This window comes from Salvelinus namaycush, chromosome 18 (genome assembly GCF_016432855.1).
Source record: "Salvelinus namaycush isolate Seneca chromosome 18, SaNama_1.0, whole genome shotgun sequence".
In the NCBI taxonomy this organism is placed as follows: Eukaryota; Metazoa; Chordata; class Actinopteri; order Salmoniformes; family Salmonidae; genus Salvelinus; species Salvelinus namaycush.
In genome coordinates this window covers 12,468,537-12,540,625 of record NC_052324.1, presented here as the reverse complement: position 1 = coordinate 12,540,625, position 72,089 = coordinate 12,468,537, and the positions used below count along the sequence as shown (strand labels likewise).

Genomic DNA, 72,089 nt, shown 5'->3' with positions numbered 1-72,089 from the left:
TTAAAAAAGTGCTTTCTGGACCGTTTTTTGAAATTCTTTCGATTTTTAGGTCAATTACACATGTATAAGAACTGTATGAAAATACTTTAGTCACATTTTATTATCATAATTTTTTATAAATGTTTACTTGTACTTAAGGAATATGTTTTGTGCATTTGGAATGTGATTTCATAGGAAGTCAAAAGTCAAAAGTCAAAAATGTCAAAAATTTGGAAAAAACGTATAACCCCCTTTAAAAAAGTGCTTTCTGGACCGTTTTTTGAAATTCTTTCGATTTTTAGGTCAATTACACATGTATAAGAACTGTATGAAAATACTTTAGTCACATTTTATTATCATAATTTTTTATAAATGTTTACTTGTACTTAAGGAATATGTTTTGTGCATTTGGAATGTGATTTCATAGGAAGTCAAAAGTCAAAAGTCAAAAATGTCAAAAATTTGGAAAAAACGTATAACCCCCTTTAAGAAAGTGCTTTCTGGACCGTGTTTTGAAATTCTTTCGATTTTTAGGTCAATTACACATGTATAAGAACTGTATGAAAATACTTTAGTCACATTTTAATATCATAATTTTTTATAAATGTTTATTTGTACTTAAGGAATATGTTTTGTGCATTTGCAATCTGATTTAATATGAAGTCAAAAATGTGAATAAATTAGAAAAAACTTATCAACCCCTTTAAAAAAGTGCTTTTTGGATTTCATAGTCGAAAATAACATTTTGTTTTTAAAAGGCCAAAATGAAGCATTTAAAACCATTTTGAAAAATGACGCCTGGTAACCCAAAACATGAAACATAGAATATTTTTTGACTTTTTTTGGAAACCTCCATAAATCACTCAGGCCAGCACACATTGAATTTTGGCCGTAGAATAGTGCTCCCAGAGCGGGTATGGAAGTTTGGATGCCCCCTAAAAGGCACCTGGTAACCCCAAAAAAATACCAGGTGCACGAAAAGTTTGGACTTAGAATATTTTTAGAGTTTTTTGGAAAAACTCCATAAATCACTCAGGCCATTGACTCGAGAAGAAAAAACATAAAATATTTTCCAGAAAAAAAAACAATATTTTTTTACTTTTTTTGAAAACCTCCATAAATCACTCAGGCCAGCACCCATTGATTTTTGCCCGTAGTATAGTGCTCCCAGAGCGTGTATGGAAGTCTGGATCCCCCCTAAAAGCATTTAAGGCTCTGTGTGTCTTTAAGCACCATACTTTTTCATTCCATCCTTGCTGTGTGTGTCTGTGTGTGTGTGTGAGCTTTTCTTTGACATCTGTTTAGAGAAATGACTGATTTACACTTCATGAGGGTTGCCTAATCACACACTTAAAGTTTTGGAAAGATCTGACTTTTTTAACCCTTTGAAACAGCACCTATGACCCCATTTTAAGGCACTTCCGGTTGGCACAGGAAGCTATAAGTAAATACCTATCCTGATCGGGTTATGCTTTTACAGAATCCTGAGTCTTAAGTCTATACGTTAAGAACTGACTGATTTACACAGGGTTGAATGCACTATATATCACAAACTGCTGGTTGGGTATGGCAAAACACTTTTAGGGTGATTTTATCACTTCCGGTTGCTCCAGGAAGCTTAGAATCAACACAGGTAGACCTCATAGTGGCTTGATGGATTGTCATTGAAGACAGGTTCATAAGACATTCATAACCCACATAGGGTTTATTTAAAGAATGCACGTTACATTTGCATATGATTCAACAGTGAAAAACATCACATCATATTGCAAACATAACACACACTGTTGAATCATATTGCAAACATAACACACACTGTTACGTTTGCAATATGATGTGTTGAATCATATTGCAAACATAACACACACTGTTACGTTTGCAATATGATGTGTTGAATCATATTGCAAACATAACACACACTGTTACGTTTGCAATATGATGTGTTGAATCATAATGCAAATGTAACGTGCATTATTTAAATACTTTAGAAATACAAAAAACTCACCAACAGTGAGTTTGGTGTCAGATGGTATCAGTTTGGTGTCTGAATATATCTAATTGACTGATGGAGACCGACTTGCTAGTTGACTTTTTGTGCATTTGCAATATGTTTCAACAGGGGGGTACCATCACAAAAAGCGACATGATGAAATTTAACACAACGAGCGATGGAGAGGAACCACTATCACTGCCCGGCCATCCTGAGGTCATCAGGCCGTTCACTTTTGCATTTCTAAAGTATTTAAGATAATGCACGTTACATTTGCAATATGATTCAACAGTGAAAAACATCACATCATATTGCAAATGTAACGTGCATTTGCAATGTGCTTCAACAGTGAAAAACATCACATCATATTGCAAATGTAACGTGCATTCTCTTAAATACTTTAGAAATGCAAAAGTGAACGGAATGCAAAATTTGTTATTTTTATAAAACGGAAACCGAAAGTCCGAGACGTTTTTTTCGGTGACTTCCCGAAAGATCTCTCCCCCGCCTCCGGCCCGACGCCGTCCGCGGTTTTTAGAAACGTCGCCGGACGTCAGGTAAGGGACCGTACAATTGCAATGGGACTTTCTTCACCGACCATACGGCTCCCGTCTCAGATGTCCCTTAAGGTATGTTATGGTCATAGAATTTGGGATTAAGGTTGGACAGAAAAATGACCACGGTCACCTTAATAACCGTTTGAAAAGCAAAAAAACGTATTTGCTGCACATGTTCTGCTTTCCTTTGCTCCTGACTGCATGTGCTGCCATATAAATATAATCAATAGAACATGGATCCCTATTCAAGTTAATGATGGCATAATGGGTGGACTGGCGGCCATTGCGAGTGTACCCATAGGAGCAAAGCAGGAACTAAAATATGTGCTAAAATATGTGCTGTAATTTGTTAACATCATTTGAATTACCATTCTACATTACCATGGAAGCTATTGCATCACAATACCAGTGGCGACAAGCGTCTTCTGTCTGCAGCAAACATGTTGCCAGAGTAACAATTTCAGTTGAACTATTTGAATGAACATTCCAAAATGTTTCGGTGAAACATCAAACAGCTATTTTTTGTAAGGATTACGGTGGCTTTTTAGCGACAATATTCAAACTGAAAACAATTGATCTATTCCTACTAAATATAGTAGAAAGTCTACATGGCCACTTGATTATTTTTAGCGGCAGTTTAGACCCGAAACAGACACTTACGTTCACCGCACACTATCTTCTCAAACTATTAGCAAACGTTAGTGAATGGTCGCGGCTAACACAAAACAAATGGAATATGTTTGCTAACGTTAGCCAAAGTTTGCAAAATTTGCCTTGTTGAACCCACCACAGGTAGCCATTTTGAGTGCACTCATGAGTTTACCAGTCAAATTGCCAGGGTTAGAGGTTCCAAGCCCGTTGACCAGAGACCAGAGAGAGAGAGACACAGCTGCTTGTGAGCTCCCACATTTTTCAGCATGTTTTTACAAAAAGATAGATTTGAAGTTAGATTACCTTGGATTTTTCGGCAGGGATATGAACAGGATGCTACCCTCCACAGTATAACCTTCCCTCCAGATCAAAACTCCAAATCTACAACCTGATTTTGGACAAAATTACCTGGAAGGATTCCTACTTCCAAGGATTCCTATTTCCAAGCTGTACAGCTCTAATAAACAAACAGCAGAGACCATCCAACCTGTAACTGACTGAGTAATGTTTAGTCTGATGCTATTTTGAAAGCCAAGAAGAAAATAAATAAATAAAGTACATCACAATGATATATTTTACTTTATGGGGACTGAATGCCAAGCTTGCTAGGACAGAACAGATACAATTTAACCAGGAAGGGCTCATTGACATTTGAAATCTCTTTTTCAAAAGCGTCCTGGCCAAGATATGCAGCACCAAGTCATTACACAATTACAGACAGACAACATGAAAAACTACAGGTAATCTAGTAAAAAAAACATAGAATTCACAAAGGTATAACAACATCACAAAATAAAATATTGACAGGTCAGGGAATCAGCCACAAAATCCTTCATCAATGATTTAAAAACACCAATCGGGACAAGTTCTTCCAGTTTAAAAGTATTTTGTAAGGCGTTCCGAGCTGATGGCGCAGAGTACATAAAAGCCCTTTTACCAAATTCAGTTCGGACATTTGGAACAGTTAGCAAGATAAAGTCCTGCGAACGAAGAGTACCCACCACATTTCTGAACAATAAAAATGCCCAAATAAAATGGTAGTAAACCCAAAATGGCTTTTTAAATAAAAGTATACCAGTGACAGCCTAGAGAAGGCCAGCCAACCCTTGTATATAAAGTGCAGTGGTGCGTAAGGGTTTTGCAGTTTAAAATAAATCTCATATCTCCATGGTAAAGGGTGTCAATTGATCTCAAACACTGAGCGGAAGCGTTCATATATAAAATATCTCCATAGTCTAGTAAAAACATTTTTTTAGCTGATACTAGCCTCTTTCTGGCTTCAAAAGAAAAACAACTTCAGCTTCAATTTTTTTGTAAGTTGTTGAATATGCAGTTTAAAAGAGAGGCTGTCATCAATTAAAATTCCAAGATATTTATATGAGGTTACAATCTCATTGCCCTGACAGATAGTAATAGGTGAAAGGTTCAGAGGTCTCTTTCTTGCTTTAGAAAACACCATTAGTTTAGTTTGTCAGTATTGAGGATAAGCTTCAATTGACACAAGGTATGTTGAACAGCAGTTTGCAAGTTCTGTAAAGCTTTTGTGAGAGACGAGGCACAACAATAAATAACAGTATCGGCAGCATAAAAGTGAAGTTGCGCATTTTGCACATTTTTGTCTAAATGATTTATATAAATAGTGAATAAGAGGGGACCAAGTACAGAGCCCTGGGGCACATCATTACAGACAGACAATTTAACAGACATGAGCCCATCAAATTGAGTGCACTGAGTTCTATCAGACAGATAGTTAGCAAACCATGCAACTGCATGCTCCGAAAGACCTACGCTTGACAATCTCTGCCTAGCATGATCAACTGTATCAAAAGCCATAGAGAGATCAATAAAAAGTGAGACACAGTGTTGTTTTTTGTCAAGGGCTTCAGTGATATCATTTAAAACCTTCATGGCTGCTGTAATTGTGCTATGCTTCTTCCTGAAGCCCGATTGGTACATTGATAAAATAGAATTAGTATATAAAAACTATTTTAGCTGTTCACTAACAAGGGTTTCAAGTATTTTTGCCAGGGGTGACAGTTTTGAGATTGGCCTATAATTATTTAAAAGAGTTGGATCTCCCCCTTTTAAAAGTGGTAGGACAAGTGATAATTTCCAGAACTTTGGAATTTCATTACATTCCAGGGTTAGATTGAACAGATATGTAAGGGGTTCAACTATGAAATCACCTGCCAGTTTTAAAGAGCAGGGATCAAGAAGATCGGGACCTCCAGGCTTTCTCTGATCTAAGGATTTTAGGGCTTTATGTACCTCCTGCACTGAGAATGGCAAAAAGCTAAAAGTTTGACCAGCTCTCACTGGTTCATCCACGCAGGGTTGTACAGAGACAGGGGATACTGAATCTAACAGCCTACCAGATGATACAAAGTGCTCATTGAAACAATTCAGCATTTCAGTTTTGTCAAATACAGTCATATTGAGTCCTTCAATACACAATGGTAATTCATTAACATTACTGTTACCAGACATAAACTTAATAGCCTTCCAAAACATTCTAGGATCATTCAGGTTATCAGTGGTAACAGACATACAATATTCAGACTTGGCCTTCCTGAGAAGAAAATAACACTTGTTTCGTAGCCAATCAGCATCAGAACATGATTTCCTTGCTTTAGCCCAGGCTAGATTATGTTTGTGAATAATACAAGACAGCTCAGAAGAAATCCATAGAGTATCCCGCCCTTTAACCCTGAACCTGTGGAATGGGGCATGTTTGTTTACTATTTGGAAAACAACATAATGAAAGAATTTACAGGCAGTTTCCACATCAGGGATAAACTCAATCTTGCTCCAGTCAAAATAAAACAAATCATGAAAGAAAGCCTGCTCATTAAAACTCTTAACATTTCTCTTACGAATAAAGCGTGGTTTTGTCTTAGGAACTTTAGTATTTCTAGCAGCAACAACATCACAATGGTCACTTAAATCATTACAAAAAACACCAACCGCAGAATATTTATGTGGAACATTTGTCAATATCAAATCAATCAGGGTAAATTTCTCTGGACATTTGAGATTTGGGCAGGTGGGTGAGTTAATCAACTGGGTAAGATTCATAGAATTACAAAACATTTTAAAATCATCAGACACCGGCTTTAACCAACACCAGCTGAGATCAACAATCAAGATCATTTCACCGTAAAGAAGTTTAGACATAAGGTGCATCAGAGAAGAAAATGCATCACAGAGAGCAGATATAACACAGTTACAGTATATCACAGTGTAACGGCATTCCTAGTAGTGATTCGACCAAAGTGCAGCGGGGTGTGAATTCATAATGATTTATTAGACAAGACAAAAAACGAACTAACTTGAATAACTAACAAAATAACAAAACGGAGTAGACAGACCTGGACATGCGAACTTACATAAAACGAAGAACTCACGAACAGGAAAATGACTACACAAAAGAACGAACGTACAAACAAACCGAGACAGTCCCGTGTGGCGCGACAAACACAGACACAGGAGACAACCACCCACAAACAAACAGTGTGAAAACACCTACCTTAATATGATTCTCAATCAGAGGAGATGAAAACCACCTGCCTCTAATTGAGAACCATATCAGGTACCCAAAACCAACATAGAAACAGAAAACATAGACTGCCCACCCAAAACTCACGCCCTGACCAATAAACACATACCAAACAACAGAAAACAGGTCAGGAACGTGACAGAACCCCCCCCTCAAGGTGCGAACTCCGGGCGCACCCCTACAACTCAAGGGGAGGGTCTGGGTGGGCATCTGTCCGCGGTGGCGGCTCCGGCGGTGGACGAGGACACCACTCCACCACTGTCTTTGTCCCCCTCCTTAGCGTCCTTTGAGTGGCGACCCTCGCCCCCGACCATGGTCCAGGAACCTTCACCAACGCTCCTCTAAAATAGAGGAGACAACTCAGGACAAAGAGGTAGCTCAGGACAAAGAGGTAGCTCAGGACAGAGAGGTAGCTCAGGACAGAGAGGTAGCTCCGGACAGAGAGGTAGCTCCGGACAGAGAGGTAGCTTAGGACAGAGGGACAACTCTGTACTAATGGCAGCTCCGGACTGAGTGGCAGCTCCGGACTGAGTGGCAGCTCCGGACTGGGTGGCAGCTCCGGACTGGGTGGCAGCTCCGGACTGGGTGGCAGCTCCGGACTGGGTGGCAGCTCCGGACTGGGTGGCAGCTCCGGACTGAGTGGCAGCTCCGGACTGAGTGGCAGCTCCGGACTGAGTGGCAGCTCATGACTGAGTGGCAGCTCATGACTGAGTGGCAGCTCATGACTGGAGGGCAGCTCATGACTGGAGGGCAGCTCATGACTGGAGGGCAGCTCATGACTGGAGGGCACAGAAGGCGCTGGGCAGACGGATGGCTCAGAAGGCGCTGGGCAGACGGATGGCTCAGAAGGCGCTGGGCAGACAGATGGCTCAGACGGCGCTGGGCAGACAGATGGCTCAGACGGCGCTGGGCAGACAGATGGCTCAGATGGCACTGGGCAGACGGATGGCTCAGACGGAGCTGGGCAGACAGGCAGTGCAGAAGGCGTTGGGCAGACGGCCGACTCTGACCCGCTGAGGCGCACAGTAGGCCTGGTGCGTGGTGCCGGAACTAGTGGTACCGGACTGGAGACACGCACCTCAAGGCTAGTGCGGGGAGCAGGAACAGGGCACACTGGACTCTCGATGCGCACTATAGGCCTGGTGCGTGGTACCGGAACTGGAGGTACCGGGCTGAGGGCACGCACCTCAGGGCGAGTGCGGGGAGAAGGAACAGTGCGTACAGGGCTCTGGAGACGCACAGGAGGCTTGCTGCGTGGTGCCGAAACTGGAGGCACTGAGCTTGAGACACGCACCACAGGAAGAGTGCGTGGAGGAGGAACAGGACTCTGGAGACGCACTGGAAGCCTGGTGCGTGGTGTAGGCACTGGTGGTACTGAGCTGGGGCGGGAAGGTGGCGCCGGATATACCGGACCGTGTAGGCGTACTGGCTCCCTTGAACACTGAACCTGCCCAACCTTACCTGGTTGTATGCTCCCCGTCGCCTGACCAGTGCGGGGAGGTGGAATAACCCGCACCGGGCTATGTAGGCGAACCGGGGACACCATGCGTAAGGCTGGTGCCATGTAAGCCGGCCCAAGGAGACGTACTGGTGGCCAGATATGTAGAGCCGGCTTCATGGCACTTGGCTCAATGCTCAATCTAGCCCTACCAGTGCGGGGAGGTGGAATAACCCGCACCGGGCTATGCACACGTACAGGAGACACCGTGCGCTCTACTGCGTAACACGGTGTCTGCCCGTACTCCCGCTCTCCACGGTTAGCCTGGGAAGTGGGCGCAGGTCTCCTACCTGCCCTAGACCCACTACCTCTTAGCCCCCCCCCCCCAATAAATTTTTGGGTTGTACTTGCGGGCTTTTCGGGCTTCCGTGCTAGACGCGTCCCCTCATAACGCCGGTTCCTCTCTCCGGTTTCCTCCGCTCTCCGAGCTGCCTCCAGCTGTTCCCATGGGCGGCGATTCACTTCAACTTTAGCCCATGGTCCTTTTCCTTCCATGATTTCCTCCCAAGACCAGAAATCCTGCTTCGTGCGCTGTCCGTTAACCCGCTGCTTGATCCGGGTTTGGTGGGTGGTTCTGTAACGGCATTCCTCCTCTTCATACGAAGAGGAGGAGTAGTGATTCGACCAAAGTGCAGCAGGGTGTGAATTCATAATGATTTATTAGACAAGACAAAAAACGAACTAACTTGAATAACTAACAAAATAACAAAACGGAGTAGACAGACCTGGACATGCGAACTTACATAAAACGAAGAACTCACGAACAGGAAAATGACTACACAAAAGAACGAACGTACAAACAAACCGAGACAGTCCCGTGTGGCGCGACAAACACAGACACAGGAGACAACCACCCACAAACAAACAGTGTGAAAACACCTACCTTAATATGATTCTCAATCAGAGGAGATGAAAACCACCTGCCTCTAATTGAGAACCATATCAGGTACCCAAAACCAACATAGAAACAGAAAACATAGACTGCCCACCCAAAACTCACGCCCTGACCAATAAACACATACCAAACAACAGAAAACAGGTCAGGAACGTGACACACAGTTATAGAGAGACCCTTTGAAACCTCAAGATTCAAAGCAAGAAATTCTGTTTACAAATAGTTTCAGACTTTGCCACATTTACAAGGAATTTAGTATTTACATATATAGCCACACCCCCTCCTTTCTTAACCCGATCGGTGCGATACACATTGTAACCACTTATACAAATATCCTTATCAAGAACAGACTTGCTGAGCCAGGTTTCAGAAAACACAATTACATCAGCATCAGTTGATTTAGCCCAAATCCTAACCCCATCAATTTCTGACAACAGGCTGCATACATTTAAATGAAAAATACCAAAAACAGATCTAGATTTAAAATCAGAGGGGGTTTGGAGACATTGCATATCAGGGCCAGGATTAGGTTACACGTTAGCTGATATCAACAAAAGAAGAAAATAGACACCTCTGTTTAATAACCTTGCACGGCTTCTCTTTTTTAAGAGACCTACTGCAAGCGAATTCTACAAGTGAGTTTCCAGACAATACAAAACAGTCATTTAAAACCATTAGACTTTGGTAGTGACGCAAGTTCGTATTGTTCACATCATGCCACAAATGCATCGGCACTTGGACGAGTGGACCGAGTGAAAAAGAGCGAGTTCCCACAGACAAAATGTCTAATGGACGGGAGAGCACATTGTCAGATGTACTCACCCAGCAACAATGTTAGTTTTCTCCAGAGTTCAGTAAACTCTGCACAAAGCAATACCACGAAAATTGTCATTTTCTCTGAGAGATGTAAGAAATAGAGGCCAAGGAAAGGTAAGGGGAGAGAGGGACTGTGTGTATGTATGTCTGTATGTGAGTGTGTGTGCATGTGAGTAGATTGGGTGTGGGGGTCGATTGAGAGAACGGGTTGGGGATTGTTGAGCTGTCTCTGACAGCCGGGTGGAGAGCGAAGAGGAGCAGCTTGGACGAGGCACTCCATGGAGGGAAAGCTGAGGATAGAACCCAGGCCAGCAAAACGAAATAGTTTGCACTACACAACAAGGAAATTGTAGATTTGCTCCACCATAAATGAATAGGTTGTTAGTAGGTTAAAATTTACCAGTAACAAACAAACGACTTGACATGCTGAGATGTCAAAGCCTTTGAGGACAACAATGGCAGGAGAGTTTCACAGCATACCCCACACAAATCCAGAGGCCTTTGAAGCCCCCTACGGCTGTTCAGAGATCATCCACTGGCATTTTCTACAATATATCTGCCTCCAGAAAAAAGTTTTTCCCAAGTGGGTGTGACACCTACTCCCGTTGCCTGCTGCACTGCTGCTTGGATTCAACCTGGTGATCTGTTCACCATCTTCCCTGGCCTGTCTCCCCCTGTCTGGTACAGGTACCCTCGCCACACCCCCCCCCCCCTCTCTCTCCCGAGCTTTCGCTCGCCTCCAGCACACACGCAAGTCGTTATATTTTTTTATTGAGCTTTATGCTATTTGCCTCATGACTCCTGCATGCTTTGTTGCCTATGAACTTTCTTATTCACCCAACTGTGGGACAGACTATGTTTGTTCCCACACTCGGGACTCTGACTCTCTATTGGTTACACAGACTATTGGCCTCCCATCCTATTCTAACCACCTCTCTCCGGCTTTCTATTCATGTTACCTGATGAAATTGCTGTACAATATGATCTTGTTGCCATCTAATGCACATTCAAATTTCATGAATCAACACTGCAGACCTCTCCCTGTACTCTGCCGTGCCCTGATTGTATTACTGCTGATTAAATCTGGAAATGTGCATGTACACCCTGGCCCATCTACTGTTGCTAGCTCAAATTCTGACTTGTGCTCTGATATCTGCTTCACTGATTTCTGCTCTCGTAAAAGCCTGGGTTTTCTACACGTTAACACTAGAAGCGTATTACCTAAAATGGATCAATTGAAAGTGTGGGTTCACAGCTCCAATCCAGATGTGTTGGTCATTACTGAGATGTGGTTAAGGAAGAGTGTTTTAAATACCGATGTTAACCTTCCTGGTTATAACCTTTTTTGGCAATACAGATCTTCCAAAGGTGGTGGCAATCTTGGGTGGTGGCAATCTTTACCAAGGATCACCTTCAGTGCTCGGTTGTCTCCACCAAGTCTGTCAACAAACAATTTGATTAGCTGGTTTTAAGCATTAAACTTTCAAATAGCTCTTTGTTGACTGTTGCTGGGTGTTATCGTCCTCCATCAGCACCGGCCTGTACCCAACCTACCCTTAGCTTTCTCCTGGCCTCTTACACTAAATCTGAACTTGTCTTGCTAGGTGACCTAAACTGGGACATGCTTAAACCACCTTACCAAGTCCAAAAGCAATGGGGCTCCCTAAATCTTTCTCAAATTATTACCAATCCCACAAGGTATGACTCCAAAGACCCAGAAAATGCTACTCTCCTCGATGTTATCCTCACAAATAATCCTGATAGGTATCAGTCTGATATTTTCTGTAATGACCTTAGTGATAACTGTTATACAGCCTGTGTTCGTAATGGCTGCTCAGTGAAATGACCTGTCCTGATTTGTCATAGACGCTTTCTAAAAAACTTTAACAAACAAGCCTTCCTTCATGACCTGACCTCTGTAAAATGGTATAGAATCAGCTTGATCCCCTCGGTCGAAGACGCTTGGACCTTTTTAAAAAATATTTTCAGTGGTATTGATAACAAAACATGCCCCCATAAAGAAAATTATAATTAAAAACGGGTTCAGCCCCTGGTTTGACCGTGATCTTGCAGAGTTACTCCACCTCAAGAATTTCATTTGGCGAAAGGCTCGGCACACGCATACTCAAGCTGACTGGCTTTCGTTCAGGCAAATGAGAAATATGTGCATTCAGTGCATTCATCCAAGCTCTTCTCAATTTACATCAACAACATAGCTCAGGCAGTAGGAAGCTCTCATCCATTTATATGCAGATGATACAGTCTTATACTCAGCTGGCCCTTCCACAGATTTTGTGTTAAATGCTCTACAACAAAGCTTTCTTTAGTATCCAACAAGTTTTCTATGCCCTTAACCTTGTTCTGAACACCTCCAAAATAAACGTAATGTGGTTTGGTAAGAGGAATGCCCCTCTCTCCACAGGTGTGATTACTACCTCTGAGGGTTTAGAGCTTGAGGTAGTCACCTCATACAAGTACTTGGCAGTATGGTTAGACAGTACACTGTCCTCTCTCAGCACATATCAAATCTGCAGGCTAAAGTTAAATCTTGACTTGATTTCCTCTATCGTAATCGCTCCTCTTTCACCCCAGCTGCCAAACTAACCCTGATTCAGATGACCATCCTACCCATGCTAGATTACGGAGACGTAATTTATAGATTGGCAGGTAAGGGTGCTCTCGAGGGCCTAGTTATTCTTTACCATTCGGCCATCAGATTTGCCACCAATGCTCCTTACAGGACACGTCACTGCACTCTATACTCCTCTGTAAACTGGTCATCTCTGTATACCCGTCGCAAGACCCACTGGTTGATGCTTATTTATAAAACCCTCTTAGGCCTCACTCCCCCCTATCTGAGATATCTACTGCAGCCCTCATCCTCCACATACAACACCCGTTCTGACAGTCACATTCTGTTAAAGGTCCCCAAAGAGCACACATCCCTGGGTCGCTCGTCTCTGCAGCTAGTGACTAGAACGAGCTGCAACAAACGCTCAAACTGGACAGTTGTATCTCCATCTCTTCCTTCAAAGACTCAATCATGGACACTCTGACACTTTTGGCTGCTTCGCATGATGTATTGTTGTCTCTACCTTCTTGCCCTTTGTGCTGTTGTCTGTGCCCAATAATGTTTGTACCATATTTTGTGCTGCTACCATGTTGTGCTGCTACCATGTTGTGTTGCTACCATGTTGTTGTTGTGTTCTGTTGCTGCCATGCTGTGTTGTCATGTGTTGCTGCCATGCTGTGTTGTCATGTGTTGCTGCCATGCTATGTTGTTGTCTTAGGGCTCTCTTTATGTAGTGTTGTGGTGTATCTCTTGTCAATGTGTGTTTTGTCCTCCCCGCAGGAGGCCTTTTGCCTTTTGGTAGGCCGTCATTATAAATAAAAATGTGTTCTTAGCTGACTTGCCTAGTTAAATAAAGGTTAAATAAAAAATGTCATATATTCATTCTATTTCTATGTGTGCTGCTGCTGCATTGTGAGGGACGTTGCCTAGGGAACCATAGACTCTTTTGCTTGTTTCAGCAGGAAGCAACAGTTTCATCAAAGACAGTACAGTATGAAGATAGGTTGAAACTGCTTCTCTAATAGAAATCCCTAATCACACTTATAGGCGATGTCATGGCGATGTTGGCTAGCTCAGGGGTTCCCAAACCTTTTCACTCAGGCCCCCCTTCCAGCATTGGGGAACATCCCGCGCCCTCCCTGCACGCGTGGCACATCTATTTCAATGGGCACAAGCACTGTGACACCAACTGTTCACACCCCTCTTGGTGGCGGAGAGAAAATGTTGTAGGTTTAAAGCTTATTTCATGCAATTCCACACATTTTGTCATGGGGTGCAGAGAACATTTTGCCGTTTTTAAGCTCATTTTCTTGCAATTCTAGACATTTTGCCATGTCTAATGTGTATTCATGTGATATTTGAGTGACTCAAACATTGCAACAAAATCTATGGGATAAAAATTGTTAGCTGGCATGGGCTAGTTAATCTGGACATTTCTGACAAGTTATAAATAGCTCTAAGGTATGCAATGACTGACATGACAAGAGGAAAACTGATCATACACTACCTCATTTCAAAATTGCACCTTGTGCATTCTACTGTTACAGCTTTCAAGAGTAAGTTGAAAGCTGGACTGAGTTCCCCTTAGACCCCACAGTTTGGGAACCAATGGCTAGCTAAGCTCGTGTAGAAACACATTATCGGGTCTAACGGTCATCTCGTGGCGAACTGTGCATATGCAGGCCTTCAAATCAAAGGCAGTCCTTTGATATGTTGTTTTTGACAAAAATGAAAACGTGACTGTTTGTCACTTTCACAAGATGTGAGTAATAACATGTTCAGCTACTTAAGACATTGACTAGATTTTGCGGAAATTAACTAAGGAAGAATCTTTCACTTCTCTCATTGACGTCTTAAACTGTTTAGTCTGTTTCGCAAGCGTTCCCGGAAGTCTCGCGATGTTGCGCCTTTGGGTTTAAAAACTCGGTGGTTTCATCACATTGTTATTAAGAGTCCATGTTACAGTTGAAAAGGACTCAACCACATGATTTCCCTACCATCCCATATAGTCAGCTGTTCATTCCACAAAATATTTTTGGTAAAAATGTAAACAGTTATGAAGGTTATTTTCATCCATAACAGTCTGTTACAGTTATACGTAATTGTGACAGCCCTAATAAACGCAATCCCCTCATTCATCATGCGCAGGAATGTGAGGTGTTTTCAATTATGCAAAGCAGTCCGCCAAGAGCAGTGTAAAGGGAGGTTCTCTCTCACTAATCCTTGTTATCTGCCTACCCTTACAAAAATGAATAGTGTTAATTTGGACGCAGTAATTGCAAAATAACTAGTTGAACTACAAAATGACTGCACTAGGCCAGTGGTTCCCAAACTGTGGGGCGGCACGGTGGCCCTGCACTAGGCTACTGCAGTTACAAAAGTGTTACAAAAAAAAGTACAAAAGGCCAGCATCCCAGAGTCGCCTCCAGGTCTTTGTTTCTGGTGATTTTGAACCTTTAATCGAACCCACAAATGCTGATGCGCCAGCTACTCAACTAGTCTAAAGGACAGTTTTATTGCTTATTTAATCAGAACAGTTTTTAGCTGTGCTAACATAATTGCAAAAGGATTTTCTAATGATCAATTAGCTAATCCAAGTTTATCAATTTAAAAGGCTAACACATGCCATTGGAACACTGGTTGCTGATAATGGGCCTCTAGATCTTCCATAAATAAAAAATCTGCCGTTTCCAGCTACGATAGTAATTCACAACATTAACAATGATTTTCTGATCAATTTGATGTTATTTTAATGGACAATAAAAATAACTTTTTTTTCCAAAAACAAGGACATTTCTAAGTGACCCCAAAACGTTTGAACGGTAGTGTATAGACACACCCCTCAAGAAAGGAAACACTTCTGAAAGAGCGACACAGCTCGACGCATTTTACTGGTTTGTGCCTAATTGACACCGCCCCCAGTTAGAAGGAAATAAAGCAGCCTTAGAGTTACAAAGGAACTTTATTTAAACACACCAAGGAAGATGAATATGGTAATGTATACTGAACAAAAATATAAACGCAACATATAAGGTGTAACGTAGATGCAGGAAGCAGGTGCAGTGAGTTTAATATCAATGAACATGGAATGAAACAAAACAAGAGAAGCGTCTGACATAGAAACAAACAATACTAGCTGAAAACTAGTAACTAAAGAGTGCTATTAGAAAGGTAAGTAAGCAGGGAGTAATGAGGTCCAGTTGTGACTGATGAGATGCAGGTGTGCGTGAAGATGGGTTGCCAGGACAAGTGGTTAGTAGACCTTTGACGTCGAAGGGGAGGAGATGTGATAGTGTACAACACCACCCCCCGAGGGCGAGGAGTGGTCCGGATGGCAAAGGTGCAAATCTCAGATGATGTAGGGATCCAGAATGTCATCCACTGGAACCCAACACCGCTCTCCTGGACCATACGCCACCCAGTCCACCATGTACTGAAGCCGACCCCCCCATGACGTCGTGAGTCCAGGAGGGATCTGATGACATAGGCGGGGCTTCCTCGATGTCCAGGAGTGTTGTGCGGGACATCGTCAGCCAGGGGACCAGGAACCACTGGCCTAAGGAGGGAAACGTGAAAAGAGGGTGAACTCCGGTAGTTAGAGGGGAGTTGTAATCTGTATGTTTACTTGTTGACCCTCCGGAAGACCTCGAGTTGCCCCACAAACCGTGGACTCCGCTTCTTACATGGCAGACGGAGTGGGAGGATCCTGATGGAGAGCCAGATGTGATCACCAGGATCGAACATGGGCGCCTGTGGGAAAAAAAAAATATATGTATTACTTTAAATGATTGTACATAACTATCATGTTACTCTGGTTGTGTAAATTGCTGTTTTCACCTAACTCTGTACCGAATCCACTACGGCTGTGCACATCTCGTGTTCTTAACACCACCCTCTACTCTAAAACTTGCATGTTTGAAAAACCAGGCATCTCTGTTCTGAACAAAGTCTCTCCGTATCCTCTATTCTAAGACCAAACAGTTCTTAAATACTCACAAGAGAACTCAGAATATTTGGCCACCTCATCCAGTAGATATCAGTTGGTTCGACACATTGAGGCAGTTGTGGTGGATTAAGGAAATGTAACAAGGTTGGGCTATACAAAGCAAGCCCCAACTCAGAATCTCTGAGCTCTCTCTATGCACTCTGTGTGTATGGTGACTTGCTCCCTTATTAATACTTTTTGAATAAAGAACATCTGATTGTTAATGGTTCATGTCTCTCCTCATTATGGATTAGAATATCCACGACACGCCTCCCTGCTGTGGCGAACCACCTGCTCCTGAGGCGGATGGCGCTTCGGTCTGGCTTGGAGTCCATGGGGCCAGGGCTGGCTGGTAACCCAGAATACACTGGAAGGGAGTCAGCCCGGTGGAGGAAAGACAACTAATTCTGGGCATACTCCGCCCAAGGAAGGAATCGGGCCTGTCATGACAAAAAGTGTCCTCTGCGTCACAATGGGATTCTAAAAACTATTAGCGTCCGTTGCTGTATCAACGGTGTGATGACCTAATGATTAGAGTTTGAGATTACAGCCTAAATGACATTCTTTTCATCATCGCTATGCAAACAAGGCAGATTTCCTCCACAATTTCACTGTTTGAACAAGTTGCTTAACTAATAAAATGAAAACATTAATTCAAACTACTTTTGGGTACCTTGTTAACATTACAACATGAAATCCATGTCTTAAACATCGCTACGTTACAGAACTGGCAAAGAAAGTGTCATCTGCTTGACACATTAAAGTTATTTACTTTACAGATTACGAAGTCAGCTAATATCCACTCCATTCATATGCAAATCCGTGTAGTTTTTTTTGTTCATCTGGATCTCACATTATGATAGAGCAAGAAAACTTAACAGATAATGACAACAGTAGCTGATGTAATGAACATTTGAAGGGTGGTTGGTAATGGAGGACATCAGGTGGATCCACGTCTGGGTGTTAGGCAGAACCCCTAGCTCCAGGAGAAGAATTAAAAGGGAACAGGGTAGAAGACCGAGACAAACACAGGTTAAACTTTACTGTGAGAAAATGTGGTGATTAGTGCAGTGTTATAAATGGGAGATATGTACTTTAACACTTTTGGAAGGTATAGCTTACCTCAAGCTGGTCCCCCTCCGACTCGGAGCACGAAGAAGCAGACTATGATCCTAAAGTCATTTGGAGGTCAATTGAAGAGGTCAATTTTTATAAGCTCAGCATAACTACCATTTCTTGCTTTCTCAAATGTCAACCAAAACTTAACTTCTACTTGCACACAATCCCGGATCCGGGAGCACCCCCATCAGTAAAAAAGCTGACTAGCATAGCCTAGCATAGCGTCACAAGTAAATACTAGCATCTAAATATCATTAAATCACAAGTCCAAGACACCAGATGAAAGATACACATCTTGTGAATCCAGCCATCATTTCTGATTTTTAAAATGTTTTACAGGGAAGACACAATATGTATTTCTATTAGCTAACCACGATAGCAAAAGACACAACTTTTTTTTCCCACCATTTTTTTCCTGCATAGGTAGCTATCACAATTTCGACCAAATAAAGATATAAATAGTCACTAACCAAGAAACAACTTCATCAGATGACAGTCTGATAACATATTTATTGTATAGCATATGTTTTGTTAGAAAAATGTGCATATTTCAGGTATAAATCATAGTTTTACATTGCAGCCACCATCACAACTCTCACCAAAGCAACTAGAATAACTACAGAGACCAACGTGAATTACCTAAATACGCATCATAAAACATTTATGAAAAATACACAGCGTACAGCAAATGAAAGACAAAGATCTTGTGAATCCAGCCAATATTTCAGATTTTTTAAGTGTTTTACAGCGAAAACACAATATAGCATTATATTAGCTTACTACAATAGCCAACCACACAACAGCATTGATTCAAGCCAACAATAGCGATAACGAATAAACCAGCAAAAGATATTAATTTTTTTCACTAACCTTCTCAAACTTCTTCAGATGACAGTCCTATAACATCATATTACACAATACATAGAGTTTGTTCGAAAATGTGCATATTTAGCGGCACAAATCGTGGTTATACAATGAGAATAGTAGCCAAGCTGCCAACAATATGTCGGGAGAAATCTTGGGAGAGGCACCTAATCTAATCAGTAACTAATCATAAACTTGACTAAAAAAAAATACAGGTTGGACAGCAAATTAAAGATACATTAGTTCTTAATGCAACCGCTGTGTTAGATTTTTAAAATTAACGTTACTACGACATACAGCGTGCGTTAAAGCGAGACCGCACCGAAATTAATGGCGAAACAGTAGTTTTACATTTTTCAACAGAACAACGAATTAACATCATAAATACTTCTTACTTTTTGATGAGCTCCCATCAGAATCTTGGGCAAGTTGTCCTTTGTCCAGAGGAATCGTTGCTCGGTTGTAGATTGTCGCCTTCAACTTTGGAATTAGCAGTAAACATTAGCCATGTGGCGAAGACGTGTCCGACTCACCATAACGCAGCACAAATAAAATACCGAAAATCGCAATATACTGATATAACTCGGTTTAAAACAACAACATTATGATGTCTTTAACACCTATATCGAATAAAATCAGAGCCGGATATATCTAAGGCCTATAACGGTAGCTTTCCAGAACGCCATCCTGAGGTCTGTCTTGCGTCATGGCGAAAGATGAAAAGACTGGACCCCACGTTCCCAGCCCATTTATATGGCCTCAGATCTGCCTAGCAACTCCATTCCAATTCTCACTATTTGCTGACATCTAGGGGAAGGCGTATGCAGTGCATCTCGACCAATAGAAGACATGCAAATTAATAAACTGACCCCAGAACAGCCTGCCTTATTTCAGATTTCTCACTTCCTCACAGGAAAATTGCTCCAACTTGAGTTCTGTTTTACTCACAGATATAATTCAAACGGTTTTAGAAACTAGAGTGTTTTCTATCCAATAGTAATAATAATAATAATATGCATATTGTACGAGCAAGAATTGAGTACGAGGCAGTTAAATTTGGGAACGAAATTTTTACAAAGTGAAAACAGCACCCCCTATTGAGAAAAGGTTATCATACTTTGTCTATTGGGCTTCACTGAAGTGTAGGGCGTCAGTGCTTTGAGGTCGACCGTCCAGCTGCTCCAACTGTAGAAGATTGTTGGCTTCCACCGAGGTAACGCTAGGAATACAAAAATATCAGTGTTATGGAAACTAAAACTAGCTTCAGGTTATTTTGCGTGCAAATAGTTATGATTTTTTAAATATTCACTTTAACAGATGGTGACCAGGAGCAAAAAAGCAGCGAGGTTTCCCAGGTCTCACCTTCCTTTTGTTCTTCTTCCAAACCAAGTCATTCGCCAGCATGTCATAGCACTTGGTCCCCATCTTGATTCTGCACTGGTAGCTCTCCTTCTGTTTCTCCTGTGCCTTGTCCATGTTCAGTCTCATCTTGATTGATAACAGGAATAAATGCAATTATATTTCATATTACAAATACATTACTTACATATCTCTTGGAGGGCCGGAAAATAAATTAACAGCGGACAATCATCTTTACCTGGTCAAAAACCTCCACATCCTTCTCAGTCTACGCCTGAAGGTGGTCTTTTAAGGCGGTCTGATCGGGTTTGACAACTTCCACCACATCAGGTGGAGTTTCAGTGATCTGAAAGTACGTTATACAAAAATAGCAATAGACAAACACTAAGTCAATCACAAATTTCAAAGACTACAGTACATGCAATAATTGTATATCCAGTTGCATTGTATACCTCAGTCAACAGCTGCGGCTCACGTTCACAGTCGGTGGAGGCCTGGATGCTGCTGTGTGCAAAGAGAAAATTACCTTCAGGTTGTTCTCCCACCCTTCCTGGTACCAATCAAGGGACTTGCCCATGGCAGTCTTGAGGGTTTGGTTGGTCCAGTCACCAAAGCTGGAAGAGGGGGTAAGAAAGCGATATCTATTGACAGGAAGAGAAGTTGAACATTTGAACTGTTGTCTCTCCCTCTCCCTGCCACTCTTCCTTTCACCCCCCCCCCCCACCCCCCCCACAGAAAGGAGAAAGGAGTTCTACTGTTGGAGCGTTGCGGGGGGATTTGGATTGTCAATTCAGGTTCGGATTGTGCTCAGTGGGCTATGACCTGCGCCAAAGTGGGTCACTAGTATTTATCAGAAAGGGATTGATAGTGTGGGTGATACCGGAGTGTCCAGCGTCGAGGGATGTGTGTGCCCAGGCCAACAGCCGAACGCTCACCCCTGTGGGAACATAGCTGCGCTCTGGAGGGCAGGTGGCAGGAGTGGGTTTCACTCCAGAGCCTGGCAGATGTAAACATCTACATCCCAACACAGGGCCAACAATACAACAGGACTGATTGATTGGCGGGTGGACACTCACAGGGCTCAACCGGCATGGAACAGGATACGGAAAAGCAGGTCCTCCGACATCCTGGTCACCAAGCAGTAATTTTCCTACTTGACCATGTGATGTTGGAGCCACGGGAGATCAAGGATTACCTTGTGTACAGGTGCGGAGGGAAGGCTTTCCTGGTGCATAGGTCCCACGGTGAGGGCGAGTGGTGTTGTGATGTGCATCACTGTGCCGAATCCCAAAGGTCGTGTGTCCAGGGCTTGGATAGGAAAAGGAGAGGCGAGCGGGTATGAGGTTAAGTTCAGGGAGGAGGCGAGGACCTGGTCGATGAAGTTCCAAGCAGTACCGGAGTCCACTAGAGCTAGAGACAACACTTGATCAACAGCCAGCGAAATAGGAACCGTAAAGGGTTTGGCAGAAAACAATGAAAATGGAATACTCATGCCAACCCTGGGATATGGAAGATCACGTGGCCGCCCCTCTGCACTAGTGGAGCATACCGGTGGATGCCCTAACCATGGAGGTTAGGGCGTACCGGACACCACTGACACTGGTAACCCTCCTGGCCGTAATAGGGACAGAGCCCCAGCTGTCTCTGGCGATGCCACGGAGAGGTGTGGCCCCTACCTCCATGGGGTTCAGGTTCAGATTCAGAATGGTCAACAAGGAGGGAAAGAGGCAATGGGGGTACAGACGGATGACCATTGGATTGAGTGAGTCGAAGGTTAAAGTGTCATCTCAGCATGCCAACTGCATCTTGACCTCTTCGCGCAACCCTCTTCTGAATAGGGTGCAGAGCGCCGGCTCATTCCATCCGCTGGATGCTGCTACTGTCCGAAAGGTGAGTGCTTACGCCACCGTGGTCTGGCCTTGCTGCCGTAGTTGGAGTAGGCGCTCAACCCCCTCTGGTGGATGGTAAAAGACCCCGCTGAACCAAGATCTACCAGACAACCATAGCCCACTCCAACGCCTACCTGGTCTGCAGGGAAATAACCGTGGCAACCTTAGACCTCTCAGTGGTGGGGGCTCTCATCTGATGAGTGAAAGAGGGAGCACTGGAGTAGGAAGCCACGGGATTTGGATGGAGACCCATCATATTTGTCTGGGAGGGACAAACGGGCATTGCTGACATGGGCGGACTATTGACAGGCTGGGGTGCTGGCTCAACCCGTGGTGGAGAATCCTCCGGTGGTTGGAGGTGACACCCTTCTGGAAATGTTGAAGAACGCAGAAGACCTCTTCCATAGCCATCCCCAGTTGTGCCAGCTGGTCGTGGTGTTGGCGAAGTAAGTCTCTATTCGCTTACCATCTGGGAGATGTCCTGCTTAACTTAACCGCTGCTTCCATTTGGTGAGGTAGTATTTTGTAACGTAGAAACAGGTAGTCAGGACGCAGGTGCAGTTAGTGAGTTCAATAACATGGACCAAAACCAGAGCCGCGTCTGACATGAAAACACAAACAATACTACCTGAAAACTAGTGATAAAAGAGTGATATAAGAAGGGTAAGTAATAAGGGAGTAATGATGTCCAGGTGTGACTGATGATGAGAAGCAGGTATGCGTAATGGTGGTTGCCAGGTGTGTGTGAATATGGGTTGCCAGGACCAGTGGTTAGTTGACCGTCGAATGTCGGCGGGGAGGAGTGGGACTAGACATGACAGTTGGTCCCATGTTTCATGAGCTGAAGTAAAAGATCCCAGAAATGTTCTATATGCACAAAAAGCTTATTTCTCTCAAATGTTGGGCACAAATTTGTTTACATCCCTGTTAGTGAGCATTTCTCCTTTGTCAAGATAATCCATCCACTTGACAGGTGTGGCATATCAATGAGCTGATTAAACAGCATTATCATTACACAGGTACACCTTGTGCTGAGGACAATAAAAGGCAACTCTAAAATGTGCAGTTTTGTCACACAACACAATGCCACAGATGTCTCAAGATTTGAGGGAGCGTGCAATTGACATGCTGACTGAAGGAATGTCCACCAGAGCTGTTACCATAGAATTGAATGTTCAATTCTCTACCATAAGCCGCCTCCAATGTCGTTTTAGAGAATTTGGCAGTATGTACAACCGGCCTCACAACCGCAGACCATGTGTAACCATGTAGCCCAGGACCCCCACTTCTTCTACCTGCACATATTGCAATACAGCTATACACCAAGGCAGCATAAAACATTAGTAACAACTAACTGTTAAGAACAATCTATACTTTACACAACTCACTTTGGGCACGCACACCATCCTAGAAGTCCAGCGATATGAGTGAGTCCAGTTGTTGATGGGCAGGGACAAAGATGTTGCTCTCTACCACTGCTTGAGGGAGACTGCAAGTATTGTGTGACCTGTATGGTCAAGAGGATGAGCAGATGTCCGGCCCCCTAACAACCTTCCTAGCAACCTATCCGGAAACAGCTCCCACAGGTCAGGGGGAGTTTGTGGTAACCTGTTGTTTTTGACTCTCTCTCTCTACCGCAGCTGCTGTCTCGACCTCTGAAAGCTGCAATATGTAACTTTTTTGGGCGACCCGACCAAATTCACATAGAAATGTGCGTTATAGATATGTAATTTTCATTGAAAGCAAGTCTAAGAAGCAGTAGATATGTTCAACTGTATGTCTATGTATTTCTATGCTTCCCATTCTTATGTTTCGTTTTTTGCATATTTTACTTTCAGTTTTGTACACCAGCTTTAAATAGCTGAAAATACAATATTTTTGGTTATTGAAAATATATTTCACAGTGGTTTGGATGGGACAATGATTACTTACACTATATATTGCTTGTTTTGTCAAATAAACTGAAATTAGACAAACTATTTTAGCAACCAGGAAATTGTGTAGTTATTTTAGCAACCAGGAAATTGTGTAGTGATTTCTGCATATTGCACCTTTAAGGAAACAACACCTTTTGGCTCAATTACACTCCCAGAGGCAAAACTTTCATAGCCTAACGCCTCGATCACACCAACAGTGAACCCAGATAGAACAATGAGACAGTTATTTCACCGGATGTATACATTTGAAGCAAATATGGTAGTGAGAGGAAGCCCACTGGCCAGCTGTGGGAGTGAATCTGCAGAATGTCTGCCCAAATCTTCTCACCGATGACACATTTGATCTCAATACAGTTATCAACAAACTGGACTAAGTTTTGTAGACTTTACCTTTTGCAAAATCTTTTAAAAAGCACGTTGTTTAGAAGGAGTACAAAGGCGAATGGAGTTATTGCACACGTGCACTTCACGAGGTGGCGTTTCCTGACGGAAATATGCGCCTGTACGCTAGAACGCGTCAATTGGATCTAGCTAGTTCGTGCTTGGCTATGCCCACTTCCTTGCTTGTTCTGTCCACTATGACTCATTTATTCGCATTGGAAACGACAGGTTGTGGTCTATCTTGGTTTAGTTATAAAAATCTTTGTAGTTATTGCATTTTGGTACACCTGGGACCAGATTCACAAAACCTTCTTAAGAAGAAATGTCTTCTTAACTGCCATTTTTCCTTAAGAAGAAAGTTAAGCAAATTTCTTATGTTTCTCCTTAAGCAAAAAAATTAAGAAGAAATTAGATTCTTGAAAATAAAGTTATTGGAAATGTTCTTAATTCCAAGACAGCTAAACCGTCTTAAACTCAGGTCAGTGAGAGAAAAAGCAATTGAAAGCAATTGAACATGTTTAGCTAGATAGCTAGCAAAAACGGTTGCCTAGCAACAAACATTTTAAGAATATTTGTAATAAGATATTTGAGAAGAAAATCATTAAATCTTGAGATATTGTTGAGGAATTGGACTTACGAACCATTTTATGAACTTCTTTATTTTTTTTCTTAAGAAGCTTCTTAAATGTTTGCGTAAGAAGTGTTTTGTGAATCTGGGCCCAAAGTACATACATTTCTAATAGAACGCTGGGTTTGCCTTGCTGCGTTGCGTTGCAGAGGCAGTTGCAGTGCGTTCTGTGTAGTGCATATGGGGTAGGCTGTGCCGGTAGACTAGTCTAGATGATTATTGATAAGAGCGATAATACTTGTATTTCTCAAACAGCAGTCAATCATCATGTCACCAGAATAAGACCCTTGATATTTATTTGAAAGGAGCATAAAGATCACTATGCACTTTCACCAGGAGGTTGGTGGCACCTTAATTGGGGAGGACGGGCTCATGGTAACGGCTTGAGCGGAATAGGTGGAATGGTATCACATACATCAAACACATTATTTCCATGTGTTGGATGCCATTCAATTTGCTGCATTCAAGCCATTATTATGAGCCGTCCTAGCAAGGGGAACCACTACTTCAAGGTCTCAAAGCGAGTGACGTAACCGATTGAAACGCTATTAGCGCGCACCACCGCTAACTAGCTAGCCATTTCACATCCGTTACACTTCCACCAGCAGCCTCCAATGTTCATCATAATTTATTTCATTTGTAGTCTAATAAACTGCATGGTTTCTCGAGTCCTGATGGAAGGACCACACACCATATCATCTCGTGACTCCAAGTTTATTTTGATATTATTTATAGTTGCGCATCAAGTCCTTTCCACCGCCATTTCTCGCATAATTAATTTTACTGACACAAACAGATCCCACCATGTTGAACAAACAAATGATTTGTCGGCATTTCTAACATTTTACCTAAACTTCCTGTTTCCATCAGAGCTGTCTTGATTTACTCACATACAAAACTGGATGGAAACATGGTTTAAGAAATCTATTTTTACCTCTCAATTTGTAGTGTATATATTACATATGTAATTTGTTAACATCAACTCAAGAGGGTAATTGAACATTCCACATCTGTTTTCATTTAACCAAATTGTGTCAGGATTTCCCGATTTTTTCAATTTTCCTTATTGGACTGCGTGGAAACTTTTCCGCAGTACCAGTCATGGTAGTGTAGCGCGATTGTGGGATGAACATTGCTAGGTGGGGTTTATCGTGTGGCTATATAAATACATGAGCGCAACTTCACAACGCCTCTGCAAGCTCAGTCTGAGAAAGTTTTCTAGTCCCTATCTTTGGGCAGCCGGTAAAATATCCTATTTTTGATTCAATAAACCTACTCCAGGAAATTGAGCACCGCGACATCGAGCCTAGGTAACAGTAATTTGTTAATTTCTCTTTTTTAAGGGAGTTTGAACCGTGTTAAACTGGAAACTAACTTCCCCGCTGGAGCCTACATTCTAATTGCCAAGGAACTTTACTGTACGTAGCCTACATCCTTGTTTGTAGCTTAGGTAGCCAAAGGGTGTGTGTGTGTGGCTGGCGTAGTAGTGACATTTTCATAATTATTTTTGATTAATAATTTTATGTAGGGGATCCTGTTATGTCTTAAACCATTGAACTAATCGAGTAAAATTGACGAAACGGTTAAAGTTTTGGGCGAGTTCTACATGATTCCAATTCTAGGCGTGGTCACCACAATTTTTGCCATACCATTGTGAAATAGATGGGGCAATTTGTTCTGCAGTGACAAATAAATAATCGGTGCAGCATCATAAACACGAATTATATCCACATGTTCTAGGCATGTTTACTTTTACTCTATGTAATGATGATTATCCTATGTAAGTGGCAGTCATAGCCAAATATATATTTTTTGTACCAGATTCAATGAGGCATAAAAAGTGTACGAGGTTGCGTTGCATGATTTCACTGAAATATAATTTGACCAAATTGGTCTTGTACTGTAACATATTCTGGCAACAGAGCCTTTCATCTCTCCATTTAACACTCAGAAATGCAAAAGGCCTTGGTGTTCAATACAAAGGATATTACTAATACTGTGGTTATTACTGAATTCCCCCTATTCCTCTCTTCAGACCCGTATCACCATGTCATTCATCGCAGCCTTCTTGCAGCAGACCGTCTATCTGGGCCTGCCCGATGACTCGGTAGGGTTCTGCTCCACTTTCTAGAGGGAACGTCCCAAATCTGCTCTTTTTTTCCCCTTGTGGTATGCATGTGTGGAAAAATTTACCAGGCGGTGTTTGTACATTTGTAGCTGGATAGACAGGAGGGGGACTGGGAGGGAGGACAGAAAAGTGAGACCAAAAGGGATGGCTGTTGAGGATAAAGAAAGGGGGTCAGAGTCTGAGATACAAAATAATGGGAGGAGCATACTTAACTTGTGACTCATAGAAGGAATTTAGGAGTAAGAGCCCTTCCCTACAGAAACAGTTGAAACTGGGGGAAACTGCACAATTCCTGCTCTCTCCCCCTGTTAGTAACATATTCTTTGTATGATGTGGTATGATTATTAACATATTCTTTGTATCATGTAGTATGGGCTGTTAATTTCTTTGCTTCTATATATTATTGTTCTGTATTTTGTGAAGGTATACATTAATTCACTGAATGAAACTAAGTGTTCTGTCTCGAATCTCTCTCTCAGACCTTACCCAATCAGGGCACTGTGACTCCTGACCCGCATTTCAGTGTCGATGGTGATGTAGGCATCTTGGATAAGGCCATCAAGGCCAAAGGTGAGATTGACATACCCTATGTGTGTGTTACATAGCTAGGGGTGAAAGTAGATAGGTCCCCATACCACAAATGTCTGTCCACGCACTTTTTGTTAAAGTTTCATTACCTTTTTGTTTTTCAGTCAAACAAAACACAATTCACATATGTGGCAGACATAAATAATATAATTAAACAGCACATTTCCAGCAACACTATCATTAATTGTTAGATATTTCCAGCTTTAGCTGAGACAAGCAAGGAATTCGTTTTACATTACCATACACATATATACACACACAAAAAAAAAATCACATTTCCTTAATCACCCCATTCACTCTGTCAAGTTGGAAATATGTGACTCGTTTCAGGACACTCGGCGTATGCCGCGCGTCACTACTTCACAGGAGAGCCATTTGAATGTAAACGTAAAAAAACAAACATTGCCAGAAATCTGGAACATGTGAACTTTTGTGTGTCTTAATAACAAAACTGTATGCCCTCTGTAAATAAAAACTTACAGTAGTGATGTACGTTTTCAAACCCACAACCTTGGCTTTGCAAGCGTCATGCTCTACTAACTGAGCCATACGAGTATCGTTTTGGTATCCTTTCGGTATTGATTATCGTGATACTAAACCTGGTAGCAAAGTACAAAATTGGGTATCATGACAACACTAGTGTGAGCATGTCCGGGTCAGTGTTTTCATTGTTTCTTGCTTATGAGTAGTCAGGGTTGTTTCACCGTTTGGCCGGGGCCATACAGAGATGTTGTATTAGTAAAAAAGGGCTCATGGATTAGGCTACGTATGCAACAGCGTTTCTTATTGAACAAGTCCCTCGATCTTGTGATGCAGGTGTGGATGAGAACACCATCATTGATGTGCTGGTGAGGAGGAGCAACGCCCAGAGACAGCAGATCAAAGCTACCTATGAAAAGGCTAGCGGCAAGGTAAGCTGTGACACACACTTACCAACACACTAGTTTGGTTTAGGATATGCGGCGGGTGGGTGGAGTTTGCACTTTAGGACCGATGGAACGATGCAAAACATGCAAACTCCAGCCTAACACACACACACACACACACACACACACACACACACACTCACTTGTGTATGACTGTGGAAGAGTGTCACCCCTCTCTCTGCAGCCTCTGGAGACTGCCCTGAAGTCGGCCCTAAAGGGAGACCTGGAGGATGTGGTTCTGGCTCTGCTCAAGACGCCAGCACAATATGATGCCCAACAGCTCAAACTGGCCATGAAGGTAAACATGCACGCAGCTAGTCACTCACTAACTCTGAAAACACTACTACTTGGAATCTGCACAGTTGTTTGTTTTCTCTCTTGTTTGTGTAGGCCTAGAGACGGTAACAGAATACTCTTGTTTGTGTAGGCCTAGAGACGGTAACAGAATACAAATATTTAAAGAGTAATCAGTAGTGGGAAAAGTACCCAATTTTCAACTTGAGTAACAGTAAAGATACCTTAATAGAAAATGACTCAAGTAAAGACACCCAGTAAAATACTACTTGAGTGAAAGTATTTGGTTTAAATATATATTTAAGTATCAAAAGTAAATCATTTCAAATTCCTTATATTAATCAAACCAGATGGCACCATTTTCTAGTTTAATTTTTATAGATGGCCAGGGGCACACCAACATTCAGACATAATTTACAAACGAGGGCTGTGTTTAGTGAGTCCGCCAGATCAAAGGCAGTAGGGATGTCAAGTGTTCTGTTGATAAGTGTGTGAATTGGACCATTTTCCTGTCCTGCCTGAGCATTCAAAATGTAACGAGTACTTTTGGGTGTCAGGGAAAATGTATGGATTAGAAAATACAATATTTTTCTTAAGGAATATAGTGAAGTAAAAGTACAAGTTGTCAAATATAAATAACCCCAAAAACGACTTAAGTAAAAATACTTTAACGTACTACTTAAGTACTTTACACCACAGAGTAATGAATCAGTTCTAAAGAGGGAGATGTGATGTCGTCATCCAGTATTCTTGGTCTGCTGCTTAGTCACACCCACCCACTTCCTCACATTCAGCCCAGAGTGACTCATTCTGATGTATTATTACACTGTTGTGTGGGACTGTTTTAATATGTGAGGAGACGGTGCTGACGAGTATCTATTGTACTTTAGATTTCACGATGTGCAGTGTGTGTGAGGTGTCTGGTATAGAAGTAAACACGAAAATTAGCTGTTATTGAACAAGTGCAGGGAGTCCCATGTTTCAGTGTGTTTTGTTGCGTTTGGGGCATAATTAACACTGCCCTGCACTTTGTTTATGTTATCCGACCCTGGACTCTCAGCTTTACGACTGATGTGACCTGACCCTTTTGTCCTTGTTGACTGTTCACACCATCCCCTCTCGCCTTCTCTCTCTCAGGGATTGGGCACAGACGAGGATACTCTGGTTGAGATTCTGGCCTCCAGGACCAATAAGGAGATCAGAGAGATAAAGAAAGTCTATAAGGGAGGTGTGTCCGCAATATGTAAATATGTCTATGTAAATGTCCTGTATGTGATATTTACAACGAACCAATAATCATGGCATTTTCATTTCTAGAATACAAAAAGGAGCTAGAGGATGACATCAAATCTGACACAGGCGCAGACTTCAGGAATGCTCTGCTCTCGCTCTGCAAGGTGTGTTTTATTGTTTGTGTTTATAGTTTGTTTAAAGATACATAGTTTGGCACAATTAACATCACTCCCCCTCTCTCTCACTCGCATACTGTAGGCTACTAGGAATGAAGACACCATGGTGAACCAGGAACTTGCTGACAGTGATGCCAGGGTATGGAAGAGAGGAAGATGGTGAATGTGTCAGAATCAAGGTTGGGCACCGCAAAGAGTCCGTGTGTAATGCGAGCCCTGTGTGATGCCCGTGCCTACTGTATCTGTCTATAGGCCCTGTATGAGGCTGGAGAGAAGAGGAAGGGAACAGACTGCTCTGTCTTCATAGACATTCTGACCTCCAGAAGTGCTCCTCAGCTCCGCCAAGGTGAATATACACGCACATGTATACACACATTTGGTAAATAAGACATTGGCCAATAAGCTTACACTATTACTTTTCCCACCTGTTCATTATGTCGTAGCCCTATAGTGTGCTTTGTTTTTGTCATCAGTTAGACCAGAGGTGTCAAACATACGGCCCACGAACACATTCAATCCGGCCTGCAGGTGCTTTGGTGGTGGGGGGGGTTTATATATTTAGTCATTATTTTATTTAGGGACAAACATTTTAAATGCCAAACAAAATCGAAACTGTGTATAAATGATAACGGACCTACATTCATAGTAAGCTGGACAGAGTGACGGGACTAACAGTCATTGAAACGAAAGCTAAACAGTCAGGGAGCATTGGAAGTGATATAGGACCATATTTTTACTTTTACTGCGAAGATGTATAGTACATTTTAAGTGTGGCCCTCCGAACCTCAGTGAAGAACGAATGCAGCCCGCAAAATTAGTTTGACACCCTTCTGTTGAAGTCAGGCGACACATTTGTCCAGAATTCATTTTAGGCACTTCATACATTTTTTTTCCCCCCACTGCAAATACCTGAGTGTGGACCTTTTTTTAAATTTGTTTTTATCATTGAATGTTAATTTTGGTCAACGCACCACAAATACTAATAGAATCTAGATGTGTGGGGGTGTTTTCCTTTTTCATACACTGCATGTACAAACACACATGGTTGATACTGTATAATCAAGTACATAATCCTTTCCCACTCTCTCTTTCTCTCAGCGTTTGAGAGGTACTCCAAGTACAGTAAGGTGGATGTGGCAAAGGCTATTGACCTGGAACTGAATGGAGACATTGAGAACTGTCTGACTGCCGTAGGTGAGCGAACACAGCCAGGTCCAAGCCTAGTAATGTTCCAATGCACAGATTATTTGAGGACATCACCCTCAATCCATGTCTTCTGCTGCATCACACCCTTCACTAGGCCTTAGTCTTGTAACATTACACCATGAGCTCCATTTTCTTCATTCAAATAAGGCCACACTGTGAGCAAAATAACATTAGTCTCTCGAGACTAAAATAATCATCACTTTTTTTTTTTTTTTTAAATAGAGGTGATGGCACATTATCCAATTACTGATTGCAAATGCCTGTATCATTTCATGGCCATTCTGTTTTGTGTGAGGACAATGGAGTACTATGTCTGACTTAAGAAAATACCATAGGAACAGCTGGCAAGTGTCTTATCTGACATTTTCAACCTCTCCCTGACCCAGTCTGTAATACCTACATGTTTCAAGCAGACCAACATAGTCACTGTGCCCAAGAACACCAAGGTAACCTGTCTAAATGGCATCTGTAGCCATGAAATGCTTTGCAAGGCTGGTCATGGCTCACATTAACACCACCATCCCAGACACCCCAGACCCACTCCAATTTGCATACCACCCGAACAGATCCACAGATGATGCAATCTTTTTTGCACTTAACACTGCCCTTTCCACCTGGACAAAAGGAACACTTATGTGAGAATGCTATTCATTGACTACAGCTCAGTGTTCAACACCATAGTGCTCTCAACGCTCATCACTAAGCTCAGGACCTTGGGACTAAACACCTCCCTCTGCAACTGGATCCTGGACTTCCGGAAGGGCCGTCTCCAGGTGATGAGGGTAGACAACAACACATCCGCCACGCTGACCCTCAACACGTAGGCCCCTCAGGGGTGCGTGCTTAGTTCCCTCCTGTACTCCGTTCACCCACGACTACGTGGCCGCGCACGACTCCAACACCATCGTTAACTTTGCTGACGACACAACTGTGGTAGGCCTGATCACCTACGACGATGAGACGGCCTATAGGAAGGAGTTCAGAGGCCTGGCAGTGTGAAGCCAGGACAACCTCTCCCTCAACGTGAGCAAGGCAAAGGAACTGATTGTGGACTACAGGAAACAGAGGGCCGAGCACGCCTCCAGCTACATCAACGGGGCTGTAGTTGAGAGCTTCAAGTTGCTGTGTCCACGTCACTAAGGAATTGTCATTTGTCCACACACCAACAGTTGTTAAAAGGCACAACAACGGTTCTTCCCCCTTAGGAGGCTGAAAAGATTTGGCATGGGCCCTCAGATCCTCAAAGTTCTACAGCTGCACCATCGAGAATATCTTGACTGGCTGCATCACGGCTTGCTAAATCAGACTGCTAAATAGTTAGTCCGGGTAGCTATTTGGTTAACTGCATTGACCCTTTTTGCACAAACTCTTCTGACTCCTCACATATGCCTCTAATGTCTATCCTGTTGCCGAGTCACTTTACCCGTACTTGTATGTACATATCTACCTCAATTACCTCATACCACTGCACATCGCTGCAGTACTGGTACCCTGTGTATGTAGTTAAGTTATTGTTACTCATTGTGTATTTATTCCTTGTCTATTTTTCTCTGCATTGTTGGGAAGGGCCTGTAAGTAAGCATTTCACTATTAGTCTACACCTGTTTACAAAGCATGTGTAATTAACATTTGATTGAATCCCCTCTACCATACCTCTCCATACACCAGTTCCTATCCCTCTTGTCCAGTCAGGGCCTTAAGCAAATCCCTACCTTGAGACAGCTTTGGAGAATGCCCCTTGTCGATGCTGTCACCTGACTGTTTTTCCTTTCTGTCTTTCAGTGAAGTGTGCTGGAAGCAAGCCGGCTTTCTTTGCTGAGAAGCTCAACTTGGCAATGAAGGTGTGTTAACTGTTAAACATTGTTAGGTTTTATGTACCAGATGAGAACCGTCCTGATCATTATGGTATGTAACAAATTAATATTAAAAATGAAAATGAGCATTTCTTGTTGAAAAAATCCTGGTAGTTCCTCCCAGTTTAGTACATTTTCTACTTAATGAATACTACCTTGTTTTAAGATGTGACATTCTACACAAGAACACTGGTTATGCACATACTGTACAAGACGGCACAAACAGATCTGGATTCAGGCTAAGGAGCTTCCACTATCTGGTTGTAAATCTTCATTTTGTGTGTCTGTGCCATACCCCAGGGTAAAGGAACCAGGACCAATATTCTGACCCGGGTCATGGTGAGCAGGTCTGAAGTAGACCTGGCCCGGATTAAACAGGAGTACAAGAAGACGTTTGGGAAAACCCTCTCGCAGGAAATTCTGGTGAGCAAACATCTCCACTGCCAAAGTGGCAATAAAAGACAAGGGACTGTTTTCCCAGATTAAGCATAGTACTGGAATAAAATTAAACAGATCCTCCATTGAGAATTTGTTTTATATCCAGGACTAGACTTAATCGGGGTCTGGGGAACTGACACCACCCCTCGTTAAGTAATGCATCACATTGTATAAGGCATTCTGATTACTAGGTCCAATCGGCGTTTGGATAGAAGACAAACCATTTGGGAAATATGGCATCGGAAAATATTTTTCTAAATAAAATGTTATATAATGGTGTGACATGTCTAAACATGATTGACCTTTATATTTTGTAAAGTAACTCTGCGCTCTCTCTTACCTCCTTAGGATGACACCAACGGAGACTATGAGAAGATCCTACTGGCCCTGTGTGGAAGTGACAACTAACTTTCTCTCAGATCTCACCTGGAGCCAATTACCACAGTGCATGAGTGCCAATGGAGAATAATGTACATGATTAAATGTTCCCCTCCCAAATGCAAAATATTATGGTTCATGACAACTATCTGAAATGGCAGTTATGATGTATTTTCTCTACCTGCTAACAGCAATGAGCACAGTAAACATGGTAAGCAGCATTGACATATATTTAGCCTAGCTTCAGCAGACTTGAGGATCTATAGTGCAATATACCAGACACCATTTGTGTGCGAAGAATATGCAGTGGCGTTGTGGCCTGGATAACTGGTCCTTTGTGCAAATAAAGCATTTTGTGGCTCCAAATTGTCTGAATTGATCTGTGTATATATTTCTAAGTCTATGCAACATTGCATGTTTATTTTCAAAATGCAGCATATAGCCTAAGGTCTAATTTGAGAATTAACCACTTAAGACCATGTTGTGAGTCCAATTCACAAATGAAGGATCTCAATTTTAAATGGCTTTAATTGTATTAAACGTACAGTAGCTAAACTGGCTTTGGAAGGATGGTCACGTGATGTTAGTGCATGTAAGGCAGAGGAGGCTGGTCGGAGGAGTTTTTGGCGGATGTGCTCATTGTAATAGAATAAAGGAAACCACTTGTTTGACGCTGTTCCACTTATTCTAGCCATTAAAATAAGGCCATCCTATAGCTGCTCCCAACAGCCTCTATAGTAAGGCCATTTTTGAAGAAGACCGGAGGAGGAACAAACCGACTTCTAAGTCTTATGTAAGGCGGGCCTAATTTCAATAACTTGACAGTCGTGCTCACCTCGGTCATGAAGTGCTTTGAAGGCTGGTAATGGCCCACAATAAGGCCAGCAGGCCAGGCACACTGGACCCACTCCAATTGGCCAACTGATCCATGAAAGATACCATTTACATGAACACCACCCTTTGCATCTGGACCCTGGAGTTCCAGGCGGGCAGACCACAGGCTGTGAGGATTGGTAACAACACATCCTCCACACTGACTCTTAATACAGGGGCCACCCAGGGGTGTGTCCTCAGTCCTTTGCTGTACTCCCTGATCACCCACGAGTGCATGGCTTTGCAAGACACCAACTCCAAGTTTGAGGATGACACCACGGTTGTAGACCTAATAACCAAAAATGACGAGTCACCCTATAGGGAGGAGGTAAGGGCACTGGCATTGTGATGTCATAACCTCTCCTTCAATGTCAGCAAAACAAAGGAGTTGATTGTTGAGAAGGGAACATGCCCTGATCCACATCAACAGGACTGCAGTAGAGAGTTTAAAGTTTTTCACTGCTGCTACTCACTGTTTATGCATAGTCACTTTATACCTACCTACATGTACAAATTACCTCGACTAACCTGTATCCCAATACATTGACTCGGTACTGGTACCCCCTGTATATAGCCTCATTATTTTATTGAGTTACTTTTTTCAATATTGTTTTTTTATATACATTTATTTAGTAAATATTTTCTTAACTGCATTGTTGGTTAAGGGCTTGTGTAAATAAGAATTTCACGGTAAGATCTACACCTGTTGTATTAAGCGCATGTATCAAATATAATTTGATTTGAAACAGATCCCCCCCAATAGCTTAGACTTTAAAGTTGGATTTGATTTAGTACTATTCATTCATTTAGATTTTTGGTTGAGATGGAGACGTGAATTCAATGTATATCATTTGCTCTGTTAAACCTCCCCTTTGGAATGACTTCGATAGCAACAGTGAATATATTTAGATATCAAGAGATCTCTCAATATTCATTCTCACAATAGCACATTGGTAGTAGTCAGTGACAAATATCAAAGCTAAGCAGGACTGGGCTTGATTAAAACCCTGGATGGGAGACCATGATTTTTTGAACTCCAATTTATTTTCCACATAGATTCACATCACAATACGTTGACAAATGAAATTGAAAAAACGTTGATTCAAACAGTTTGTGCCCAATGGGAAGAACCATTTGAACAGTTTTCTACTACAGCGTTTGAAGGACAGGAAAGAGCGTGGAGATGTGGAAATGGACAGCTAGGAAGAAGGAAAGGAGCTGAGTGTAGAGGGAAGCAGTGTGGTGAGGAAGATAGGCGTCAAGTACAAAAATGAAAAAATAACATACTCCGGTAGCTCAGAAATGTACCCTGATGAGACTGAGGATGAATTATAGTACCTGTGGTGGCAGGTGCAGTGAAGACCGTTGAGTTTGAGCCTCGTCCAGTGGGAGTGAGATTTTTGGAGAGAATGGACCCTTGCTTTCTGGCTGATCCAAATGTGGTGTCAGGTTGGGTGGAGAAGAGGTTGGGGACTGTTGAATCTGTAAAAGTCACTCGAAGTGGACTTGTGATGATTTTTTGGTGTGTCTTCTGCCCAGAGGGAGAGGGCGCTCCGTACCACACGCCTCGGGACAAGACATGTGACTTGCTTTGTTCTCCAGAACAGGGTGCCATTGAAAGGAGTGATAACTGGGGTGGAACTAAGTGTTAAGAAGGATCATCTGAAATTGAAGATTCCCAGTGTCTGTGACACCCACGGTTTGGTGCGACGCAGACCTGGTGGAGAGCCTGCTAAAATAGAGAAGACACTGGGCTCGTTTGAGTGGTAAGGCGTGAGGCGAATGCAACCGACTGTAGACAAAAGTTGAGGAGTGAAGTCGGGGGAGGTGCATCTGCGAAAACTTATGTGGTTTTCCAACAGCAAGGCTCAGTGCAACATGGCGGTGTTGCCATTGTTTATAAAAGTTGTTCTTTATAATGTTGAAATAAACATTTCTCTAACCTCGATATCACAAACTGAAAATCTATCTATCAAATTGATTTATAAAGCACTTTTTACATCAGCAGATGTCACAAAGTGCTTATACAGAAACCCAGCCTAAAACACCAAACAGCAAGCAATGCAGATGTAGAAATGCACAGGCTAGGAAAAACACCCTAGAAAGGCAGGAACCTAGGAAGAAACATAGAGAGGAACCAGGCTCTGAGGGTTGGCCAAAATATGTGTGTACATTTTACAATCATTTGGTGAGAGAGCCTCAAATATCACTTAATTTTTACATATCCACTGTATAGGCCTACGTGAATTACGGCAAAGTTGGTTCCTGTTTGGCACAAAAAAAAAACATTGCAGTGTAAGAATTTAAAAGGATTTGGCCATGTTTCAAGTGTGTACAGATGGACAGATTATATTGAAGAACGGTGTGTAGAAGGACGACAGTGTTGCATTTGTGGTGCCGATCATGATCCCGAGATCCTGGAGTGCCCTGTAAGGGTGAAGGAGATTCAGGTGGCAAAAGTTAGAGTGGTCAATCGAATCTCCTATGCGGAGGCGATTAAAATAATTGAGAAAACTAGTGAAGATACGGTAGTGGACGCACCACACCCTGTAGTAAATGTTTGCTCCCAGTCAAAAGATATCCTGTGGATTTGTGGCGTTCATTGCCACAGTTATAAATTGTACGGCACAAGTCTCAAATAAATCTAAGAAAATTGACATTATTGTGGCTGCGGCAGAAAAGTGTTTGTGACTTAAGGATTTTACATGTGAATACTTGCAAGGGGTACTGGCGCCGGAAGACCCGCCATTCCAGGTTCCCCTTGAGCCTGTGTAGGGATCAGATCTTTTTTATTATATTTTTTTTAACAGAAAAGTTGTTTGATTTAGTTTACTTATTTCGTTTTTGGTAGCTTGATCGTTTTTTATATATATATTTTGTTAAATGTTTGGGAATCCTGTTTCCATCCCACACAGTAGGTGGCGGAATGCACACTCAATTGTGCAATCGCCAATATACCAAAGAAGAAGAAGAATCTGTGAAAAAAACATTAATTTCGCTCCCAGATTTGTATACTGCTGCTACTGCTTTTTGAGCTCAATACAATGATTATCTGTAGATAAGTAAAGTTATAAAAAAAAACATTCTCTGAAGATGGTAATTCCTCAATGCAGGAACAATAGGTAGTGAGGAGAGAGTATTCGTGTTAACGATCTGACATTGTGGTAGGCAACCTTTAAGGTTTTACGGTAGAAATGTTATATTTTGCATCGTTTTTAAGCACTACTAGCCGTTTGGGAGTCAAATGAACGGTTATTTTAGGTAAACAGCCAAACGCCCCGGAAGTAGTTTTTCACGGGCAGGGCGGAAGCGGATCGTTTCGGCTAACAGATTCGCCTATTCCAGTATGTAACAACACAACTTTGAAAACAGATTGCAGTGAGATATACGTTTTAGAATATTTGAAAAATTACGACCCAAATTGCTAGCTATTGGCACGCGCTGATACTTGTTCTGAATTGGTTGTATCACAGCGTTAGCTTGAGTATTGGCCATGCATGTTTATTGTTTGTAAGTGCTATGTCTAGCCTATTTACCGATACATTGTTAGATTAGCTTGCTACTATCTTTAGCTTGCTACTATCTAAAGGTTAAGTTTGGGGTGTAAAATTGTATCTAGACATTATCCCATTATGTTATACATTTAATTCAAAAGGAAAAGGAACTAGTTAAAGTATATTCCTGCTGGTGAATAAGCAAACGTTCGACAGCTGTCTGATGCATCAGTTTGCAATAATCAATCATGTGTTTATTTCACTTGCATAATAAAACCCCAAACTATGTTTCTTGCGAGTTCAATTCCGTTTGCTCATGTTTAAAAATAAATACATATATTTTTTGTGTTGTTTTAAGGACAGTGACAGGTAGAGAAGGATACAGAGAGTAGGGAACGAGGTGGGATTTGTAACCCCATCTCCAGCTGGCATGTGTGGTCTGGAGTCAGCAGTGCTACCACTACACCAGACTCAGGCACCCATTTGCTTATATTTGTGAACTTTTTGTCAGTGAAATGATCCTCTCTCTCTCTTCCCCATCTCCCCTAGCCTGATCGACCCATTCGATCAGCTCCTGCCGGACCATCATCATGACCTGAAGAACTGTCCCGTTCCCATTGAATCATGAATGACAAGCTGGTTTTCCTGGGCCTCCTGTACTTTGTCCAGGGAATCCCCTATGGGCTCCAGTCCTCGCTGCTCCCTGTCTACCTCCGTGGGGCGGGCCATTCCCTCACGCGCATCGGCCTGACCAAAATCCTCTACTTTCCCTGGGTGCTCAAAGTCCTCTGGGCACCCCTGGTGGACCGTGTGGGCACCAAGCGGCTCTGGCTTGTGGCTACTGTCTCTGGCCTGGCGCTCACCTGTCTCTCCAGCGCCGCCCTGTCCCCAGAGGCCCACATCTGGGGCGTGGCGGGGACACTACTGGCCATGAACGCCCTGGCGTCGGTTCAGGACATCGCGGTGGACGGGGCCGCTGTGGGACTGCTGAAGGGCCGTAGCGAGCTGGGCCTGGGCAACACGGCCCAGGTGGTGGGCTACAAGGCCGGCTCAGTGTTTGCTGGGGGCGGGCTCCTGGCTGTGATCGACGTGGCCGGGTGGGGCCCTATGTTCATGCTGTTGGCTTTTGTGTACTTCGGGGTGGCGCTGTTTGTGTGGGGGGCCCCCGTGCTGGATGATGAGCTGTTGAGGGGCCAGGCAGAGGGGAGGAGGGGGGTCCAGTCGGACGCTGTGCATCCCTGGAGGGTGTGGCGGAAGCTGCTGTCAGTACCTGGGACACCCTGGACCATGATCTACGTACTCACATACAAACTGGGTAAGTCTGCTAGTCTGTCTGACAGCCATGCACACTTGCCTATTGTACCAACTGGAGAAGTAGCTAAAAGTCCTAACACTAAACCTCAACTCTCAGCCTACAGACTAAACCAAAACAACTGTGAGGCGCTACTACATAAGAAACCCACTATGTCATAAATGACTAGACCATATGCCAAAACATGTTTTCTCATAGTAGTCCAAGAGGTCTAGGCTACCATCTCATTTATGTGCGGTGCCTGTGTTGAAAAGCACAGAGATAAATCTACATTGAACAAAAATATAAACATATAAATCATGCAAAACAATTATGATTTTACAGAGTTACAGTTCATATAAGGAAATCAGTCAATTTAAATAAATTCATTAGGCCCTAATCTTTGGATTTCACATGACTGGGAATAAAGATATGCATCTGTTAATCACAGATGCCTAAAAAGGTAGGGGCGTGGATCAGAAAACCAGTCAGTATCTGGTGTGACCACCATTTGCCTCATGCAGCGCAACACATCTCCTTCACATAGAGTTGATCAGGCTGTTGATTATGGCCTGTAGAATGTTGTCCCGCTCCTCTTCAATGGCTGTGTGAAGTTGCTGGATATTGGCAGGAACTGGAACACGCTCTTTTACATGTCGATCCAGAGCATACCAAACATGATCAATTGGTGACACGTCTGGTGAGTATGCAGGCCATGGAAGAACTGGGACATGTTCAGCTCCCAGGAATTGTGTACAGATCCGTGTAACATGGGGCCATGCATTATCATGTTGAAACATGAGGTGATGGCGGCAGATGAATGACATGACAATGGGCCTCAGGATCAGATCACGGTATCTCTGTGCATTAAAATTGCCATCGATAAAATGCAAAAGTATTCATTGTCCGTAACTTAAGCCTGCCCATACCATAACCCCACCACTACCATGGAGCACTCTGTTCACCACGTTGATATCTGCACACAGCTCGCCCACACGCCATCTGCCCGGTACAGTTGAAACCGGGATTCATCCGTGAATTGCACACTTACTTCTCCAGCGTGCCAGTGGCCATCGAAGGTGAGCATTTGCCCACTGAAGTCTGGTACGACACCGAACTTCAGTCAGGTCAAGACCCTGGTGAGGACGACGAGCTTGCATATGAGCTTCCCTGAGACGGTTTGTGCAGAAATTCTTCAGTTGTGCAAACCCACAGTTTCATCAGCTGTCCGGGTGGCTGGTCTCAGACGATCCCGCAGATGAAGAACCCGGATGTGGAGGTCCTAGGCTGGTATGGTTACGTCGTCTGCAGTTGTGAGGCCGGTTGGGTGTACTGCCAAATTCTCTAAAATGACGTTGGAGGCGGCTTATGGTAGAGAAGTGAACATTCAATTCTCTGGCAACATCTCTGGTGGACATTCCTGCAGTCAGCATGCCAATTGCACGCTCCCTCAACTTGAGCCATCTGTGACATTGTGTTGTGTGACAACATTTTAGTGGCTTTTTATTGTCCCCCAGCACAAGGTGCACCTGTGTAATAATCATGCTGCTTAATCAGAGATGCTCACTTCTTGAGATGCTCACTAAGAGGGATGTAAACAAATTTGTGCACAACATTTGAGAGAAATACATTTTTTGTGCATATGGAACATTTCTGTGATCTTTTATTTCAGCTCATGAAACATGGGACCAACACTTAACATGTTGTATTTATTTTTGTTCAGTATTTATTGTTTTACTATATCTATGTTGAATACTCCTGTCACGTCATAATCTATCTCCACTTTGAAAATCTTTACCGAATATAGTATAGCCAAAGTTTCATACCATTTAAGGATGACATTTTTCATTTAAATTACTTAACACATTCTCAACTCATTCTCTAGGTAAGTGGGGATTGGAGCGCATTGATCGGGCAGTATCTGTTTGAGTTCTATGAGAGAACATGACAAAACCTTCCGGGTTGTATTCATTAGTGCACTACGTCGCAAAGCCTTTTGCAACTGAAAACAGAACAAGCATTTCTTATTGGACAAGTTCTGATAATCCCTTCCTGTGTAGTGTTTACTAAGGCAGGCAACAGAACACATTTTTAAACGGTTTGCAATGGTGAACACAATTATGCATTTTATATTGGTCCAATCCAAGTAATCCCCTCGCTGTTTCAGTCAGTTTTCTACAGTTTGGTGCCTAAATGAACACTACGCAGTCCTATAGCCGCTCTTGTGAGGTAAGGAAGACTGAGAGGTGCCTTTTCTCCATTCAGCTGTGGTCTCATTTCTTACCACCAGATGTCTGTGTTTCCATATCATAGACTAGAGAGCCCTGCTCATCTTGTTGATTGAAGGGAATGGGGTTATTACCAGGGATTTGGTAGTGAGTCCAGAACCTACTACAAGTCCCGTTCTTAGAAAATATGACATTTTGAGCTGTGTGAATAGCATTTATGTACAAATCAACAGGTGTATATATTAGGCCTAGTGAGATGTTAGGAATGTTGTCCTTTTAAACCAGTTGTTTTGTAGTTCATATTTGCAAGATACAAATATTTATGGTAAACAGAGTTTGGTGTTTGGTAACAGAAGGAGATTATGTAAGGATTAGGCCTGGAGTGTCTTTGTGTCTGCGGCTCTTTTTTTTTCTTCATGGAAACTGAAATTGAAGATGCAGCATCACACTGGTGTTTGTGTGGGTGGTGGGAAAACATGCTATTTTACATTTGCATACATTTGCTTGTGTGTGCAATTGTTTCTTTCCTGTGTGTTGTGTGTGTTTGAGAGAGAGAGAGACTGTGGTAGAGTTGGCATGGTAATCAGATGTGCCCAGGCAGACCCCAGACATGACCCCTCCCTGACATTAATCCATATGAGGGTTCACCAGCATCATTTCCATATCATCATTATCACCACTGTCATCCTTCTCCATCGCAATCATCGCCATTATCGTTAACATCCTCATAATGTTAGCAAAATTAACATCATCATTAGGCCCAGGACGATACCAGTATCGCAATACTCGTTAGTATCGTGTCAAGGAACAAAACACGAAGCGTATTTAACTTCTTTAGGAAAACAGCTCTAATGTGTGAAACAAACATCATTATGTTCTCATCCAATCAAATATTGTGATACTGGTATCGTCACAGCCCTAATAATCATCATATTAGTTTAGTTGTCCGCTCTTCTATTCAGACTAAAAGGTCAGACTGTTTGCATTTGTGTGCAACTGTCGGGTGAGACTGGACAATGCGTGTGAATGTGAGATGGTATTATGTATGTACAAGGGTGTGTGAATGTGTCTAACTACATGTGAGATTTGGGTGTGAAAGGTCGCCCCCAACACACACACACCTCTCAGACCCCGCTCTCCCACGCACTCTTAATGAACACAGTGAGGTTTCTCTGTGTACAACCGCACAACCAATGACAGCGAGCCATTTGGATGACCCCTGTGTTGCAGCCACCACTAGTCAAATGGAGAAAAACTTGACCCTGTATCAGTCAGAGGTTTACTTAGCGCCAACATCTACCTACTGTGGATGGATGTTGTAGTGTGGAGGCAGGACTGGTGCTGGGATGGCATGAGGAGATGTGAGTGATGGTGAGAGACAGTGTGTGTTTGCGTTTGTCTGTGAGAAGACAGCATGGACGATTCCTCTGGGAAGTGACCGGGTGGGTGGGGGGGTGTAGGCTTAGATGAGACTGCCCCCGTCCCGCCATACACAGCCGTAGGTTGGATTAGGAGGATCGCCTGTGTGACACAGGAGAGATGATGGCAGAGCGTTGTGAGGGGGCGAGAGGGGGGTTTGTGGTTGGTAAGTGGGGGGAGAGAGTAGTGCAGGGTGTGGGGTTTAATTTCCAGAGAGAAAGAGGACTGCAGGGAGGCTGAAGGGGGCGATGAATTAATGAAGAACCACCACATGGTGCCCAGAGAGATACATAGAAAGGAGGGGATAAAGGCAAAGAGGCCTAAAGAGAGAGGACAGTATTAGGATGGTATAACATTACTTTTCCAATACTGTGGGTGGGGTTCCCCCAGAGGTTTTATTTGTAAAGCAAACCCACCAGCGGCCATGTTTGGTTGTACATAACACTGCTCCCCTGGATTGCCTTGTCAGTGTTTGCTTGCTTTGTCAACCCATATATTTACAGTACCAGTCAAAAGTTTGGACACACCTACTCATTCAATGGTTTTTCTTTATTTTTACTATTTTCTACATTGTAGAATAATAGTGAATACATAAAAACTATGAAATAACACATATGGAATCATGTAGTAACCAATTGTGGAGGCCAGGTCATCTGATGCAGCACTCCATCATTCTCCTTGGTCAAATAGCCCTTACACAGCCTGAAGGTGTGTTGGGTCATTGTCCTGTTGAAAAATAAATTATAGTCCCACTAAGCGCAAACCAGATGGGATGGCGTATCGCTGCAGAATGCTGTGGTAGCCATGCTGGTTCAGTGTGCCTTGAATTCTAAATAAATCACAGACAGCGTCACGAGCAAAGCACCCCCACACCATCACACCTCCTCCTCCATGCTTCACTGTGTGAACCACACGTGGAGATAATCCGTTCACCTACTCTGCGTCTCACAAAGACATGGCGGTTGGAACCAAAAATCTCACATTTGGTCTCATCAGACCAAGGACAGATTTCCACGTGTCTAATGTCCATTGCTCGTGTTTCTTGGCCCAAGCAAGTCTCTTCTTCTTATTAGTGTCCTTTAGTAGTGGTTTCTTTGCAGCAATTAGACCGAAGGCCTGGTTCACACAGTCTCCTCTGAACAGTTGATGTTGAGATGTGTCTGTTACTTGAACTCTGTGAAGCATTTATTTGGGCTGCAATTTCTTAGGTGCATTTAACTCTAATGAACTTATCCTCAGCAGCAGAGGTATCTCTGGGTCTTACTTTCTTGTGGCGGTCCTCATGAGAGCCAGTTTCATCATAGCGCTTGATGATTTTTGTAACTGCACCTGAAGAAAGTTCTTGACATTTTCCTCATTGACTGACCTTCATGTCTTAAAGTAATGATGGACTGTCCTTTCCCTTTGCTTATTTGAGCTGTTCTTGCCATAATACGGACTTGGTCTTTTACCAAATATGGCTAACTTCTGTATTCCACCCCTACCTTATAACAACACAACTGATTGGCTCAAACGCATTAAGAAGGAAAGAAATTCCACAAATGAACTTTTAACAAGGCACACCTGTTAATTGAAATGTATTCCAGGCGACGACCTCATGAAGCTGGTTGAGAGAATGCCAAGAGTGTGCAAAGCTATCATCAAGGCAAAGGGTGGATACTTTGAAGAATCTTAAATATAAAATATATTTTGATTTGTTTAACACTTTTTTGGTTACTACATGATTCCATGTGTGTTATTTCATAGCTTTGATGTGTTCATTATAATTCTACAATGTAGAAAATAGTAAAAATAAAGAAAAAGCTTTGGCCGGTACTTTACATCATTGGTCAGTACACTAGTAGGGCTGCCAAACAAAAACCATTGATTTCAAAGTTGAACAAACCATACAACTCTATGCACAAAGATTACGTTGAACAATTTACACAAATTTCACAAAAACACATTTACTGTAAGAACTTTGCAGATGCAATGTTTGATTACATAATTACGGTAATGTCTCACTCAGTTTGTGACCACGTTTACAGAAAACTGTTAAATATCTGCTCTGAATTGAGATTCAAAGATGCCTGCAGAAAGAATGGGGTGTCAGCTATGACACCTCCAATTTGATATTTTTTTGTTTTGGTTATTGATCCACGGTAGGTGAAGTGGATTTACATCCGGTAACGGAATTACATCATGGGTCTCTGATCTGTACTTTATAGAAATGCATAATTATGAATGTCATTCTCTTCATGGTGATGTATCCTGAATAGGTACACAAAGGTAGAAATTGGCAATATCCTTATTTTGCATATTTGAGTATTATTATACTCACTGGCTATTATTGTAATGAGCTCTGCCCCCATACAAAACCACATTTGGTTGGTCCGGACCAGATCAAATCTGAAACAATCATAGACGTCTGTGTTTCACAAGTTTGGACATCGCAGTGGAGTTCAGTAGAGTACAGTAAAGTGGATATGTTCTTTACAGTAAAATACAGTACATTATACTGCGGGATGGGCACAGTTAGTCAAATATCCGAACTGGCGTTTGTGTTCCAATACTTATGAGTTCATTTTTGCAAGAAAAAACTATTTAGGCCTATTTTTAACACTGAAAGGGCTTTTTCTAAATTAAAACATCCATGTGACATTGTTACACACAAGGATATACCATGACATTTCAAATGATTTAATTTAATAAAAAAACTTTTCAATATTGTTTTTATGACGTGCATTACATATATTTTTTTTTAAATCAGTAGCCCACCTGTAGACGTGTGTAGATGGTTGTTTATGTTGGCCAATCAAAGGGACAAAGGGGCTCAATGTGTAGGAAGTGGAGTGAGAGTTCACTAATGCAATACAAGATTGAATAAAATTACTGTTTTATCTGAATGGGGCCTCAATTAGCTTCTCTAGGCTACTCCAGTCAAGACGGGCACTGGGATGATAAACAACATGGCTGCTAAAAGTTAGCTCGTCTTGGCTGTAGCCAAGTTACCTTGGCGTGCGTCTCTCGCTCTCTCTCCGTCTGCTCACTCCCATCTCACACACACCGCCCCTCCGCAGCTACAGCAATAGTGTGCCAGCCTCTAGCCCTCGCGCAGCAGTGCTTAGGTCAATAGGTTAAAAACATACGTTTCAAACTACATGCATTTCGAATATCCAACAAAAATTGAATACTCTAGTGCGCCTTACTGTACAGTACTGATTTCTACTGTACAGTACTGTTATCTACTGTACAGTACTGTACTTTTATTTACTGTGCTCTACTGCAGGCCCCCCCCCCCCCCCCCCCCCCCCTCGCAGTACTGTACTGTGCTCTACTTAAGTGATAATGCCCGAGAAGCTGGTGTTTGGAGGATATATTGGCAAATGTGTTGTCTCGGTTCGGCAAACCTTGCCAATATTTCCTCCAAACACCGGCTTGGAGGGTATTATCACTTATATACAACGGGTTACCAACATATTCAAATAATGATTTGACAATTTATTTAACGCTTATTTGATATTTATTCATACTATTTCATCCTTCCACAAGGTATAGTCCCGTCACATCTAGGGTTGCTTCCTAAGCCGGCTGGTTGTTTGTCTGGTTGCCACAGACGCGACCCTGTCATTGTCTTTTTGTTCTGTATCTATGGACGCGGCCCAGTCGTTCGTTCTAAATGTTCCATTGCCGTACTGGCTGGTAACGTTCTTATCCCTTGCTTGCTAGCTAGCCAACTACGGCTAACTTACAGTCACGTCAAACAGTGCAGACAGAATAACAACAGTAGCTATTTATTTGGATACATCCATAATAATGAGCTAGTTAGGCACAATTTCGCTTGGCATAGAAAATATGTTCTCTCGTCAGGACACTTGTTCAGAGGAGCTAGCCAACAACACAACTAACACAATCGTTTCAAACGGAAGCTGGAAAGACTGCAAACTACCTGCGCTTGGTTTCGTTTGACCTTTTTTTTCAATTGACATATCTATAAACATTATGCTGATTCATGATTTCGACTGACTGAGAAAAGCTGCCTGTCTGTCTCATCCCGACTCCCGAAACATTCATTACTATGGGACACCTGGAGATCGAATTAGAATTTTTAAACCATGTTGCAAACGTCGGACAGACCGACAGAAACGTTTATACAAATCTCCGCTGTTGAAAACCAAATGTTTGTCTAAAAGAAATGAGGTAATGTCTAGATGCTTTTTTATAGTGGAGACCAATTTTATAAAGTGCCTGACTGGCCTGATGAGACAGTGGATTGCGCAGTCAGATGGAACAGAGTAAATAGGCTTTTTAATGTCATAGATTTAGCTGGTATTAACTTGTGGAATAGACACTGGCTGGAATGCGGTTTTAACCCATCGGCATTCGGGATTAGAACCACCCGTGGTATAATACTGTACATTACTGTGCAGTCCAAACTTGTGAAACATGGACGTCTATGATTGGTTCAGATTTGGTCCCCCCCCAGGGTGGACTGACCAAATTTCAACTACTTTTCAACGTCCATGGCCGTCCGTGTCAGTCGCTACTCAGTGGGTCAGGATGCTTGTTACAGGAAATGGAAAGAGGATGGTGGTAGGTGTCATGGTATCAGTAAGAGCCGGGAGAGGTGACATGCTTTGACCACCAGATGACAAAAAGCAGAAAAAAAGCAGTAATGAGCTGAACATAACAGCATGCCAGTAGAAGGGAGGACTGTAGCAGGCGACCCAACTGTGGTTTGTGACTACTCTGTCTCATTGTAGCCAATTCAATTGCAGTAATTCCGTTACTGATTTGTTTAAATAAGAATTATTACGTTTTAATCACTTCATAAACAAACTTGATATCAGTAAAAATACAACTCATTAGTAGGTTTACCTTTTACTTCTGTTAACTTTCATTATACTTCCTCATGAGGGAGAGAAATTAGAAAAACATCTTTAATCAGAATTGAATGATAGAACAGCTATTTCCAGGTTAAAATGTTATGGGATGCATTTTCTCCATTGTTTTTTATGGTTGGCCTCTGTTCGGCCTACGTTATGATCAAATAGCCTACTTGGCCACTGTTAAAACTTTAACTTAAAGCGGGTACAGCCTCAGTGTTCACAGTAAATGCCCACCGGAAGTGGCACAACATTTTCATGAACTTGAAGTTTGCTTTCAGCAGACCTGAAATTTGCCCCGTGCTGAAAAAAATGAGAGGGGACATTGGTTATAGTTCATGTGGTTATGGGAGTAAAACGTAGTTGGTAACATAAGAGCATTTTAGCAAAGTGACCCTTCTGGGGGTTGGGGTTCAAGTTGCCTTGCTTTTACGCTTGATCAATAGCCACACACACAGTATTTTTCCCATGCTTCACCCTAGTCCTTTAGGTGGTCAACAAACTCTGTGACACCCTGCAGACCTGTAGGGATAGCTGTTAGTTAGTCAGTAGAGCTGGTCATGTGAGTGTGTGGGGTCTCTATTCTCTATGGATGGTTTATGTACTGTAGATTTGTGTTTTACTGGTTCTCTCTGTATCGTGTCCCCAGGGTGGGTTGTGGCTTGTTGTTTTCTCCCAAGTGTCTGTGATCCCCTCTGATCCTGGCCTCTTCTGTCTGAGCTTCATGTGACCACTCTGTGATCCTTCTGTGTCCTCATTGACCCTTCAACCCTCCTCCCCTCTCATGCTGATCCCTCGCGCTCTCTCGCTCTCTCTCTCGTACACACACAAACACCTCTCATTTTCCATCAGCAACCTGTCAGCCCTCCTCTGCCCGCCCCCCTGCACCAAATTCCTCACCCTCTCACATTTGAATGTTTTTCTTCTCTTTCCTCATCCCTTCCCCTCTTTATTTCTCCCTTTCCCAAACCATGTCTGTCTCTCTCCCTTACCCCTTCTCTCTGTTTCTCCCTTACCCCCTTTCTCTCTCTCTCTCTCTCTCTCTCCCTTACCCCTCTCTCTGGCTTTCTCTTAATCCATTATTTTTGTCTCCTTCTTTCTACCTCATGTCTTTCTACCTTACTCCTCTCTTTTTCTCTCCACCTTTTCCCCCTCTGTCTTTCTTCCTCTGTCTCTATGTGTTTCTCCCCCTCTCTCTGTCTCTGTGTCTCCCTCTCTGTCTCTCCCTCTCCGTGTCTCCCTCTCTCTGTCTCCCTCTCTCTGTCTCCCTCTCTCTGTCTCTCCCTCTCTCTCTCTCCCTTTCTCTCTCTCCCTTTCTCTGTCTCTCCCTCTCTCTCTCTCTGTTTCACCCCCTCTCTCTCTGTTTCACCCCCTCTCTCTCTGTTTCACCCCCTCTCTCTTTGTCTCTCCCCCTCTGTCACTATCTTACTCCCTTACCCCCCTCTCAACTAGTTTCTTCTTTGTGGATGCCTAATGAAATCCCCTCTGAAAATGACAATTGTTGCTTTGAGAGTATTTATAGAAATGAATAATCAGCCTTGTTGTGTTTGTCTGCATGGATTTTCAGCACTGAATGCTGTGAAGACCGAATCACCGGTAAAGAATCAAGACTTGGGTGTAGGAAGCATGAACTGCAACAGTAGTCTGTGGTTTGTGGTTTATTAGACATTATAAGGGCTTATAGTGCTTATATTGTGTTTTTAAACCATTATTCCTGCAGGCTATTAAAGGGCAATCTGCAGTTCCATGAACAGCAAAGCGTCCACCCCGTCAGTGTTTTGTTAAATAGCTGAGCAATGGGGTTGGAGAAATGTAGCCACTCTTAAATGTATATAATTACAAGGACTGACCATCCATGAGCTCCACATTTATATTGATAACCATATTTTGAGGCTCTACAGTGTTTAAGATCTACATTGCTTACAAACCAAGAAGTCAATCAAGCTTATATTATATTTTAGACAATTGAACTAAGTCCATGAGTTATAAGTTATATTCTTCAGGAATCAATGGGTGTATATCAATAATTTATAAGTAAAAAAAATGGATGTGGCAATCACAGATCACAGATTGCCCATTTTTAAGTAAAGTCTTGCCGTAATTACAAATGTTCAAACTATCTACACCGTTGGATGTTAAAACGTTTCCCAGGTTTAAACTGATGATGGTGGGGAATAGTGAGTAGATGAATAGCTGTTGATGTTAGATCTGCCTTGTAGAGACAGACATAGGAGATGTAGATGAATAGCTGTTGATGTTAGATCTGCCTTGTAGAGACAGACATAGGAGATGTAGATGAATAGCTGTTGATGTTAGATCTGCCTTGTAGAGACAGACATAGGAGATGTAGATGAATAGCTGTTGATGTTAGATCTGCCTTGTAGAGACAGACATAGGAGATGTAGATGAATAGCTGTTGATGTTAGACCTGCCTTGTTGAGACAGACATAGGAGATGTAGATGAATAGCTGTTGATGTTAGATCTGCCTTGTAGAGACAGACATAGGAGATGTAGCTGCTGAATGTGATGAATATGTCATCACCGCAACCTCTGTTTATCCCACTCATTCTCCTGCCACACACTTAGCTGGGCTGTCACACAGCGTTGTCAGAACGTTTACGCGTGCATTGTCGCAGCGTTCCCGCGCGCCGGGAGGTTTTCACCATCTTCTCTGAACTCTTTGATTTCCTTCTCCATTTCATGTGAAGGGCTTTCTCTCTCTCTCTCTCTCTCTCTCTCTCTCTCTCTCCCCCGTCTATTTTTGTTTTTCTCCTGGCCAAGTTGTGGCTGTGTGTCGTCGTCTCTTTGACAGTAGTCTCTGAGCTGTCACTCAGCGCTCAGTCTTCCTGTCTCTGTGAAGTCACTCTCCATTAATAATGGCGGTGGCGCTGAATATTTTACACTGTCGCTCGGCAGTACGTTATCCCGTCTTTGACGCCACACAGCGACAGAAAGACAATTGTCTGCCTGACAAAACTTTTATTTCAACCGAGAGCTCTGTGACTGAGACTTGTTGTGTGAGGAAGTTTTGTGTTTTTCTGTCGCCCCCCCCCCCCCCCCCCCCCTTTATAAAAATGGCAGAGGATATTATTTTTCCTGTTGAACATTTATTATTGACACTATCTAGGAATAGTGTGTGCTGTTTCGTTTAGAAAAGATTTCAGCACTACTATAACAGTGTCCAGTCATTCTATTAAGCAGTTGAACTACTTTGTGTCACCGTGTTTAAGAACATTGGAGTTGTCTTACATTCACATGGAAGGAATACACTATTGTCTTCTTCCTCCTTTTATCGTTTGAATAGCTCTGTCACAGGAAGGTGGATTGTAGATGTTTTTGTGTGTTTTTTTCCCCTTACAATGGCTAATCCATCGTAGTTCACGTGGGACTGTGTTGTAGATAGAATTACAGATGAACTGGTTTGCGTAAAGTGTCTAAACCTAACTCCTCCTAACCGTAACTTTAACTGTTGTCCCCTCTCTCTCTCCACCCATAGGTGAGCAGGGAGCAGTGACCATGTTCCCTCTTTTCCTGTTGGACAATCACATGACAGCACGCGAGCTGGGGTTCTGGAACGGCGTGATCGCCATGGGCTTCTCCATCTGTGGCTCCTCCCTCGGCGGCCTGCTGCTCTCTCAGTTCAGGTAGCGTTCAGCGGCAACACGCCCCTGGTAGCGTTCAGCGGCAACACGCCCCTGGTAGCGTTCAGCGGCAACACGCCCCTGGTAGCGTTCAGCGGCAACACGCCCCTGGTAGCGTTCAGCGGCAACACGCCCCTGGTAGCGTTCAGCGGCAACACGCCCCTGGTAGCGTTCAGGGGCAACATTCTGATTTCAGTTTTCCCTAACTCAAATGCTTCCATAACTTGTTTTGTAACTCATTTGAAATACTCACCAGCTGTTTTAAAATAATCTGTTTATCTACAGTGCCCATTTCAGCTTCACATGTCTCAGAAGCATCCCTTTCTGTGGCACAGATATCACATCACCTCCACTCCACACACTGTGGTGTGTATGCGTGCGTGCATTTGCGTATGTGTGTTTTAATGGAAGTGAACACAGCCCTCAGAGCTGTGTAGCGCCTCTCTCTCGTCTCTGTGTGTGGCCCCCCAGTGTGAGATGTGTGGTATGATGGCAGCATGGGGAGATGCTGTGTAGCCTCCAATATTTCTTAGAGAGGCAAGGAGACGGGCAACAACAGAAACACTAGGCCCTGTAACTTCTACAGCTGATAATGCAAAACCATCCACCAATAATCAACAACTTCTGTTTAGGTCAATAGAAATTGTCTTCTTTTTTTTAAGAGATCAAAGATCACAAACAATAGCCTACAACTCATAGATTTTTTTTTACTGTGCAAAATGTCACTCATAGTGTAAGTTGAACTCATCTTTTCTTCTACCAATAGCCTGAAGTTCAGTCACAAGTTTGGACACACCTACTCATTCAAGGATTTTTGTTTATTTTTACTATTATCTACATTGTAGAATAATAGTGAAGACATCAAAACTATGAAATAAATCAAAATATATTTTATATTTGATATTCTTCAAAGTAGCCACCATTTGCCTTGAGTTAACTGCACCTCAGAAATTGCAGCCCAAATAAATGCTTCACAGAGTTCAAGTAACAGACACATCTCAACATCAACTATTCAGAGAAGACTGCATGAATCAGGTCTTCATGGTCAAATTGCTGCAAAGAAACCACTACTAAAGGACACCCAAAAGAATAAGTGACTTGCTTAGGCCAAGAAACACAAGCAATGGACATTAGATCGGTGGAAATATGTCCTTTTGTCTGATGAGTCCAAATTTGAGATTTTTTGTTTCCAACCGTGTCTTTGTGAGACGTAGAGTAGATGTGTGGTTCCCACCGTGAAGCATGGAGGAGAGGTGCTTTGCTGGTGACACTGTCAGTGATTTATTTAGTATTCAAGGCACACTTAACCAGCATGGCTACCACAGCATTCTGCAGCGATACGCCACCCCATCTGGTTTGCTCTTAGTGGGACTATCATTTGTTTTTCAAGAGGACGATGACCCAACACACCTCCAGGCTGTGTAAGAGCTATATGACCAAGAAGGAGAGTGATGGAGTGCTGCATCAGATGACCTGGCCTCCACAATCACCTGACCTCAACCCAATTGAGATGGTTTGGGATGAGTTGGACCGCGGAGTGAAGGAAAAGCAGCCAACAAGTGCTCAGCATATGTGGGAACTCCTTCAAGACTGTTGGAGAAGCATTCCAGGTGAAGCTGGTTGAGAGAATGCCTAGAGTGTGCAAAGCTGTCAAGGCAAAAAATCAAAAAAATAAGATATATTTTGAAATGTTTAACACTTTGTTTTGTTACTACATGATTCCATATGTGTTATTTCATCGTTGTGATGTCTTCACTATTATTCTACAATGTAGACATGAGTAAAACATAAAGAAAAACCCTTGAATGAGTAGGTGTGTCCAGACTTTTGACTTGTTCTGTATACTACAAAAGTATGTGGACACCTGCTTGTCGAACATCTCATTCCAAAATCATGGGCATTAATATGGAGTTGGTCCCCCCTTTGCTGCTATAACAGCCTCCACTCCTCTGGGAAGGCTTTCTACTAGATGTTGGAACATTGCTGCTGGGACTTGCTTCCATTCAACAGCATTAGTGAGGTCGGGCGCTGATGTTGCGAGCTCAGTCTTGGGTCGCAGTCGGTGTTCCATTTCATCCCAAAGGTGTTCGATGGGGTTGAGGTCAGGGCTCTGTGCAGGCCAGAGTTCTTCCACACTGATCTCAACAAACTATTTCTATACGGACCTCACTTTGTGCACGGGGGCATTATCATGCTGAAACAAGAAAGGGCCTTCCCAAAACTGTTGCCACAAAGTTGGAAGCACAGAATCGTCTAGAATGTCATTGTTTGCTGTAGTTTTTAGATTTTCCTTCATTGAAACTAAGGGGCTTAGCCCGAACTATGAAAAACAGACCCAGACCAATATTCCTCCTCCACCAAACCTTACAGTTGTCACTATGCATTGGGGCAGGTAGCGTTCTCCTGGCATCTGCCAAACCTAGATTCGTCCGTCGGACTGCCAGATGGTGAAGTATGATTCATCACTCCAGTGAACATGTTTCCACTGCTCCAAAGTCCAATGGCGGTAAGCTTTACACCACTCCAGCCGACAATTGGCATTGTGCATGGTGATCTTAGGCTTTTGTGCGGCTGCTTTGCCATGGAAACCAATTTCATGAAGCTCAGTTTGAAACTCGGGAGTGAGTGTTTGCAACCCAGGACTGACCATTTTTACGCGCTTCAGTACTCTGTGGTCCTGTTCTGTAAGCTTGTGTGGCCTATCACTTCGCAACTGAGCTGTTACTACTCCTAGACATTTCCACTTCACAATAACAGCACTTATAGTTGACCGGGGCATCTCTAGCAGGTCAGAAATAGCCAAATCCACTAATTTGAAGGGTTGTCCACATACGTTTGGCCATGTGGTGTATGTTTTGAAATATAGCACCTGCACATCAAAGCCGGGCTGAAGTCATTAAGCAGTTATCACTGTACACACAATATCACTACCGTGCCTCAGCTGTAGCGCTTTAAGTTGTCCTTTCAATTGCTACTTAACCTTACAGTTTCAGCAATTACCATTACAGCACATACAGTACCCTAACTCATCCTGCATTGCATAAGACCATACATCTGCCCATAGCTTCACATTATAGCTTCCGCCCTCGGCACATGAGATGTAATGCAATCTATAAATAACATTGCGTATGTATTTTCCCACACAAGGCTTTAGCGTGGATCACACAGCACCATGTCCATCTATAGCACTCACAAAGCTAGATGGGTTAATGATAATTATCAACTGGGTGGTTTGAGCCCTGAATTTTGATTGGCTGAAGGCCATGGTGTTTCAGATCGTATACCACGGGTATGACAAAACATTTTGTTTTATTGCTCTAATTACGTTATTAGTGTCCGCGTTGCGTCGTGCCTAAACAGCCCTTAGCCATGGTATATTGGCCCTATACCACACCTCCTCGGGCCTTATTGCTTAATACTGCCATTAGCGTCGATCTGAAATATGCTCTATATGAAGAGAATAGCATTAGCATAGCATAGCACTTTGTATTAAAAAGTCTGCACAGCTTGCCCTGAGGTTTTCTCACACTACCTGTAAAATAATAAGTCCAAACACTTTTTGTTTGAAATCTCTTTCACAAAAGTTCTGTCATATTTTTGGGGGTACTTCTTTATTTTCTGTCTTTCTCCCTCTTTCTGTCTTTCTCCCTCTTTCTGTCTTTCTCCCTCTTTCTGTCTTTCTTTCTTGTAAAGGACTCCGGTAGAATTGTCACATTTTCACACACGGAGGTGCGTTCACCTGACACTGTACACTCAGTCCAGATTCCCACAGAGTGATTCCCATCCCTGTCCCCCCATGTCCCAACACACACACACACACACACACACACACACACACACACACACACACACACACACACACACACACACACACACACACACACACACACACATATTACACAAAGCCTATCCACCAGGCCGTTTCAATGCTCTAAAAGCTCATTTGGACGCTTATCCTGGGCCCCATCAGAAACGCTTGAGTGGCCAGAGACTGACCCCCTTACACAGATCGCCATCGGCAACCTGAGAGCCTGTATGGTATCGGGGCCTAGCCAGTGTGAGGTGTCAGTAGCGAGGCAGGTTCTCCTCTCTCGCCCCATCACTACGGCAACTCCCCAGAGAGACAGATTTCAAAGAGTGTCATTGAGAAGGGAGGGAATAATGAACGAAGGGAAAGAATGTCTTTAGCATGTGAATGATAGCAGATTGGTTTTCAGGTTGGAAGGACCCCGTCGGTCCTGTAGGCTTACAGACTGATAGAATGGACAGAAGGAGACAGATTCTATTTGATATACCATTTTTGGATAGTTTGTAGATCCGTCCCTTTTAAAAAATAAAAATAAAATGTTGTTGCATTACGAAGTGGTATAGAAATTGATTTAATTGTGCTTTTTTTTCCTTCATTGATCTACACAAAATACTCCATGTCAAAGTGAAAAGAATATTCTACAAACGTTTACAAATTAATAAAAATGAAATAACTAAAATATAGTATAATTATTCACACCCTTTGTTTAGGCAAGCCTAAACTAGTTCAGGAGTAACATTTTGCCTAACAAATCACATAAGTTACATAGACTCACTTTGTGTGAAATAACAGGGATTGACATGATTTTTGAATGACTACCCCTTCCTCTGTCCCCCATACATACAGCATCTGTAAGGTCCATCAGTCAAGTATTGAATTTCAAGCACAGATTCAACTATAAAGACCAGGGAGCATATCGAAAGCCTCATGAAGAAGGATAGTGATTGGTAGATGGGTAACAATAACAAATCAGACTTTGAATAGCTCTTTAAGCATGGTCAAGTTAATAATTATGCTGTAGATTATGTGTTAAACCACCCACACACAACAAAGATACAGTCGTCCTTCTGAACTGAGCTGCAGGACAGGAAGGAAACTGCTCAGGGATGTCGCTATGAGGCCAGTGGTGATTTTAAAACCGTAACAGAGTTCAATAGCTGTGATGGGAGACCTGGATCAACAACATTGTAGTTACTTTACAATAATTACACAAAAATAACAATATAAATATACAGAATAAAACATATTCCAAAACAGGAATCGTGTATCCAACAAGGAACTAAAGTTATAAGGCAGGAGAACACAGCAAAGGAATAAATGTGATGCGTTATCTTTGGGGCAAATCCAAACGTGACACATCACTGTGTAACCGCCTCCTTATTTTCAAGCATGGTGGTGGCTGCATCATGGTATGGATATGCTAGACAAAAATAAACGAGATGGAGCTAAGCACAGGCAAAATCCTCAAGGAAAACCTGCTTTTAATCAGACATTGGTAGAGGAATACACCTTTCAGCAGGACAATAACCTATAACACAATGAATGTTCCTGAGTGGCCAAGTTACAGTTTTGACGTAAATCTGCTTGAAGATCTATGGCTTGACGTGAAATGACTTTCTAGCCATGACACCCAACACCTTGACATAGCTTGAAGAATTTTGAAAAGAATAATAGGCTAATATTGCACAGTCCAGGTGTGCAAAGCTCTTAGAGACTTACCCAAGAAGACTCCGCCGTAATCACTGCCGAAGGTGATTCTAACTTGTATTGACGCAGGGGTGTGAATACTTACCTTATCAAAGTATATTAGTGTTTCATTTTACATACCTTTTTAAGACATGATAGTTACATTGTATTTTTGTAGATCGTTGACAAAAAAATGACAATTAAATCCATTTGAATCCCACTTTGTAACACAATAAAATGTGAAGGAATCCAAGGGGGGTGAATGCTTATGAACCCAACTGTATGCTCACATTAGCCTGATTTCAAACTAAGCTGTGGTAAGGTCAATGTCAGATGGGTTGTATAGATTTCAGATATCAGACAGTGACACGGGCCAGGTTCGTCTGATTGACAGGGACCTTTTGGAGAATGATTGCCACAGTGGTAATCCCTAGGTGACACACACACACACAACGCACACTGCTCTAAGAGGGTGAGTGTCCTGATGGTCATTAATTCACTTCCACGCTGGGGAGGTCCTTAGGTTATTGATTACCACATGAGCCATGCCCACCGGGAGACAAAGCTCTTAGACTATCAGGGAATCGATTAGCGTCTGGCAACACGTTGTGTGTGTGCATGCACTCACTTGTGTGAGCTACTGTAGAGGGGAAATATCGTGTTTGTTTTTGTTAGCATGCACATACTCCACAGTATTCTTTATCTGTGTGTGTGTGTGTGTGTGTGTGTGTTTCAAATTGCATTTGTCTACTCTTAGCACAATTTTGTGCCTAAAAGGGTTCTCCAGCTGTCCCTATAGGAGACCCCTTGTTGGTTCCAAGTAGAACCGTTTTGGGTTCCATGTACAAACCTTTCCACACATGGAGCCAAAAATGGTTTTTACCAGGAAACAAAAAGGTTCCCCCTTTGAGGACATCCAAATAACCCTTTTGGAATCTTTTTATTTCTAAGAGTATGACTGGTTGTTTGTCTTGTGTGTCTCCACAGTATTGGCTCTCTGATGAGGCGGGTGTTTGTAATGCGGACGGTCAGCATGGTGTTCCAGAGCTCCCTCCTGACTGTGCTGGAACCCTCCCCACTCATGAAAGGTGAGAGAAGACCCGACCGCACTCTTGACTAGGCAGCATAGGCATCAGTTCACCCACTAACCATGGGCATACAGTACATCATTGACTCTAACCAGCCTTTCCTTAGCCACTGATCTTGACTTACACGTGCGTCCCCAGTCCCCCTCTAGCCACATCTATTTGTCCATCCGTAGCTCGATATCTTTTTTTCCTTTTACGATGTGGGAGCAGGTGACTGTGGGACTGATGAATGAAGGCAGGCACCTCGATGTAACCTCACTGACTCATACAGGTAGCTATGAATATTAGACCCACAGAATATACATATTAGATATTAGACCCACAGAATATACAGACGCACAGCTCTCCCAGATCGATCCGTTTTTGTACATGAAAGCTGCAAGGGATGGACTTTACCGGATACCCATAGCATGCGTCCACAAATGCGGCACTGAGGTATACGGGACTGCGTCCAAAATGTCCGACCGTTGTTTTCAAGGTAATCTACTCATGTTGGCATATGCCGATTCATGGACGTCCAGGTTGCATCCTCTAACCCCACATGCCCTGTCCCCATGGCAAAACAAATAACACGTTGTGTCATGTGTGGCCATCTACATTTAGGTCTATACATAAAACACGCACATATGATACTCAATTTTTTATATATGTTTTTTATTTAACCTTTATTTAACTAGGCAAGTCAGTTAAGAACAAATTCTTATTTACAATGCCGGACTATCGGGGAACAGTGATATAACTGCCTTGTTCAGGGGCAGAACAACAGATTTTTACCTTGTCAGTTCGGGGATTCGATCTAGCAACCTTTCGGTTACTGGCCCAACGCTCTAACCACCTGCCGTCCCAAAGTCCATTCAGTATTTTGCATTAGCCCATAAGCCATGCGTGCTCCCCAGCCAAGGGTTCAAATAATTATTGTTGTCAAAAAAGAATGAAAGGGATTCACTGCTAGGATACACTAGAATATCTTTGTAGATCTACAAATCTCAGATCCCCCCCTCTTTGCTCTCTCCGTTTTAATCTCATGCAAATGAAGGAAAGCTGAACGAAGAACAGAAGCTCTGTGTGACCTGTTTGAACCTTTGTTGAGCTGTTCACTCTGGAAACCTCTGGAAGTGGAGGCCTCCCTCTTGTGATGTCAAAGATTAAAAAATGTGACAATGTTTTGCCGCAAAATTCTTAATATTACATGAGTGCCCCCTTCTCTCACTCTGATGAGCTGAGTTAGTGTCTCGCTCTCTGAATCTTATGAAATGGAGAAGTCTTATTCAGCAAAACTCGACATCTCCGGTGAATAATTCACCGTCAGTGGGAGCTGAGAGATGCTCTGTGTTGCCTGTGTTCTGCTCTCTTCTCCTGAGAGGGAACGACTTGATCGGGGGAATGCGAGGAGACGCGCCCCCCACCCCCCACTTCTACCTTTGTTCAGCAACAGATCAGTCTCCTCTGATGCACGTTGTGCCACAGAGCTCTCCTCACACCATCCATCCAGTAGGAATTTCTGAGCGAAAAGGGAGATTTAAATAGCACTAATGTAGAACCGGACGTGCCGTAATGTCTCACAACATTGTGCAATTGTGTTGACATTGAGACGTGTCAAGGCTGTTTCTCAGGCTGTGTTTGTGCCCCTCAGTTATGGCTGTGTTGAGTTTGAGCGTTCAGCACTTCCTGGGCGGCCTCATCACCACGCTCACCTTCACGACCATGATGCACTGCACACAGAGAGCGGAGGAGAGTGTACAGGTAAGAGCCACTCTCTACACACCTGTCAATCCAGTGCCTACAGTGCCTTCAGAAAAAATGTAAAACAGATACCTTATTTTAAAAAGTATTCAGACCCTTTGCTTTGAGACTGTTTCCATTGAACATCATTGATGTTTCTACAACTTGATTGGAGTCTACCTGTGGTCAGTTCAATTGATTGGACATGATTTCGAAAGACACCTACCTGTCTATATAAGGCCCCACAGTTGACAGTGCATGCCAGAGCAAAAACCAAGCCGTGAGGTCGAAGGAATTCTCTGAGACAGGATTGTGTCATGGCACAAATCTAGGAAAACCTGCTCCAGAGCGCTCAGGATCTCATACTGGGGCGAAGGTTAACCTTCCAACAGGACAACAACCCTAAACACCGAACCAAGACAATGCAGGATTGGCTTTGGGACAAGTCTCTGAATGTTCTTGAGTGGCCCAGCCAAAGCCTGGACTTGAACGCGATCAAACATCTCTGGAGAGACTTGAAAATAGCTGTGCAGCGACGCTCCCCATTCAACCTGACAGAGCTTGAGAGGATCTGCAGAGAAGAATGGGAGAAACTCCCCAAATACAGATGTGCCACGCTTGTAGCGTCGTACCCAAGAAGACTCGAGGCACTAATCACTGCCAAAGGTGCTTCAACAAAGTACTGAGTAAAGGGTCTGAATATTTAGGTAAATGTGATATTTCAGTTGTACATTTACAAAAATTTCTTAACCCGTTTTTGCTTTGTCATTATGGAGTATTGTGTGTATATTCATAAGGGCGGAAAAAAATGTCATCCATTTTAGAATAAGGCTGTAACGTAACAAAATGTGGAAAAAGTCAACTGGTCTGAATGCTTTCCGAATGCAATGTAATTTTCTACTGAATGTATTTAGGCTTGCCATAACAAAGGGTTTGAATACTTCTTGACCCAAGACATTTCAGCTTTTTTTTAAATATATTTGTGAACACTTTGACATTGTCCGGTATTTTGTGTAGATCAGTGGCACAAAATCTCAATGTAATCCATTTAATCCGAACCAAAACATTGTCTAAATAGAAAGTTGCTTAAAATGTAGTAGGGACGTTAAAAGTTCTGGCTGCTGCACAGATCCTATGGCTGCTCTAGTCTAGAGCACTTGGTTTAGTTGTGACTGTTTCTTTTCTCTCTAAATGGTTAAACTAGTGAGAAATATTTGATCATTGAAAAAATGTGAATTTGCTTCATTTACGATCATCTTAAATTAAGATATTGCAATATTTTGCCATGTCTAATTAATGTAAATGACGCTACTTTCCATGTGGACAGTATGTGTTACTACATTACACAAGCTGACATCTTAACCACATCCTTTTTACCTCAGATTGGTAATGTTAGTATAAAAGTTTATAGTCAGCACTATGACACAAGATCAGTAGCTTAAAACAGACCAATATCTTAGGTTTTGTAATGCAGATTTTTGTCATATTCGCTGGGCCTCGCAGGACTTTTATTTCCTTTTCTGTCACAAATGGTACGTGTAATTTGGAACGATCTCTCTTTAAAAGTCGCTGGCCACACACCAATAAGCGGACTTGACAGTCAAACTCTCACTTAAATAGCAGCCAACCGTTGTCACTGGTGATATCTTATGGCGGGTCCTGATTTGTTGAAGTTAACTAAGAAAAAGAGATTTGTTCCCCTTTCCTTGATGGCAGCTTCACGGAATCATCATTGTTTATTAATAGCTTATTAATTTGGACACATTAAAACTGTTTTTACATTATCAATATGTCTTATGAACAGGAAGCAGCAACGTCATCATTTTCAACTGAAGTTTTAGGAATATAAATTGAACTTTCAACAGCAATTTCCAATGGTATTGTAGGTAGAGGTCAAAACTGCTGAATGAGTCCAAAAATGTTTTTTTGATGAAATACACTATATATACAAAAGTATGTGGACGTCCCTTCAAATTAGTGGATTCAGCTATTTCAGCCACACCCGTTGCTGACAGGTGTATAAAATTGAGCACACCGCCATGAAATCTCCATAGACAAACATTGGCATTAGAATGGCCTTACTGAAGAGCACAGTGACTTTCAATGTGGCACCGTAATAGGATGCTACCTTTCCAACAAGTCAGTTTGTCAAATTTCTGCCCTGCCAGAGTTGCCCCGGTCAAATGTAAGTGCTGTTATTGTGAAGTGGAAACATCTAGGAGCAAGTGATATGCCACACAAGCTCACAGAACGGGACCACCGAGTGCTGAAAAACGCGGAGTGTAACAATCGTCTGTCCTCGGTTGCAACACTCACCACAGAGTTCCAAACTGTCTCGAGAAGCAACGTCCGCACAAGAACTGTTCGGCGGAAGCTTCATGAAATGGGTTTCCATGGCCGAGCAGCCGCAAACAAGCCTAAGATCACCATGCGCAATGCCGAGCGACGTTGGAGTGGTGTAAAGCTCGCCGCCATTGGACTCTGGAGCAGTGGAAACGCGTTCTCTTGAGTGATGAATCACGCTTCACCATCTGGCAGTCTGACGGACTAATCTGGGTTTGGCGGATGCCACAGAACACGATCTGCCCCAATGCATAGTGCCAACTGTAAAGTTTGGTGGAGGAGGAATAATGCTCTGGGACTGCTTTTCATGGTTCGGGCTAGGCCCCTTGGTTCCAGTGAAGGGAAATCTTAACGCTACAGCATACAATGACATTCTATAAGATTCTGTGCTTCCAACTTTGTGGCAACAGTTTGGGGAAGGCCCTTTCTTGTTTCAGCATGACAATACTCCCATGTGCAAGGTTCATACAGAAATGGTTGGTCGAGGTTGGTGTGGAAGAACTTGACTGGCCTGCACAGAGCCCTGACCTCCACCCCATCGAACACCTTTCGGATGAATTGGAACGCCGACTGCGAACCAGGCATAATGTTTTTGTGGCTGAATAGAAGCAAGTCCCCGCAGCAGTGTTTCAACATCTAGTGGAATGCCTTCCCAGAAGAGTGGAGGCAGTTATAGCAGCAAAGGGGGGACCAACTCCATATTAATGCCCATGATTTTGAAATGAGATGTTCGACAAGCAGGTGTCTGCATGCTTTTGTCATATAGTGTACCAGAAATCACCAAAACAGGTTTGCTCTGCTAATTTTTAGTTGCCTTGCTTGGTAGATTGACATTTTTAAACTGAAGGTTTTTTTGTGGGTTGCAAAGATGGAGCAGGTAGCTATGCTATTTGGACCAGGCTGCTGCGATGTCATGCAGACTTAGACTGTCGTTTTTGTGTTTATACTTTTTCATAACGACAAGGACAAGTTTGGTGTTGGACAACAATAGAATATTCATGATTTAATCCTTGCCGAAGCTGGTTAGATGAAAGGCGACATTTTCACAGAGGCGTAGGTGGAATCTTAAGAAAATACATAAAAGATACCTAGTTCCAGAAATGAATGTAACGCGTTTGTTCCCGGCTACACCGTTCAGATGAAAAGTAACACCTAGAACATCATTTCCCATGGCCAAATCGGGTCCTAGGTGTGAGAAACAAATTATATTCAGCTTGAAATCATGTTTTAATACGTAAAGATGCTCTCATGGAATGTGAAAATGTCATAGGGATGCATTTGCTCCATTGTTTACATTTTTGTTGGTGCCCCACATTTTGAAGGTCATGCACACATTTACAGAGTGTAGCTCTCAGCCATTTACCTCAGCTTGGAGGAGAGGCTTCTACCTAAGAAGACGTGATTCTCCGGACCCCGTCGTGGCCACAGGGGTGGTCTGTTATGTAAGCCAACGAAACAGAAACTCCTGGCTGTGAACAAACACAACAAAGAGACCAGGCTAACCTGCTCTGTTCTGTTCCCTCTCTGCTTTCCCAACTGTTCTCTTTTTAAAGTGCTCATTCTATGGAGTTAGGTCATATCCTGTGGTGTCAACAGGCAGGACAGGTAGCCCTTCTCAAAGCAACAACACCCACCCGTCATCTGGGACTGACAAGCCCTTTTCTTTTTCACTCCCTCTCTCCCTTTTTCTGTCTTTCTCATTCTCTCCTTTTTCATCTCTCTCTCTCTCCCCCTCTTCTTTGACATAACTTTTTTTGTCCCACTCAAACTGGGCCATCGCTGCCTGGAGGTGATCCGTTTGCAGCCTCTCAAACATCACTCAATCAATTCTGAAGGTGATGAGTTGCCTCGGTTCTACCAAGGAGTCGACGACAAGGAAAGCTACACCAAGGAGGATACAAGGCTGTGTCTGGGCAATTAAGGAAGAAAAACCTAATGAAACAAAGCTCATCACAAATCCTTGATGATAAAGACAGGCGATAACCTCCGGGGTTAATTTGAAATGTTCTCATGACACATATAGCTGCCTGTTATTTTAAGGTCATATCCAGTGACAGAAAGCTGATACCATGAGTGCTTGTCGAGGGCCCAGGAGAGAGAAACGGAATCCCTTAAACAAGTTCGCTCGAATAAAAGCACTTCACTTAACTCGGGTCTACAGGCGCTCCGGCTGTGTGAACCCGGTTCAACCCAGCACTGGACTCTACTGAGACCCAGCAAAGATGCCTGGGAAATGTCTCCTTTACAGCTTGCCCATTTTGCCACCAGTGACATTTGTCCGAGTCAGGTAACTGGCTAAGTTACTCATAGCCACACAGGAGCTATATTACACGGCGTCAAAGGCACAACGAACGAAGGCCTTTTCACCGCACAAAGTTTTGTATAATCTAAGTCATCTGCTCACCGTAATCATTCAACAATGATTTCCACGGCAACCTACGCCTCTTATTGAGTTAGGTTCCTTTCACTTTGATCATGTGGATTTAGGCGTAGCCAGCACTGTACTGATAACTATTCATGCCACAGTGGATGCTTTAGTGTTTTGTGCTGAAATAAATCAATTTTGTTAAGTGGTTAGTAGTTTACATAGTTTCATTTGCGGAGGTGGTTTAAGGCCAGGCACCACACTCGTAGGGTACTTGTTTACCCTTAATGATATCACAATCAACTTTTACCAGTTGAATGTAGAAACACCAATACTTTTTTGTATTACCATTTTTTTCTGAAATATTTTTTACAGATATGCAAATGAGGCCATGTCTCATTTAAATATGCACCTATTTGTATTTCGCGCAAATTCTTTTTTCTGTACACTGGATGAAGTATGCCTAAATATTTTTGTTTCATTCTGTTAAGACACTCCAGGACCGGACCTGTCCATAAATACTTTTTTCATCTTTCGATCTGTTTAATGCTGAAGTGCATTTTTCCAAAGAAAATGTTATCGAGAATAGAAAATTGACAACATATCAACAATTCCGGAGAATATATCTAAGGATAACCACACTAAATGTGGTGAATGCAGATGTATCTGTAGAAAATTGTCTTTGTGTGCGAAAAGAGTCTGACTTTTGGGAGAATTTACACAGAATTTACATTGTAGTACACACTCTTATCCAGAGTGACTTACTGGAGTAATTAGGGTTAAGTGCCTTGCTCAAGGGCAGATCAACAGATTTTTCACCTAGTCGGCTGGGGATTCGAACCATCAACCTTTTGGTTACTGGCCCAACGCTCTTAACCGCTAGACTACCAAATACCATACAGCTATTTAGACCCAATCACCATCTCTTCCAAGTAAATTGCTAAAGATAGTCCAGTTTGTGACATTCTCTATGAAATGGGCTTTTAAAATGTGTCATTTAATGTAGTAAGCTTTGCAATTGTTGCTGTATGTCCAATTTTAAAGTGGTTAAAATTCTTTTTTTATGCTTTTTGAAAATACTAATATTAATGGTTCCAAATACCAACATTGGCACACTTGAAGTCTGTATGTCTGTTGGCGTAAACACATGAGTGTATGGAATAGGGTTGCGCCGCGTGTCGGTGTCGGTAGAGGGTGGAGACCCACGAATCTGCGTTAGTTATGTTGTCTTGCTGTGGGCCTGAGGTAGAGTCTGGGATGTTAGGTAATCTGTGTTGGTCTGGTCTCGCTCTCTTGCTCTTTCTCTCACTATTTCTCTCTCTTTCTCCTCTCCTCTCTCCCTCTAAGAGCCTGCAGGCCTGGACCCAGATACCCCTCACCAGCTGGCCTCCATCCACACATTGGAGACAAAAATCTCAAGCTTTATCATTCCGGCTCCCTCTTCAATTCTTCTTTTGGTTCCTTTCTTCTTCTGTAGTATTTCCTTCCTTTTCTCTGTCTCCTGTCCCTCCTCCTTGTTTGTGGGAGTTTGTCTCCCCACTGATTTTTGTTGTGAAATCCAGTTAAAAGACAAGTAGATGACCACATACCCGAGACAGAAATGTCACCCGAGTCCAGTTATTTTTTCTCTCTCTGCCCTCGCCCCTACTTAACCCTCTCCTCTTCTCCCTACAGGCCACCCACTACAGTTTCTTGTCCACTCTGGAGGTACTGGGGAAGCTGATGTTCAGTGCCCTGGCGGGTGGTCTGGTGGACTGGGTGGGTTACCCCACCGCCTTCCTCCTCTTCCTGGTTCTCTCGGCCGGTACAGCCCTCCACGTCTGGAGGGCCACGGATACCGGGGCCCTCAGGGAACAGCTCAAAGAACAGCCCAAGTGATCAGCTCTTCCCCAACAGCTCAACCATCCCTTATGTACCTGCTTTAGCACCCCCCCCATCCAAACCAGCAATGATCTTTGCCAACAAAATCCCTCTCACTCAGTGGTCCCCAACCCCCTTTCTTTGAGAGTAATACAGTGTGCATGCAGTTTTTAATTGCCCAGTGCTAACATGTCTGATCAAGCTATTCAAGGTGTCGATGATCAGTTGAGTCGTTTATCAAGGTGGGTGTGGGTTTGGAGATTTTTCCAGGTTTTTCCAGATTTTCTGGAGGACATACCATCTGAGCCATTTTCATATATGCCAAGCCAGCAATAAAACTTAAGCCAGCAGTAATACTTAGCCAGGGATGAGCCAGCGAGGAAGGTTCTATATGTCTTATCAGTTTGCCATTGCACTAGTTCTGTGGCGACGTTTACGAATCCCTACTACCTCTGTAAGACATGCAGAAGAGCCTAGTGAGCTGTATAGTACAACATTTGCTAGCTCGAGTACGATTTTGATTAGAGATAGCTAGCTTAAACCATTACACAGCGTCATCTAGTCTAGGTTAGCGCAATTAGGAAACTATAGCCTTACATAATGCATGGTGGCAAGTTATCAAGGATTGGATGAATATTTTTTTTTTATGGATTCAGGTATTTTTTATGGATTCTGGAGGGGGAAAAATACTTATTTTTTATGTTACATAGAGTTTTTCAACTACCTTCTGTTATTACTTGTTTCTGTTATGTGTAAAGTTCTTAAAAAGAACACGCACCTTATCGAATCACTTTTTAGTGGGCTTGAAACATACACCAGCTGAAGCAACTTAGATTGTGGTGCCTGCTTTTTGTGCACAAACGGTTCATTGGACTGGCGAGAGGCATCTACTGGGAAAGCAACACAAATACTCAGCCAATGCCTCACACCGATCGAATACCATCTGTCTTTTGATGACCATATCTCTCATTGTGATGGCTGAATGATAATATAACCGGTAGTCACAGGGATGACAGGTCAGGGAGGTGACACAGGACCTAGGCAGTTTCAGATAGGGACAGCCATGGGAACATAGAACCAGAGCAGCCATGTTATGAATTGGCATGAATAGCGGGGTCACTGTGACCAATTCAGCCACGCCCACTCTAATGTAAAGCATTTGTTGCAAAGCACACCCCCCGTCTCTGACACGTGCTGAGAGACTGGCACAAAAATAAAGCTGCTACCCAAATCTCTGTTCCGCCGTGTATGTGTGCTTGTTACTGTAGTAATGTCATATCCTGTAAAAAATCTTCTCCCTGAACTTACCCATTTTTAATACCATTACTTTGGCATCAGTCTAAAACGAGATCAAAGTAAATACCTGTAAACTGTAAAGATAGAAGCATAACATTAAAGGTAGACCATGCCGTTTAGATGAACACCATGCAAGACTTTGCTCTCACACAGTCTCTGTGCATGGGTGTGCTTCACGCTGCTAGCACGTACCTATGGGCCCAAAACAGCTGTGAAGTTGAGCTCCGCTTCATTCTTAGTTATTGCGGAAATTGACACTGTTACTTCGTGCATGCAACGTCGTCTCGCTGAGTCTAGCTTTAATATCAACGTAACACCGGTATATCATAACCATTTATATCCAGTGACTGAATGGGGTTTAGGCTAGCCATTTCACCATGCCAAATCTTGGGACACAATTATGAATTCCTCACACACGCCTCCCATATATCCACCCTATATCACTTTGGATCACGATCTCATTACATCTGGGCCCTCCTGATAACCATAGCTCTGGTGTGTGTGTGTTCGAGAGAGAGAGAGACCCCATCGTCTCCCATTAGCACATCTGCCCAGAGGGTGAATCCTCAGCCAAGTCAACCTGTATCTCTCTCCTATACCACTCCCCTTGTTTCATGAAACACACTCATCACATTCTAGCTAGAGCATTGATATTTCTCAGAAAGCACAGGTGGTATAGGCATTCTCAACCCACATTGATTATGTTTGGCTCTCGCTGTCGGAGAATGAAAACACAGGTGTTGAGAACAAGAACTAAGCGAATGACCATCTAAACAAAATAGCTTTTTAAATTCAAACTCAACATTGAGCGATGGTATCACTACACGCGCAGTGTTCAGGTTTCCTGCAGGATTACAACACTGTTGGAGCATTACAATGCCTAATTTGGCTGTTTCAAACCAGTTGTAATCCTTGTATTTCCTACAGGTGTTATTTACCAGATATGGGGAAACCCAACACTTGTCTGCCTCTGCACTGTAGGTAAGCAGGCAGAAAGTCCAGACAAAACAGTCCTACCAGCCAAGAAATGTTGTTTCCTTGCCAGTTAAAAGGGCTTGGCATAACACGATCAAATATTAGATTCTCTGGGAAGTATTGAAATTGAAACAGATACATCAAAAATGCACAACACAAAGACATAACTCAGACGCTTATTCATTCGTCTGCCTTGAGCTTTATCAATGTGAGACTGAGTTTCCTGATGAATCACTTCAGTTCAATCACTCATGCAAATGCAGCTAACCCCTTCAATTTCCCGGTGTGTCTTCGTAGAGTTGTGGAGCTGCTACCGCGCTGGCTGATGGACAGACATGTAATCATGACATTGTCAGAGAGGGCTTTTCACAACACACCCTAAACACCGTGGCGTGGTGCAGTTAACCCTCAGCCAACGTGTCATGACAGGTTGTCTATAAGACGCAGAGGGGGTGAAGGGATGGAGTAGCAGAGGGAAGAGGTGGGTGGGGGTTTTGGCGAGTGGAGCAGTGGGTTGAAACATGGGGCGTCTTCTGCCATGGCCCTAATGGCTCAAACGAGGCTGTGAGCGAGTGGGGTGAGGCCAGGGATGGGGGCGAGAGGGGCCCGCGACCCACAGTGAAGTGACTCAACCACAACAGCATATGAGCTGGCAGCTTGTCACATCTCCACCCATCAGAAAGGACTCTATAGGCCCCTCTTTATTGGATTTGTCCCTATAGACCAGCTTCCATCACTTTTTACAGTAGTACTTCACTATATGTACTAGCTCCCAGTACTGAACACATCCCCATAGACCAAGCATGTCTCCCTTTTGTATCGTTTCGTAAGTGCGTTGGTGGAATCACGAGTCACACACAAACGCACACTTGAAGATATGGTGCTATCGCCGACACACTGCTATATTTTGTCTCTCAATGGGATATTCATGCAGATTAGAGTCAGCCTCTAAAAACAGTTTACTGATTATGTTGGTAGGGAGTACAGATAATTTTTTGAAAATTACTACTATTCAAGTGGAATGACTATGGAATTTAGGACTCTACTTGAATGCATATGTTCAGCTGTTCTTACTACACACTGGACGGATACCGGGGTCTGTACAATCTGATTTCAACTCATTGAAACCAATATGGGTAAATTCCAATTTGTGAATTGAAGATTAAACTGAAACTCAGCGGTATGATGTTGCTACAATCATCAGGATGAACCGAAGATATTGCAGATGAGCGCGATGCAAGACGATGCACCCACACTAGTGAAGGCTGGTGGGAGGAGCTATAGGAGGACGGGCTCATTGTAATGGCTGGAATGGAATTCATGGAACAGTATCAAACCACATGTTTGACTCGGTTCCATTTATTCCATTCCAGCCATTACAATGAGCCTGTCCTGCTATAGCTCCTCACACCAGCCTCCACTGACTCACACAGAGTATTTGTGCTTGTGCACAGGTTCACCTCTGCTGCAACGTGATAACTGCAAGTCAACAAAAGCTAAGAAGTTTAGTTTTGTGCTCTTAGGTCTGGATTCAATCCGTATCTCGGAAATGCATTCAAATGCAAAGGTAATTTCCCATTGAGCTGACATATGCAGCATTTACGGTGAATGCAGTCTCCATGGAACGCAGGAACATTGCCTTTATTTTTCAATCGAGGTATAACCCGGATCTTCCGCAATACTTCTGCGATACCGATTGAATCCATCCCTTAGTTGTTGCGGAAGTCTGACCGATACTGCTGTTTACTTTGTGCATCAGTCTTTTTAAATTCCTCCAGTAAAGTAGCAGAGTTGAAATGGAACATGGTCAGATATAATAAGAAGAAAGCACTAGCTAGACCTGCGCTACCAAAATGAGGGTGAACAGTGAACAGTAGGACTAGACCATCCTGTGATGCTACCAATTCTGAAAGGCCTGTCTTCGATGACCTCCATGGACCACTTGTCTCTCACCAGAAGAGATATCACCCTAGCTGGAGAGGCTAGTAACAGAATGTACATCATGTTGAGATCGGTGCTACAGTCATGTGATCTGTGCTGCATACTGTATGCACTGTCATCCACATGGTAAGAGAGCCAACTCAGAGGGAAGGGAAGACACCACTGCTGCTACAGTATTTATCCATCACCACGGCTAGGGTTACTCCTCAGGCCTTAGCTAATGAGAAACTGAGCCCTGCTGTGGCTCCTGCCTCTGTTCTGCAAGGCAGGCTCCAACCCTATACATCCCGATCAGCCATTGTGATTCTGGTTCTCACAGTCACAGTATCTGCTGTCTCAGCTCTATACACAGTCAAGGTTTCCTGAGTGCATGGGTTCTACTGATTAGCGCATAGGAGTGCAGTGATTGTTCGCCAAGATAAGGTAACAGCCACGGTGGCATTCTGCATTCTTAAAATGGTAGCACTTTACGTTACAGCACGATAATAACTTGGTAATAGTGTGGTAACACTTTAGTGTAACACATAGTGTTACTCACTATGAAGACATTGTTTTGTCCAGGTCCCTCTTAATTTCAGTATAATTATAATTTTTCAAATGAATACACTTTCATTAAAAGGTAAATGTGAAACTTTTCTAGCTTTCTAAAGTCCACAGCAAGGTCCATAAAATGTATTATATAAAGCAGTGGTATTTAAGTCATATAATGTTTTGGTGGGTGCTTATATTTTTACTATTTCACAAGTGTGTTTTATACATGTGTGAATTGGAATTGTGGGGTGGAAGGTAGCCTAGTGGTTAGAGCGTTGGACTAGTAACCGAAAGGTTGAGCTAACAAGGTAAAAATATGTTGTTCTGTCCCTGAACATGGCAGTTAACCCACTGTTCCTACGCCGTCATCGGAAATAAGAATTTGTTCTTAACTGACTTGCCTAGTTAAATTAAGGTCAAATAAAATACAAATATTGTTTATTGCATATCCCAACTCCCTCTGAGAGTGGGGTCACTGCCAGCCATTATCAACGGCAACCCTGGAGCAATTAGGCTTAAGTGCTTTCCTCAAGGGCACATCAACAGATTTTTCACCTAATCAGCTCAGGGATTTGAACTAGAGACCTTCCTGTTATTGGCCCAACTCTCCGCTATGCTACCTGCCGCCCATTTTACCATATGAGGTCCGGAGTACTGGTTTTCTATTCTACCTGATAATTAATTGCACCCACCTGGTGTCCCAGGTCTGCCGAGGTCCAGATTTGAATTTGAGGGATATAAAAGGTTTATCCAGGCACCTCGAGCC

At 42.9% G+C, this 72,089-nt stretch overlaps 2 protein-coding genes across 4 annotated transcripts; both read left to right on the top strand.

Annotated features, from left to right (window-relative positions):
* The first annotated feature begins 25,852 nt into the window (after positions 1–25,852).
* LOC120063096 (annexin A1-like) lies at positions 25,853–34,257 on the top strand. Of its 2 annotated transcripts, none has more exons than XM_039013254.1 (13): positions 25,853–25,986; positions 26,712–26,783; positions 27,284–27,374; positions 28,209–28,303; positions 28,503–28,616; positions 29,750–29,840; positions 29,930–30,009; positions 30,104–30,160; positions 30,274–30,367; positions 31,120–31,215; positions 33,010–33,068; positions 33,381–33,503; positions 33,867–34,257. In XM_039013254.1, exons 2-13 carry the CDS (start codon positions 26,724–26,726, stop codon positions 33,924–33,926), a joined length of 1,020 nt encoding a protein of 339 aa, XP_038869182.1. In that variant the 5' UTR covers positions 25,853–25,986; positions 26,712–26,723; the 3' UTR covers positions 33,927–34,257. The 2 variants fall into 2 exon arrangements, with proteins under 2 accessions (XP_038869182.1, XP_038869183.1); XM_039013255.1 differs by having other exon boundaries at positions 25,981–26,094.
* Positions 34,258–38,064: 3,807 nt separating this feature from the next.
* mfsd3 (major facilitator superfamily domain containing 3) lies at positions 38,065–67,815 on the top strand. Of its 2 annotated transcripts, none has more exons than XM_039013253.1 (6): positions 38,065–38,113; positions 38,813–39,578; positions 51,564–51,711; positions 58,190–58,290; positions 59,924–60,033; positions 66,395–67,815. In XM_039013253.1, exons 2-6 carry the CDS (start codon positions 38,888–38,890, stop codon positions 66,596–66,598), a joined length of 1,254 nt encoding a protein of 417 aa, XP_038869181.1. In that variant the 5' UTR covers positions 38,065–38,113; positions 38,813–38,887; the 3' UTR covers positions 66,599–67,815. The 2 variants fall into 2 exon arrangements, with proteins under 2 accessions (XP_038869181.1, XP_038869180.1); XM_039013252.1 differs by lacking the exon at positions 38,065–38,113 and adding an exon at positions 38,122–38,279.
* Positions 67,816–72,089: the final 4,274 nt, after the last annotated feature.

What these genes read in the sequence shown, in the direction of transcription:
- LOC120063096 (XM_039013254.1), top strand. Translation starts at nt 26,724, where the DNA reads ATGTCATTCATCGCAGCCTTCTTGCAGCAGACCGTCTATCTGGGCCTG. An exon ending in ATGAAAAGGCTAGCGGCAAG is followed by an intron (nt 28,304 to 28,502) that starts GTAAGCTGTGAC and finishes CTCTCTCTGCAG; the next exon opens with CCTCTGGAGACTGCCCTGAA. An exon ending in TGCTCCTCAGCTCCGCCAAG is followed by an intron (nt 30,368 to 31,119) that starts GTGAATATACAC and finishes TCTTTCTCTCAG; the next exon opens with CGTTTGAGAGGTACTCCAAG.
- mfsd3 (XM_039013253.1), top strand. Translation starts at nt 38,888, where the DNA reads ATGAATGACAAGCTGGTTTTCCTGGGCCTCCTGTACTTTGTCCAGGGA. An exon ending in CGTACTCACATACAAACTGG is followed by an intron (nt 39,579 to 51,563) that starts GTAAGTCTGCTA and finishes CTCCACCCATAG; the next exon opens with GTGAGCAGGGAGCAGTGACC. An exon ending in GAGCGGAGGAGAGTGTACAG is followed by an intron (nt 60,034 to 66,394) that starts GTAAGAGCCACT and finishes TTCTCCCTACAG; the next exon opens with GCCACCCACTACAGTTTCTT.